At 41.5% G+C, this 72,089-nt stretch overlaps 1 protein-coding gene across 1 annotated transcript; it reads left to right on the forward strand.

Moving 5' to 3' along the window:
• The first annotated feature begins 23,365 nt into the window (after window positions 1–23,365).
• On the forward strand, window positions 23,366–42,264 carry LOC148147417 (tyrosine-protein phosphatase non-receptor type substrate 1-like). The gene is made up of 7 exons (XM_087996110.1): window positions 23,366–23,494; window positions 26,715–26,934; window positions 27,258–27,569; window positions 35,248–35,553; window positions 39,537–39,639; window positions 40,608–40,693; window positions 41,757–42,264. The coding sequence occupies exons 2-7, from the start codon at window positions 26,883–26,885 to the stop codon at window positions 41,762–41,764; spliced, it is 867 nt and encodes a 288-aa protein (XP_087852236.1). The 5' UTR covers window positions 23,366–23,494; window positions 26,715–26,882; the 3' UTR covers window positions 41,765–42,264.
• Window positions 42,265–72,089: the final 29,825 nt, after the last annotated feature.

The following is a 72,089-nucleotide window of genomic DNA, read 5'->3' on the forward strand; positions in this document are numbered from 1 at the left end:
GGCATGAAGCAATTCTGGGGGGGGGGGGGGCACTTATGAGATACAATTAAATGAAACATTTGGTATTGAAATGAAAACAAATGGGAAGGAGTTTGTGGGCTGTTGTTTTTGAATTAGCGTAGGACAGGGAAAACGGGTAGAATTACTGGGTAATGAGATACAACATTTCACCCCTCCCGATGATCCTAAAATAGTAAAAATTATAGAGGTAAAAGACTTGAAACAGACCATCGAGATAGAAACTGGGTACGGGGATGCAAATGCCTGGGTTGAATGGGTAAAGTATACTGTAAAAGGTCTGAACAAAAGCAATTGCTATGCATGTGCCTCCAGTAGGCCAGGGGTCCAGGTGGTTCCCTTTCCGCTCAGGTGGAAGTGAGACAGGAAGGGCATGAAATGTATGATAGCCCTGTACTAGGATGACACTGCATGGAATGATAGGAATTGTACCTCCCTATCTCTGATGCTCCCTCCCTTGGAGAAGAAAGATGCAAAAGATCCCCCCACATTTTCCGCCGCAGTTGGAAATCACACGTCGTGTGTGCGCAGGCAAGGTACAAGTCGGTCGAGAGATTTGGGGGAGCTGAAATTATGTACAGAGATTAAGAATGTTACCGAAACGGAGAAGGGATGGAACTACTCAGCACTAAAGGTTCCCCAAGCGGATCTGTGGTGGTACTGTGGAGGCAAAATATTGAGACCCACGATACCTCCGGATTGGAGAGGGATATGTGCAATTGTACAATTGGCAATTCCATTTACCTTGGCATTTGAGAAGGAAAAGATCGTAGGGAAAAAGGGAAGGGTTAAGAGATTACTGTTAGATACTTCTTTCGATGACAGGATTTATCTCGATTCGGTAGGAGTCCCTGGGTGGGGGGGGGGGGGGGGTACCTGATGAATTCAAGGCTCGTAACCAGATTGCAGCAGGCTTTGAGTCAGCTCTCTTTTGGTGGGTAACAATTAATAAAAATGTAGATTGGATAAATTACATTTTCTATAATCATCAGCGATTTATAAATTATACAAGAGATGCGGTTAAAGGAATATCAGAACAGCTTGATGCGACAAGTAGGATGGCATGGGAGAACAGAATAGCCCTTGATATGATTTTAGCAGAAAAAGGGTGTGTGTGTGTGATGTTAGGAGGAAGCTGTTGTACCTTTATTCCTAATAATACTGCGCCTGATGGTTCAATTACTCAGGCCTTACGGGGATTGACTACTTTAGCAGAGGACTGGCTGAGAATTCAGGAGTAGACACATCTCTCACGGGATGGCTTGAATCCTGGTTTGGAAAATGGAAAGGGGTGGTGGTTTCTATCCTTACTTCCCTGATAGTAGTAGTCGGGGTATTGGTGGCCATTGGCTGTTGTGTCATACCCTGTATACGAGGGCTCACCCAAAGACTGATTGAAACAGCCTTGATGAAACAGATGCCCCTAAGAGGGAATCAGACAGAGGAACATTATCGGCTAAATAATGAGGAGATGAGTGAAACCAAGATGGATAAAATCTCTGAAATGATGCTTGCGAATTTTGGGAACAATGTTTAAAAAAAAGGGACAAAAATGCAGAAGATAACAAATGGTAATCAAAAGAAAAAGGAAATTGTGGGATATAGGTGAATTAATGTTATTTCTGCAAATTATAAGTTCTGATACAGAGTAAATTAATTCACATTAGTCTGTGATTGTTTCTCAGCTAGGAGCTGAGTTAACAAAAATGGGAACTACATAGAGGAAAAAAATGATATGTCAGCATGAGACGTGATTACAAAACAATGGTAGAAATACAGGCACCAGATAAAATGCTGTGAAAAGAGGCCTGTATAAATAGTAGGTTTCCCACTTGTACAGAGACACAGGAACAAACCCCAATTAAAAGGGCTTAGTGATAAGATGCTGTGAGGGGCAGTGCAGATGGAGGGAGTAGATAATGGTAAGCAAAGGATGGGATGACGTCAAACAATCTTATGGGAGCCAGAGATAGGCAGTTGTCACGGACAAGGCCGGATAAACAGAAGTTGTGGGAACAGCCTTACGGAAATGAGTGATGTAAGCGGAGGAGGGGGCAAACAATGAAATAAGAAAAAATATGGGGATTCAAATTGTATAAATTTCGAGAGTTTGTTGGATTTGATGTGTATTTGTCATTGCCTTACCTGGCATTAGACATTGCACCCACTTGCAAGTGTACAAATAAAACGGCACTACTGGTTCAGATTTATGGTCTCGGACTGAAATTATTGAAGTGAGTGAGCTTTTGTTTCTCACAACTGGAACACTCAAACAAACTCTCTGCATTTAGCTTTTGAACTGTGTTTATCCCAATGTCAATATCCACACCATTCTTGTACCAACGGATATTTATATTCCTGGGATACAATTCAGCACTTCCACAAATGAGGACCAGATAAGTCGATGCATTACATTCAGTCTTGCGGCAATCAATATGCAGTTGGCTTGGGGGAACTGTGGAAAAAAAAGTGACAGAAGAGATGTAAACTTTGTGAGAATGTTGAAAACTATTCACTTTCTGATAAATCAAGGTCAATGTTACATGAAAAGTTAACACATATCAAATGACATCGTAATTTATAAACGGGTTAAAGGAGACACCAACTAAAAGGTTTTTCTTTCACACCATCAGGAGTAAGACTCAAGGAAGTAGAGATGATAATTGGACACTAGTGCACACAACATTAAAGTACACTAGATAGTATTTATATCTGTTAGTTTAAGGGTGGCATGGTGGCTCAGTGGTTAGCACTGCTACCTCACAGCGCCAGGGACCTGAGTTCAATTCTCACCTCAGGCACCTGTCTGTAGAGTTTGCACATTCTCCCTGTGTCTGCATGGGTTTTCTCTGGTTTCCTCCCACAGTCCAAAGATGTGCAAGTTAGGTGAATTGGCCATGCTAAATTGCCCATAGTGTTACGGGAAAATGGGTCTGGGAGGGTTGGAGCGGACTTGTTGGGCCGAAGGGCCTGTTTTCACACTGTAGGGAATCTAATCTTAAATTATATATCTTTTGTGATTTATTTTGGTGTTTAATCTACGTGGAGAACAGAGAAGGCATAACTAACATTTCACAAGAATATAAAATATGTGTGGTTAATTAAAAGGTTTTAAAAAAATTTAATGAGACCCTGGGAAACTACGTAATAATATCTTCAGTAATAATGATGGAAATGATTAGTGCACGGTGTTCACAACAGGGTACATCAATTCATGGGCAATAGGAAGTAAAAGGATGTAATATAATTGTCATTATGGAGATGTGGCTGCAGTATGACCAAAAAGAGAAGCTGAATAGGTGGAATAGGCCAAAAAAAAGGAACTGAGTTGAGTTGGGCAAATGATAAGTGATGGACTCAGAATATTAGTGAGAGAGGGTATAGCAAGGATCCAATCAGAAATAAAAACAGGATGGATCTGTGAGGCTATGAAACAGCAAGAATTGATAATAGATGTGTAGAAACTTATATAACTTGCAGCACAAATTTAAGGTGTGATTTAATTCAGAAGTGCTTGTAGACGTGGAAGCTGTAATCAATGAATGACTTAAGAAAATGTATATATTCTTTTGAGTCAAAAATACTCAGCAGAAGAAGTGAGAGAAGCAGGGCTAACAATGAACATTAAAAGCTATAGGATCATATCTCATCAAAGGAAGAAACTTATAAAGTTGTCAAGTTAAGTTGCAAGTCTGAAGGTTGGGAGGCTTTCAGAGTTTGGCAAAGGAGGACAAAGATATTTATAAAGGATTTGAAATTAGACTGTGAACTTGAAATTAGATGAAACATAACAATGGTCAGTATAACCTTTTTGAGGTATTGAAAAAGGAAGGATTATCTGGAACAATTGTAGGCCCATTACAGGAATAATTTTGAAAAGAGGAATCACAGAAAAGCAAAGTAAGGAGCTTTTGTCTGTTTTAGCAGAGAGTCACAGAGTCATAGGCAAGTGCAGCACAGAAACAGACCCTTCGGTGCAACTTGTCCATGCCGACCAGATATCTGAAGTTGATCTAGTTCCATTTGCCAGGACTTGGCCCATATCCCTCTGAACACTTCCTACTCATGTACGCATCCAGATGCCTTTTGAATTTTGTAATTGTACCAGCCTCCACCATTTCCTCTCTCACCCTAAACCTATGCCCTCTAGTTCTGGACTTGCCCAACCCAGGGAAAAGACCTTGTCAATTTGTCCTATCCATACCCCCCATGATTTTATAAAACTCTATAAGGCCACCCCTCAGCCTCCGACGCTCCAGGGATATCAGCCCCAGCCTATTCAGCCTCCCTTTATAGCTCAAACCCTCCAACTCTCGCAACATCCATGTAAACATTTTCTGAACCCTTTCAAGTTTCACAACATTCTTCCTATAGAAAGGAGACCAGAACTGCAAACAATATTCAAAAAGTGGCCGAACCAATGCCCTGTACAGCCACAACATGACTTCCCAACTCCTATACTCAATGCTCTGGCCAATAAAGAAAAACATATCAAATGCCTTTTTCACTATCCTATCCAACTGAGGCTCCCAACCTCGTTCCTGATGAAGGGCTTTTGCCCGAAACGTCGATTTTCCTGCTCCTTAGATGCTGCCTAATCTGCTGTACTTTTCCAGCACCACTCTAATCTTGACTCTAATCTCCAGCATCTGCAGTACCCACCTCCACAAAGTGTGTCCCAGTCAATACAATAGGAGTTAAAATCATCCACCACAACAACTCCCCTGTTTTTACAGCTTTCCAAAATCTGTCTACATATTCTGTCCTCTACTATCACTGGCTGTTGGGAGGCCTGTATCATAGGCCTAGCATTGTGATTTCACCTTTCCTATTCCTGAGTTCTACCCATAGTGCCTTACTGCATGAGTTCTCTTATGTATCCTCCCTCAGTACAGCTGTGAGATACTCTTTACCAGGAATGTAACTCCCCCACCCCCTTTTACATCCCTTTCTGTCACACCTGAAATTTCTGAATCTTGGGACATTCAATTGCCAGTCCTGTCCCTCTTTCAGCCAAGTTTCTGTAATCACAATAACGTCATAGTACCAAGTACTAACCAATGCTCTGAGTTCATCTACCTTGCTAATTATATTTCTTGCATTGAAACACATGCATTTCAGACCACTTCCCTGCTCTTTCCAACAGCATTTTCCTGCCGTTTCCAAAACTCTGTGATATATATCAGTCAGTGGGTTCCATTGATTTGTTATTTTTTAGTCCCAAAAAATTGGCAAATCCTTTTTTTCAGTAATTTTAATGTATTTACTTAGTTCCTCATTCTCACTCGCCCATTAGATTGTTCTTATTCCTGGGAGTTCCTTTGTGGATGCTAACACTTAGCTTCTCTGCCTTTCCATATTTCCTAATATGCTTCCCATTTGAGGCTTCAGGCACCTTGTCTTTCATTTGTCTTTCCACTCGTGCTCAGTGATAACTGCCAATACAACAGTACACAGTTCAATACCCAACTCTGGCACTATCTAACTGGTACATGGGATCTGTGTTTCAAGATGATAGGCCAGTCTCTGGATGGGTTAAGATGCATCCACAGACTAGGAAGAAATGACAGCACTCATGGTGAGCAGGGATTATTTTGCTCATTGATTAAGCTATTGCATGCCACCTGGAATCTTCACCAGCTCTTCACTCAACTGCAGTTGCATGTGGAAGATCTGTTGTCTTATTGTTGACTCTATAGACATGAAACAGACAGCTTGTGGCACAACATCAACCCAACCTCCCATTGAGCTTTGGTGACCACAGCAGCCACAAGTTGTGTGGGTTGCTTATGATATGGTAACCTCAGCAGGCTTTGATTCAAAACCTAACTGTAAGTAGATACCTACTGATATAATAGAATATTTTCTCGTCGCAGAGCTGGTGATGATGTTCTGACCCTCTGCAGTCCCCTCTTCCTCCTTAAATAGAGATAATTGTACTTTGCAAATAGTAGCTTGAGTCAAAAGGCGGATCAAAGCACCTCATATTTTCAGGCGCATGCTTCAAAATTGGCTGAGAAGTAGATCCATTTATGTGCAGTTAACAACACAGAAGCAATCCCTTATGATTGTTGTGTCACCATAATCTTACCACACCATAGGGGCTGCTCTTTTAGTAGAGAGAAGCAACTGGTGGTGATTTAATCTGATGACCACCAGAGCTCAGGCAAGGGAAGAGAGGTTGAGAAGGAGAGTCATTTGTGGTAACCTCAAACCGATGATGGGAATTGAACCCACACTGTTGGCATCACATTACTCTGTCAAGCAATGATCCAGCCAACTGAGCTAGACCTGGCTCCATTTTACCTGCCTGCGAGTACTCTCAGGGTCCTTGAGGAACATATGCAGAATGTTATCAGTGGACAGTAGGGCAACATTTTGCTGCATTTTTCATGTGACAATAAATTTGTATTTTATTATAGTCTATTCCTTTTATCATGCTTGCAGGCATCTCCATTGTGAAATGGCTGTCTTAAATATTATCTACCCCTCATCTAACGTACTGTACCTCTCCTAAAATGTGACACCCAGATCTCAATGCAGCTGACCCTGTTATACATGTTTAACTATATTCCCTTTATATGTACTATTTTTTAAACAGTGGTTCAGGTGAGTATTTTCAACATTAAATTACCTACAGTATGGAAACAGTTCCTTTGGCCTAACAAGTCCACACTGACCCTTCAAAGAGTAACCCACCCAGACCCATTTCCCTCTGACTAATGCACCTAGTGCTATGGGCAATTTACCTGATCTGCACATGTTTGGATTGTGAGAGGAAACCCATGCAAACATGGGGAGAATGTGCAAACTCCACACAGTCACCCAAGGCAGGGACTGAACCCAGGTCCATGGCACCATGAGGGAGCATTGCTAACCACTGAGCCACTATGCCATCCACAATGCAGAACCTATGGTACTGTGCACTAGTTCGTTGGCCATGAATAAGGAAGAATAAGGAAGACGCTGTTTCCATCTGAAGTGAGGAGGAATTGCTTCACCGGTGTGTGCTGCTAGTTTCTTGTTATTCATTTAGAATTGGTGATTGAGTGATTCATCTCAGCTTATTCCTAAGGTTCCCAATTTACAATTGCCACTCTTCAACAAACATGTGTCACTCAATGTGTTATTTTATCTTGTCTTGTACAAAGGGTTCCTGGGTTGCTTATTCACAGATCCCTGAGGTGGCATGACAGGTTAACAGGATAGTGAAGAAGCAGACAGAATATTTGCTTACCATTCAAGGCATACACTATAAGAATAAGGGGGTTATAGAACAGAGAACATAGGAAAGTACAGCACAGAACAGGCCCTTTGGCCCACGATGTTGTGCCAAGAACGCACCACTCAATTCACTGCTATCCATGTGCATGTCCAGCAGTCGCTTAAATGTCCCCAGTGACTCTGCTTCCACCACCACAGCTGGCAATGCATTCCATGCATTCACAACTTTCTGCGAAAAGAACCTACCTCTGACGTCTCCTTTATACCTTCCTCCTAATATCTTCAAATTATGACTCCTCGTACCAATCAATCCTACTCTGGGGAAAAGTCTCTGGCTATTGACTCTATCTGTTTCACTCATTATCTTGTATACCTCTATCTATTCCACTCATTATCTTGTATAGCTCTGGCTTCCCCCACCCCTGGCAAAAGACTTTGTCTATTTATCCTATCCATGCCCCTCATGATTTTATAGACCTCTATAAGGTCAGATTATGAACAGCAGTCGCTCATAGGAGCAAAGTTCTGGCATCAACAGAGGATTGGCTGACTGGCAGAACACAGAGTTGGGATAAAGAGGTCTTTTTCAGAATGGCTGCTAGTGACTAGGGGAGTTCCAAGGGGCTTTGTGTTGGGACCACAGCTATTCATGTCAACAATCTGGATGGAAGAACTTAAGGTATTGTTGCTCGCCTTGAAGATGACAGAAAGATAAGTGATAGGACAGGCAATGCAGAGGGAGCAGCAAGACGGCAGAACGTCGTGGACAAATTATAAGCGTGGGCAAATAAATGGCAGATGGAATACAATGTGTGAAGAGTCAGGTTATGCATTTGGATTGGAATACAGGCATAGATGATTTTATAAAGAGACAAAGACTTTGGAAATCTGAAGCACAAAGTAACTTGGGAGTCCTGGTTCAGGATTCTCCTCAGGTTAACAAGCAGGTTCAGATGGCAGGCAGGAAGGCAAATAGAATGTTGACATTCATTTCAAGAGGGTTACAACACAACAGCAGAGAAAAAAAAACTGCTGAAGCTGTATAAGGCTCTGGTCAGACCGCATTTAGAATATTTTGGGTGGTTTTGGGCTCCATATCTAAGGAAAGATGTCCTGGCCTTGGAGGGGTCCAGAGGTGGTTTCCAAGGATGTTCGAACTATACAAAACTTTGGTTAAGCAAACGCTGGTAGACTGTGTGCCATTCCAGTCACCACAAATTCGTAAGGATGTGATTGCGTTGGAGGTGGTTCAAGGGAGATTCCCCATTGCCTATAATGCAGCACTTTATCAATGAAGAGAGGCTGGATAAGCTTAGGTTGCTTTCTTTGGAGCAGAGAAGATTGAAGGGGGAACCGACTGAGGTGTATAAGATTATAAGAGGCATGGAACAGGTTGATAGAAAGCAGATATCACCTAAGTTGAAGAGTTAATAGTGAATGGACTTGATTTTAAGATGAATGGCTGGAGTTTTAGAAGGGAATTGAGGAAAGTATTTTTCACCTGGGGAATGTGTAATGCATTGTCTGGGATGGTAGAAGTTGAAGGAAAGCTCACAACCATTAAAAAGCATGTGGATGAACACTTGAAATGTACTAACATCCAAATGCTGGAACAAAGAGGCATCTCTTTGCTGTATGACTCAATGACTAGATCAATTTTCCAGAAATGTCCAACTTTGAAAGGTGTAACAGCTGTTTTGTAGTGTACTAAATGGCACAGAGGTTGGTTCATGTGGGTACGAAGATCATTTGCAAGCTTTTAATTTTGATAGCTTACTTAAGAATTCATTTCTCCCTCACTTACTGTTTTCATTTCGCAATACTGACAGAGTGCCAACCACTCGATCCACAAGAAGAGAGTATTTTAGCCCCCTGTTTGAGATAAATATTTTTTTAAAAATGTTCTTGGTCTCTGGGCATCCTTGTTAAGACAAGGATTTAGTGTCAATCGTTAATAATTCGGGGGAAACTCAGAGTGAACTTCATTGCTGTAAGTCAGGAGTTACATGTAGATTGGATCAGATCAGGATGGCAGATTTCCTTTCCTAAAGGACATCAGTAAATCAGATGGGTCTGTACAATAATTGACAACAGTGATGTTTGGGTTTGTTTGTTATTGCATGTGTTTATTTGATCTAAATTTCATCATCTTCCACAATGGGATTTGAACTAATTTCCCCCAGAATGTTCACCTGACGCTTATAGATTATTAATCCACTGGCATGACCACAACACCACCATTTCCCCAAACTGTGCAATGTTGAAGCATTGATTTTGGTATTTTAGTATTGTTGGTAAGAATGTGGTCTTAATCAATATTAATAATTAAACCACATCTTGTCATTACTTGGCTGAGTAGGTAGGTGTAATTCCATGAGTATGAATATGTCAAGCTGTTAGTCAATTAATCTGTGAGACCGCTCTCATGTCTTGTATTGTTTTGTTCACCTCGTCATGCAATATATTGAAAACTGTGTTCAACTCTGAGAGGAGGTGGTATGCAAAGTGCCACATTTTCCTTTTTGCAGAATATGAGTTAGAATGGACTTGGCCTCGACCTTAAAGCTTATATACAAGGAGAGCTTTACAAGTTGGAATAATCAAGTGGTACATGATAGTGGCCACAATTTGGTTATGTCTACTTTAGCGATGCAAAGGGATAGGTTTATACCACAGGGCAAGAGATATAGCTGGGGAAAGGCAATTACAATGTGATTAGGCAAGATTTAGGATAGGTAGGATGGGGAAGGAAACTGCAGGGGATGGGCACAATTGAAATGTGGAGCTTATTCAAGGAACAGTTACTGCAGGTCCTTGATAAGTGTGTACCTGTCAGGCAGGGAGGAAGGTGTCAAGCGCAGGATCCATGGTTTACTAAGCAAGTTGAATCTCTTGTCAAGAGGAAAAAGAAGGCTTATGTTAGGATGAGATGTGAAGGCTCATTTAGGGTGCTTGAGAGTTCCAAGTTACGCAGTAAAGACATTAATGAAGAGTTAAAAAGAGCCAGGATGGGACATGAGAAGCATTGGCAAGTCGGACCAAGGCTTTGTATAGGTATATCAGGAATAAAAGAATGACTAGAGTAGGAATAGGGCCATTTAAGGATAGTAGTGGGAATCTGTGTGTGGAGTTAGAGGAGATAGGGGAAATACTATATAAATATGTTTCATCAGTATTCACACTAGAAAAAGACAATACTGAGAATACTGAGATGCAGGCTACTGGACTAGATGAGATTGAGGTTCACAAGGAGGAGATGTTAGCAATTGTGGAAAGTGTAAAAATAGATAAATCTTTTTGGCTGGGTGGGATTTATCCTGGGATTCTCTAGGAAGCCAGGGAGGTGACCGCAGAGCCTTTGGCTTTGATCTTTCTGTCGTCATTGTCTACAGGAATAGTGCCAGTAGACTGGAGAATAGCAAATGTTGTTCCCTTGTGCAAGGGGAATAGAGACAACCCTGGTAATTATAGACAAGTGAGCCTTACTTCGGTTGTGGGCAAAGTGTTGGAAAAGGTTTTAAGAAGTTGAATTTATAAACATCCAGAAAGAAATAAGTTGATTAGGGATAGCCAACACGGTTTTGTGAAGGGTAGGTCATGCCTTACAAAACTTATTGAGTTCTTTTTGAAGGTGACTGAACAGGTAGATGAGGGTAACACAGTTGATGTGGTCTATATGGATTTCAATAAGGCATTTGATAAGGTTCCCAATGCTAAGCTATTGCACAAAATACGGAGGCACGGGATTGAGCAGTTTGAATCAGAAATTGGCTAGCTGAAAGAAAACAGAGGGTGATGGTTGATGGGAAATGTTCAACCTGGAATTCAGTTATTAGCAGTGTACTGCAAGGATATGTTTTGGATCCACTACTGTTTGTCATTTTTATAAATGACCTGGATGAGGGCATGGAAGGCTGCATTAGTAAATTTGTGGATGACACTTACGTTGGTAGAGTTGTGGATAGTGTAGAAGGATGTTGTAGGTCACAGAGGGACATAGATAAGCTACATAGCTGGGCTGAGAGGTGGCACATTGTGTGAGGTGATGCACACATTGTGAGGACCAATGGGAATGCAGTGAACTGGGCAAATGGTCAGATTCTTGGTAGTGTAGATGAGCAGAGAGATCTTAGTGTCCGTGTATATAGTACCCTGAAGGTTGCCATCCAGGTTGACAGGGTTGTTAAGGCGGCAGATGGTATGTTAGCTTTTATTAATAGAGGGTTTGATTTTCTGAACCATGAGGTCATGCTGCAGCTGTACAGAACTCTGGTACGGCTTCACTTAAGTGTTGCGTACAATTCTGGTCACTGCATTATAGGAAGGATTTGAAAGCTTTGGAAAGGGTTCAGAGGAGATTTACCAGGATGTTACCTGGTATGGAAGGAAGGTCTTACGAAGAAAGGCTGAGGGATATGAGGCTGTTTTTGTTGGAGAGAATAAGGTTCAGATGTGACTTAATTGAGACATATGAGATAACTAGAGGGTTAGATAAGGTGGACAGTGAAAGCCTTTTTCCTCAGATGGTGATGGCTAGCATGAGGGGGCATAGCTTTAAATTGAGGGGTAATAGATATAGGGCAGATGTCAGAGGTAGTTTCTTTACTCAGAGAGTAGTAGGAGCATGGAATGCACTACCTGCAACAGTAGTTGACTCGCCAAATTTCAGGGCATTTAAATGGTTGTTGGATAGGCATATGGCCAAAAATGAAATGGTGTAGCTTAAGTGGGCTTCAGATTGGTTCCATAGGTCGGCGCAATATCGAAGGATGAAGGGCCCATACTGCGCTATTATGTTCTATGTTTTCAATGGTACAATGCTATGTGAATTCTCACAGCAGTGAGATGGATCTTTGAGACAGAAAACGACCAGGAATCTTTGAGTTCGGGAAAACTCCCTGATGACAACCAACTGTTTCATCAATTTGTAATTTGTTATGGATCTGTAATTGCAGAGCAGCTTGAGACACCCAGAACTGTAAAGAGAAATCATCTCCCACTTTGCATTCTTGCTGTGAAATTGAAAAGACAAAAGAAAACACAAAACCTAAATGAAACAAAACAACAACATACCCTTAAGATTTGGACAACGAATTTTAACAAATGGGCAACTCATCATAACAATCCTGAATTGGCATACTTAGAAATAATTTTGAAATAATTTTATACACCATTGATTTCAATGTGCCGGATTTAAAATAAAATCCCATTCATTGTCTTCATAAACAATGAACTACTTTATAAGCCAATTTGTGTTCATGTCTGATATGAGCTGATAAACTTTCATTGTAAAACAGCTGTAACAGATGCAATGGACAATCAGTGGCAATTCTATCCAAGCTAAATCGATAATATCATGCATATCCCACCCTGCCCCCACTCTACTTTTTATATCGGGGGGAGGATTGGCGTCCTATTTTACATATAAAACTTGACTCCAGATTCCTGGCTGCAATAAGCGAACCATCTTCCTTTTCAAAAACAATTTCAAAGATTGGTTAGTTTTTTTTATTGATCCTAAACATTATACATGGAATGTTGTTTATGGTTCCACTCTGAGTGGCTGGCCTGAATAGTCGCTGTGGGATATAGGTAAATTAATGTTACTTCTGCAATTCTGCAATTATAATTTCTGATACAAGGTGAATGAACTCACATCAGTGTGTAATTGATTCAGCCAGGAGCTGAGTCAACAAGAATAGAAACGATGTGGAGGAAATATATAATTGTTTTTGTATTAGCTAAAATTGTATGCCAGAATGAAACGTGACAGCAAAACAATGGTAGATATTACGGGCAAATAGATAAGATGTTGTGAGGGGATGAAGTTAAGCTAGATACGCCTGTATAAACAGAAGGTATAAACATCTGTTTCCCACTGTTACAGAGACACAGGAACAAACCCCAATTAAAAGGGTCATAGGGATCAGAGTGTACTCGGGAAAGGCACAGATGGAGGGGGTAGATAATGATGAAGAAAGAATATGCCTAACAATGACCTACAGCGGGATGAGGTCAAACAGCCTTGTGAGGCCAGAAATAAGCATTTTGTCAAGGCCGGATAAGGCAAGAGATAAACAGGAGAAATGGGGCCAGTCTTAGGGAAGTGGAGGATATAAACAGGGGAGGAGCAGTGTAAAACAAAAGAAACCAAATTATATAAATATTGTGTATGAATTGAATTTGGGGTGTGTATATCCTCTGCCTGATAGGCACTGGACATCACACCCTCTTGCAAGTGTAAAATAAAGGACACTGCTGATTCAGATTTTGTCTCGGACTGCAATTATTGAAGTGTGTGAGCGTTGTTTCTCACAATTGGGGGCTCGTCCCGGATGTTCTTCCATCACCCGGGGGGGGAGTGGCTGGCCCGGGACAGTGGGAAGACGGGTCCCGTTCCCCATTGAGGGGCAGTCTCGTGTCCCGGTTTGGTCCGCTCCCTTGGGCAACTGGTACGGATCCCACAAGAGAGACATCTGAATCAGACAGTGACGGGAGGTCGATAGAAAATACGGCAAAAAGGGGACAGGCAACTCTGTGCACAGACCAAGGTAAGAAGATTGACTTATAAGTATTGCCTTGGTGGCCGGGATTGAGTTTTAGTAGTTAATAAGGGACTAACGAAGGAACTCAATATGGATTGTGCCGTGGGTGAGGAAAAAGCCTCCGGGAAAATAAAAGAAGAACAATTCAATGGAAATGGAGGCAGGGTCCCTTACAACATACCTCCAGAAAGTCTGTTGGGCAGGATGTTGTGGAATTGGAGAAATAATACTTGTACAAGGGAGACAGATGATTAAATATTGTTGCTTTGTATGGACTAAGGAATCCATTCTTCGTCCCACCGTCTTCTGGCCAAAATAAAGGTCGGACGAAGACTGGGTTTGTAAATATCTGAATTTATGTGTCAATGTGTGAGAGAGAGAGAGAGAGAATGAAAAGAGCTGTACAGCTGGTAGGAAGTTTAACCCTTTGTGATTTGGTTTGAATGCACATTTGTTTGTTGGTGATTGAATGTTTGTCCTTTATTCCCTGGAGCTTGAGTTCCAGGACTGTTTTGAATCTGATTTTTATTATGGAAACTTAACATGATTTCTTTTAACGTTAAGGATTCTATAGAGATTGTGAAAAAAATAATGATAACTCCTATTCTTTTTACAGGTCATGACTGCCTTACTATCAGTTTCTAACTAATCTCTTTTATCTTTACATTAAAAGTGATTTATGGAGGACAGTTGAAGTTTCAGTTCAACATTAGATTGTAGTAAAAACAAAATTCTATGGTTAATATCTGTGACCTTGGATTCGGCCATTGTTCACGCATTAGAAGTTTTTTTTTTAACTCGAATTGACAAATTCTTTTAAGGCAGCTCTGATTATTTCACGACCTATAGTATTGTAATTGAGCAATGATTGGTCAGGACTACATAAGAAAACTAATTTTGGATTTAAATTAAGGGACTAAAACTGGGTGATTACAGTGGATTTCAAAATTGGGAACTGTATGCATTTTACATTTTAAATATTAAATACTGAATAAATTTACAAGTTAGGAACAGGCTTTAAAGTTAGTCAAGCATGAATTGATGAATTGGTGTTTGAAGTTATGGGGAACTAGAAATATTGCAATATTTCTTTAAAAAAGAAAAAGGGGAAGAACGTAATGAGTTATCCCCTTCGGGAGGTACCAATAGGGGACAAAGAGATTGGGTTTGTGAGTGCCCCCCTCACCAGTGGGGAGGTCAGAACATTTAAAAAGGAAATGAAGGTCCTGGTTGAGGATCCGGTGGGGTTGTCTGAACAAATTGATCAATTTTTGGGGCCCAGTCTGTATACCTGGGCTAAGTTAATGTCTATTTTGTATATACTATTTACTGGGGAGGAAAGGGGACTTATACGGGGAGCAGCCATTAAAATATGGGACAGGGAACACCCGATTGGAGATGGGGATGCTGGACAGGGAGAGACGAAGTTTCCCCTCAGAGACCCCCAGTGGGAAAACCAAAACCCGGAGCATTAAGAAGGAATGAAGGAATTGAAAGACCTGGTTCTAAAAGGAATAAGAGAGGCAGTTCTGAAGTCGCAGAATCTGACTTTGAAGTTAGACAGGAGAAAGATGAGACTCCTTCAGCTTTCTTGCAGAGATTAAGAGACTCAATGCGGAAATATTCTGGAATGAACCCTGAGGACACAGTGACACGGGGTCTTTTGAAAGTACATTTTGTGACAAAGGCATGGCCAGACATACAGAGAAAGATACAGAAGATAGAAGGATGGAGCGAAAAACCATTAGATGAATTGTTAAGAGAGGCACAGAAATGTTTGTAAAGAGAGAGGATGAGAGACAAAAACAGAAGGTGAAAATGATGGTAGCTACGGTTGATGAGGTAGTTAAGAGGAGAATGGAACCAATAGTGAGCAACCGGAGCAGCGGGTGGCAGCATGTAGGACAGAGAGGGAGAGGGAGAGGGAGAGGACAAGGGGGAGCATTTGATAGAAGGTTTGAGCGACAGGGGCAGAGATGGAGGTCTCCACAGGAAGGATGCTATTATTGTGGAAAGATAGGGCATTTTAAGTGGGAGTGTCCTGATCTACAAAGGGAAGAAAGGGCAATTCCGCTTATGAATTTTGATAATGAATAGTGGTGTCAGGGGTTCCTGCCCTCGGGGACCCAACAGGAACCCTTGATAAACTTTAAGGTGGGACCCTGTAGGGCAGAGGTAGTCTTCCTAGTAGATACGAGGGCAGCACGGTCATCGCTGCATTTTAAACCAAAGAAAGTAGAAATGTCGACATGGTCAATTACTGTTTCTGGGGTGAAAGGGGAGGGATTTACTGTTCCAGTATTTGAACCTATGATGATAGAAGGTCCTAAGGATAGGGTCACAGGGGAATTGTTGTATATCCCTGATAGAGGAAGTAACTTACTAGAGAGAGACTTAATTATCCTATTAGGAATCGGGATTGGAATTCAGGAAAAAGAATTAGTTGTACAACTGGCAATGTTGACAGAGGATGTGGAGAGAGAGATAGACCCTATTGTATGGGCTAGAGAAGGGAATCGTGGAAAACTACAGATCCCTCCCCTTCTAATAAATTTAAAAAGGAAAGGGGACGTTGTCTGTGAGCGACAATATCCCATTTCCATAGAAGGTAAATTAAGACTGCAGCCAGTAATTGAAAGACTGATTAGAGATGGACTGTTGGAGCCATGTATGTATCCTTATACTACCCCAATACTACCAGTGGGGAAATCCGATGGAACTTATCGATTGGTGCAGGATTTGAGAACATTAAGTCGAATAATACAGATCAGGCACCCAGTGGTGCCAAAACCCTATACGTTATTAAGTAAGATTCCTCTTGACCACAAATGGTTTAGTGTGATAGATTTAAAGGATGCCTTTTGGGCTTGTCCCTTGGCGGAGGAAAGTAGGAATTTGTTCACCTTTGAATGGTAAGACTCTAAGACAGGACGGAAATTGCTCCCCCAGGGGTTTACGGAATCCCTGAGTTTATTTGGACAGATGTTGGAACAAATATTGGAGAAATTTAGCACCCCCAAGGGGACTATCCTGTTGCAGTATGTAGACGACCTCTTAGTAACAGGAAAAATAAGAGAAAGAGTAGTAGAAGCCACTAACAAATTATTGAATTTCCTGGGCCAGCAAGGACTGCGAGTATCTAAAAACAAACTACAATATGTGGAGCAAGAAGTGAAATACTTGGGACATTTAGTCAGTGAGGGAAAGCGAAAGATAAGCCCAGAACGGTTAGAGGGAATAGTGGGGATGCCACTGCCCAGCACTAAATGGGAGTTACGCAAATCTTTGGGTCTAACGGGATATTGCAGATTGTGGATAGATTCCTATGCTCAGAAGACTAAGAAATTATATCTCAAACTATTAGAGGGGGATCCATAATGTCTAAGTTGGGATGATGAGGAAAAAGAACTAGTTGAGAAACTCAAAAGAGATCTGATCCATACTCCCGTGCTAGCCTTACCTTCCCTAGATAAACCTTTCCACCTCTTTGCTACCGTAGATAAGGGAGTGGCTTTGGGAGTATTAACCCAGAGGTGGGGAGGGATGAAACAGCCAGTAGCATATCTTTCGACGCTATTGGATCCAGTATCCCGGGGATGGCCTGTATGTGTGCAGGCTGTGGCTGCTACTGCACTGTTGGTGGAGGAAAGCAGAAAGCTTACATTTGGGGGAGCTCTAATAGTAAGCACCCGACACCAAGTGAGAACGATCCTAAACCAAAAAGCTGGGCGACGGTTGACAAACTCGTGGATTCTGAAATATGAGGCAATATTAAGAGAAAAGGATGGTCTAGTGTTGGTCACTGACAATTGTTTAAATCCAGCTGCCTTTCTTTGGAAAGGGGAAGGAGATTCTCCTCAGAATCCAGGGCACGACTGCCTTGACATTATAGAATACCAAACAAAGGTCCGCATGGACCTGAGAGATGTTCCACTTCATGCAGGGGCTAGACTTTTTATAGACGGATCATCCCGGGTGACTGAAGGGAAAAGACATAATGGGTATGCAGTCGTAGACGGGAAAAAAGGTAGTGCGGTGGAGGCAGGAAGGTTGCCAAATGGGTGGTCAGCTCAGACCTGCGAACTCTATGCATTGGAAAGAGCCCTTAGGGCATTAGAAAATAAAGAGGGAACAGTATGCATTTGGTGTTGTGCACACTTTCGGAAAGATATGGCAGGAAAGAGGACTGATCAATAGCCAGGGGAAGGAATTAGTTCATGAAGAATTGATTAAAAGGGTCTTGGAATCCCTATTACTCCCCCAAGAAATAGCAGTAGTGCACGTAAATGGTCATCAGAAAGGAAATGAACCAGAAGTTAGGGGAAATAGATTAGCCGATGAAGTGGCTAGGGAAGCCACCCTGAACCCACAAGAAGTGATGATTCATTCCCTAATACCTACTGTCCCAGGTCCTAGGGAATCTCCTATATTTACTGAAAGAGAAGAAAAAGAATTGAGAGATTTAGGGGCTGTAAAAACAGCAGACGGGCATTGGAGGTTACCTGATGGAAGGGAAATGTTAAACAAAATGATGATGTGAGAGATTATGGCTGTCCTACACCAAGGCAGTCATTGGGGAGTACAAGCAATGTGTGATTTAGTTCTTAGGGAATATGGATGTAAAGGAATATATACAATTGCTAAACAAATATGTGAGGGATGTGTAATATGCAGAAAGGTAAACACGAAAGTCTTGAGAAAACAGACCCTGGGAGGAAGAGACCCAGGATTGAGACCTTTTCAGAGTATACAAGTAGATTATACTGAACTACCCAGAGTAGGAAGACTAAAATATATGTTGGTCATAGTAGATCATTTATCTGGTTGGGTTGAGACATACCCCCTAGCTACTGTCACTGCGAGTGGGGTGTCTAAAACAATATTGGAGCACATAATTCCCCGATATGGGCTAGTGAACTGTATAGATTCCGATTTAGGAACTCATTTTACCTCTAAAGTGTTACAGGGGATAATGAAAGGGTTGGGAATTTCCTGGGAGCTCCATACTCCATGGCACCCGCCATCATCGGGAAGGGTTGAGAGAATGAACCAAACACTCAAACGACAGCTCTCTAAATTGATAATAGAAACCAGACTCCCTTGGTCCAAATGTTTACCTCTTGCGAATACGAACAGCCCGAAGGAAAGATTTGGGACTATCCCCCTATGAAATCTTATTTGGATTACCTTACTTGGGAACGAATGGAGAATTGCCAATTCCTGAAACTAAAGATTTGTTTTTAAAGAAGTATATACTGGGCTTGTCCTCCTCTCTGTCTTTCCTCTGGCACAGACTCCACCCCTTGAATTCACCATTCACCCCATCCGGCCGGGCGATTAGGTCTTAGTAAAATCATGGACAGAGACTAAATTGCAGCCGGACTGGAAAGGCTCTTTTGACTACCGAATCAACGCAAGACCCGCTGAAACTCAGACTAAAGAGACTTTGAGTAACTGATTATACAGTGGCGACGCAAGCGTGGGATTATTTCTGTAGGATTGCATATTAAGTCGTTTTGTGCTTCAGCATAATGTTTAAAGCACTGGGAATGCTTAGAGTTATGATGCTAGCCCTCTTAGTATTGGGATTTTGTTAAATATCATTTTCATATGTATTATTAACAGTTCCTGAGTCTGATAATCCTCAAGTAATAGACGCTGATGTATGCAGCTTGTAAATTGTGGGGATGTAGATAATCAGAGACAGTACCGCAACTCAGAGATACATCTTAAGTCCTATGGGGATGGCCCTGGGGATGGTACTTGGTATAATGGTCTCGTCACAGTACACTGGACCCCTTTCCGACCAGCTCGCGATTGTCCCGATAAAAAGTGTAACCCAATATACCTGACAATAAAGAAAACCACATGGCACGAAGCAATTTTTTTGGGGGGGCACCTATGAGATACAATTAAATGAAACGTTTGGGATAGAAATGAAAGCAAATGGGAAGGATTTTGTGGGCTGTTGTTTTCGAATTAGCGTAGGACAGAGAAAACGGGCAGAATTACTGGATAATGAGATACAACCTTTCACCCCTCCCACTGATCCTAAAGTAGTAAAAATTATAGAGGTAAAGGACTTGAAACAAACTATCAAAATAGAAACTGGGTACGGGGATGCAAATGCCTGGGTTGAATGGGTAAAGTATACTGTAAAAAGTCTGAACAAAAGCAATTGCTATGTATGTGCCTCCGGTAGGCCAGGGGCCCAGGTGGTTCCCTTTCCGCTCGGGTGGAAGCGAGACAGGAAGGGCATGAAATGTATGATAGCCCTGTATCAGGATGAGACTGCATGGAATGATAGGAATTGTACCTCCCTATCTCTGATGTTCCCTCCGTTGGAGAAGAAAGATGTACAAGTTCCGCCCACATTTTCCACCGCAGTTGGAAATCACACGTCGTGTGTGTGTAGACGAGGCACAAGTCGGTCTATAGATTTGGCGGGAGCTGAAATTATGTACAGAGATTAAAAATGTTACCGAAACGGAGAAAGGAGGGAACTACTCAGCACTAAAGGTTCCCCGAGCGGATCTGTGGTGGTACTGTGGAGGCAAATATTGAGACCCACCCTACCTCCAAATTGGAGAGGGATATGTGCAATTGTACAATTGGCAATTCCATTTACCCTGGCATTTGAGAAGGAAAAGATAGTAGGGAAAAAGGGAAAGGGTAAGAGATTACTTCTTTCGATGACAGGATTTATCTCGATTCGGTAGGCGTCCCTGAGGGGGGGGTACCTGATGAATTCAAGGCTCGTAACCAGATTGCAGCAGGCTTTGAGTCAGCTCTCTTTTGGTGGGTAACAATTAATAAAAATGTAGATTGGATAAATTACATTTTCTATAATCAACAGCGATTTATAAATTATACAAGAGATGCGGTTAAAGGAATATCAGACTAGCTTGATGCGACAAGTAGGATGGCATGGGAGAACAGAATGGCCCTTGATATAATTAAAGAAAAAGGGTGTGTGTGTGTGATGTTAGGAGGAAGCTGTTGTACCTTTATTCCAAATAACACTGCACCTGATGGTTCAATTACTCGGGCCTTAAGGGGATTGACTACCTTAGCAGAGGTACTGGCTGAGAATTCAGGAGTAGACACATCTCTCATGGGATGGTTTGAATCATGGTTTGGAAAATGGAAGGGAGTGGTGATTTCTATCCTTACTTCCCTGATAGTAGTAGTCGGGGTATTGGTGGCCATTGGCTGTTGTATCATACCCTGTATACGAGGGCTCACCCAAAGACTGATTGAAACAGCCTTGATGAAACAGGTGCCCCTAAAAGGGAATCAGGCAGAGGAACTTTATCGACTAAACAATGAGGAGATGAGGGAGACCAAGATGGATGAAATCTCCGATACGATGCTTGCGAATTTCGGGGGGGATGCTTAAAAGAAATATGCAGAAGATAACAAATGGTAATTAAAGAAAAAGGGGAAACTGTAGGATATAGGTAAATTAATGTTACTTCTGCAATTCTGCAATTATAATTTCTGATACAAGATGAATGAACTCACATCAGTGTGTAATTGTTTCAGCCAGGAGCTGAGTCAACAAGAATAGAAACGATGTGGAGGAAATATATAATTGTTTTTGTATTAGCTAAAATTGTATGCCAGAATGAAACATGACAGCAAAACAATGGTAGATATTACGGGCAAATAGATAAGATGTTGTGAGGGGATGAAGTTAAGCTAGATACGCCTGTATAAACAGTAGGTATAAACATCTATTTCCCACTGCTACAGAGACACAGGAACAAACCCCAATTAAAAGGGTCATAGGGATCAGAGTGGCCTCGGGAAAGGCACAGATGGAGGGAGTAGATAATGATGAAGAAAGAACATGCCTAACAATGACCTACAGCGGGATGAGGTCAAACAGCCTTGTGAGGCCAGAAATAAGCATTTTGTCACAGACAAGGCCGGATAAGGCAAGAGATAAACAGGAGCAATGGGGCCAGTCTTAGGGAAGTGGAGGATGTAAACAGGGGAGGAGCAATGTAAAACAAGAGAAACCAAATTATATAAATATTGTGTGTGAATTGAATTTGGTGTGTGTATGTCCTCTGCCTTATAGGCACTGGACATCACACCCTCTTGCAAGTGTAAAATAAAGGACACTGCTGATTCAGATTTTGTCTCGGACTGCAATTATTGAAGTGTGTGAGCTTTATTTCTCACATTGCTAATTAGTGTGATAGACTCAATGTCACCGGAGTACTTATCCAGAACTTCAGCCTCATGTTTCCGGGGCATAATCTCGAATCCCAATTGTGGTAGATGGAAAAACAAACCAAATCCAGCTCTCTTATTGGCAAAATCATAGTAAATGATCGCAGTGAAACACTACCTGGTTCAGTCATATCACTGCCCGAATCTGATGACCTGCCATCCTGACCTGGTTGGCCTCGGTCTGCTTCAGAGCCACAGCAATGTGATTGAAGCTGAACTGGCCGGTGGACAATGAGGCCTGGGCAGCAAACGTTGGCTGATATCAAGAAAACAGCAATTCCACAATCCTCTCTCGCCGCTTACGCAAGGTGAGACTTTGTGGCTCTGTGTGAAAAGGGCACAATACCTTTAAAAGGAAAATAAATCCATATTTACACAAGAAAAGTCTAAGCAAGATCAATGGTTCTGTGACGGAACGTGAACCACAGGAACTAAATTCACAGCCAAGTGTTATGCAACGTTTCCTTTTCAGCCTTGTGTCCGATCAAGTGGACACATTATAGAGTTAAAAACTTCGAGGAGAAAGTGAGGACTGCAGATGCTGGAGATCAGAGCTGAAAATGTATTGCTGGAAAAGCGCAGCAGGTCAGGCAGCATCCAAGGAGCAGGAAAATCGACGTTTCGGGCATGAGCCCTTCTTTAGGAATCTGAAAAAGGGCTCATGCCCGAAACGTCGATTCTCCTGCTCCTTGGATGCTGCCTGACCAGCTGCGCTTTTCCAGCAACACATTTTCAACATTATAGAGTTAACCTTAGGTCAATGTATCGAGCAATTTTTCGTCTGGGTGTTTCACACTTATGCTCGATTGGATGTTAGCCAATTTGTCAATTTTAATAAAGAAGTCCATAATGTATATTTGCATATATATACATTCACGAGAATAAGCGTCTTGAGGGCCATTAACAGAACAGGGTGGCCTTCTCTCACAGGGAGTGTATCTGTTCAGCGTTATGGTCAGCTCAGCCTTACCGCCGTTCTGGTGAACGTGGACAGCAGCATACTCCAAGTATAGCCTGTATGCAATCATTTCCTGTGACACTCATAACACACTGGGTACCGGGGGTTTGCTGGGAAGCCGACAGCACAGGTAACACGCGGGTTGGATATGTGTGTCCTATCGACAAGTACTTTCTAAGCGTTCTAATTTGCTGTATTCCTGATGTATTTCGAAGTCTTTTCTCAATTTCATAAAGCATAAGGCAAGCGTATTTTTAATTTGGATTTCTGACTTCTGTCAGGTATTGATTTAGTCTTGCTATATCTTTCCTCCAAATAAATCGACTTTTTTTGTTTGAAAAGAACACTCAACAAACAACAGACAGAGAAACTGAAGGAGACACACTGCAATAGTCCGGGATTAACTGCACTCAAATTTGGTTCGAACTCAGAGCCTTCAAGTCACGGCGGGCTGTCAACAGATGTACGCGAACTTACACTGGTTATCAGAAAGCCAGTCATGAATCTGGTATTCTTTCTATATGACTAATGACTAATTTGATTAAATGACTATTGCACTAAATACCATGGTTAGCTATAATGTGAATGATCTACAATCTGTAAGGCAATTTCTATTCTTCCTCACTGGACCCGAAAGGTTAATTCTGATTACTCTCCATAGATGCTGCCAGACCTGCTGAGATTTTCTATTCATGTCTGTTCTTGTTTCTGATTTACAGCACCCACCCGGTGCTTACGGTTTTTATTGCCGGCTGCATTGCCAGGCGGGTCGCTGGTCATACTGACATGGCTTGGTTTCAAACAAATCTGCGAAACTGTCCTCACCGCTGTTACTTAGATCCGAAATCCAACGTGGATATCTGGTTGTAGATTTAAGAACTACACAGCTAATGTGGATGACTCCAGCAAGCGTCGACCATATTGCAATCCAAACCGGACAAGAATGCGAAGCTCTTTCACATCCATGGGTGAATGGGAATGCTCTCTGAAATTAGGTGGTGGATCAGTTATCCATGAGATTTCCTAAATTCTCAGGCGTGATTTCATCAGCAACCAGACCTAAAACATGGCCCTTTGGTACTCAAGGGGTTCTCTCTCAGTTAAGAACGGGTTTGTCCGCACTTCCAGAACACTGAATAATTGCGATATTATCGACCCTCTCCACAGATGAATATAAGAACGAGGAGCAGGAGGAGGCTGTCCGGCTCTTCGAGCCTGCTCCGCCATTCAGTAAGATCAGGGCCTCAGCTCCACTTACCCACCCTCTTACCTTAATCCTTAATTCCTTCGTTGTTCAAAATAAAATCTATCTCAGCTTTAAAAACATTTACTGAAATAGCGTGAACGACTTCACAGGGCAGGGAATTCCATCGAGTCACAAGGCTCATGAGGAAGAAGTTCCTTCTCAACTCAGTCCGAAATCCGCTCCCTCTCACCTTGAGGCTGTGCCTTCTTGTCCTAGTTTCACCTGACAGTGGAAACATCCTCTCTCCGTCGATCTTATCTATTCCCTTCATAATTTTATGTGTTTCTATAAGATCCCACCTCATTCTTCTAAATTCCAATGAATATAATCACAGTCTGCTCAGTCTCTCCTCATTAACCAACCCCCTCAACTCCAGAATCAACCTAGTGAACCCCCTCAGCACCCACTCCAGGGCCAGAACATCCTTTCTCAAGTAAGGGGGAGACCAAAACTGCATGGTTTTGTACTCCATGTGTAGCTTTATCCGCACCCTAAACAGCTGCAACATTACCTGTCTGCTTTTGAACTCAATGCCTTCAGCAAAGAAAGACAAAATTACTTTTGCCTTCGTAATTACTTATTGGAGCTGCAGACCACCCTTCTGTGATTCATGCAAAAGGACACCCAGATCTCTCTGCACAGTAGCATGCTGCAACTGTTTACCATTCAAGTAATAGTCCTTTTTACTGTTACTCCTACGAAAATGGATGACTTCACATTTCTTAACATTATATTCCATCTGCCAGATCTTTGCCCTCACTCGATGTGTCTATGTTCCTCTCCAAAGTTTCACAGTCCACTGCACACTTTGCTCTGCCACTCATCTTACAGTCATCTACAAACTTTAACCCACTACATGTGGTCCCCAACTCCAAATCATTTATATAAATTGTGAATAATTGCAGTCCCAACACTGATCCCTGAGGCACACCACTAGTTAAATGATTGTCAATCAGAGTAGCACCTATTTATCCCCACTCTTTGCATCCTGCTAGTCAACCAATCCTCTAAACATGCTAATACTTAACCCATAACACCATGCATCCTTATCTTATACAGCAACCTTTTGTGTGGCACCTTGTGGCCTTTTGGAAATCTAAGTACACCACATCTACTGGGTCCCTGTTCACCTTGCTCATAATTGCTTCATAGAATTCCAAAAGTTTAGTTAAGCATGACCTGACCTTCATGAACCTATGCTGCATCTGCCCAATGGGACAATTTCGATCCAGATGTCTTGCTATTTCTTCACTGATAATAGACTGAAACATCTTTCCCACTACAGAAGTTAAGCTAACTGGTCTATAATTCCCCATCTTTTGTTTACCATCCTTTTTAAACAGTGGTGTCACATTTAGTGTTTTCCAATCTGCTTAGACTGCCCAGAGTCCAGCGAATTTTAGAAAATTACCAGTTCTGCACTTGCTATTTCTTCCACAATCCTTTTTATTCCTGGGATGCATTCCATCAGCACCAGGAGACATGTCTATCCTTAGCTTCATTAGCTTGCCTAACACTACGTCTTCCATGATAATGATTGGTCCCAGGTCGTCACCTACCTCTTCTCTTTGTCAATTACTGGCATGTTATTCATGTCTTCCACTGTGGAGTCTGAAACAAAATAGGCCATTTCATCATCTCCCATCACCCAATGTCCCTTCCCATCCTCTAAAGGACCAATGTTTACTTTAGCCACTCTTTCATTTTATATTTAAATAGAAAATTTTGCCATCTGTCGTTATATTCTGTGCTGGGTTTTTTTTTCTCATGTTCCATCTTACTTTTTTTGTGGTTTTCTGTTTACCTTTAAAGCTTTCCCAATCTTCTAGTTTCCCACTGATCTTGGCCACTTTGTTTGCCTTCTAATAAAATTTGATAGCCTCCTTTATTTTCTCAGACACCCTTGGCAGATTACCTCTTGTTTTGCAGTCCTTCCTTTTCACTTTTGCCGAGCACTTCAAAAAATTGCTTTGAAAGTCCTCCACTGCTTGTCAACTGTCGCACTATAAAGTCTTTGTTTCCATTCTACTTTAGCCAAATCTTCCCTGATCCTGTTGTAGTCTCCCTTGTTTAAGCACAGGACCCTAGTATTGGATTTTATCTTCACACTCTCCATTGACTGTATATTATAAATTCAATCACACTGTGATAGCTCCTTCCAAGAGGATCCTTAACTGTGAGGCCATTCATTATTCCTGCCTCATTGTACAGAACCAGATCTACGATAACTTACTTCATTGTCAGCTCCATTACATATTGTTCAAGAAAATTATGGGGATACACTCATTCAACTCTTCCTCAAGGACACCCTGACTGGGTTGGTTCAAACAATCGACATGTCGATTAAAATCCCATGCCATTTGCTATACCATTTTTACAGGCATTAGTTATTTCTATGTTTATAGGTGAAGAAAACAGTTAAATTAACCTGGCTTATGTTACCTTTCATGGTAAAGACAACACTTTTGTTTCTCCTTCACAGCTCCCCGCCCGGATTTACGGCAAGAGATTCTCCAGTTGCCAGCAGAAGCCATGTGACATCACGGCCAGTTCCGAAACGATATTGCAGACACAGGGGCACCTTTGCTCTCATTGTCTCGACAGTATTTCCATTTCCAACTCTGTGAGTTAGCCATTCCCGCTGGCGCATATGTTGAAGACATCGTCTAGCGACATATCTTTCCTGGGAATTTTGTATGTAGGTAGGCATTTAGATTCCATGTTAATTATTAAACTTCCCTGAACAAGAACTTGTGCCCGAAATCCTACTCAAGCTAGCTTTCTGCTACTTTAGCTTCATTAAATATTTTCATATTGAGTGTTCTTTGCAGAAAAGAATGATGTGAATGTGAAAAGCAATATTGGTTCAGGTAATTTAATGAGGAAACACATTCGTTAGCAGGATAGTTAGTTAAACTTGGATGGTTAAGCAGCATTACTAATGTAACAAAAGACGATATTATTTTTAGCAGTGTTTTTGTTTCCCTCTGTGGCTATGATTTAGTTTTGGATATTTTGTTGACAGTTTCTGTCTGCAGCTCTGGCGACCATGGCTGGAATCTGGCACAAACACCGGCGCGCCAGGGTGGGAATGTTCTCTTCCGGTGTCCTTTCCCTTTCCATGTTAATCACTCGGCGGTAACTGCTTACTGGTGGAGAGACGGGAACAAGAGCTTCCTGCAAGCAAACGGCAGGAAAAGGTTCACTGTGAGGAGAGGTGGCGCGTACCTTCATGTTCTGAATGTGACTGTTGCGGATGCCGGTGTGTATCACTGTGCCGTCAAATATCAGCATCGAACAGTTGGGAAAGGAACCGGGATGCAACTCCTCGTGTATGGTAAGCGTTGCTAAAAATTATAAACGGGAAAAGTTTCGGAGATATTGGGATTAGGCCATTCAGCCCCTCGAGCCCGTTCCCCCATTCAATGAAATCATGGCAGAACTTTGGCCTAACTCCACTTATCTATGTTTGGCCTCTATTCCTTAATACCTTTTGCTTAAAAAATGACAAAATCTCAGTTTAATATTAACGACAACCATCCACTGTTGTTTGTGGAAGAGTTTCAAACCTCTACAACTTTTTGTGTGTAGCAGCGCTTCCTAACATCTCTCCTGAAAGGTTTCACTCTCATTTTTAAACATTCCAATGTTGTTTGTTCAGACACTTAATATATAACCATCCTGAGTATAAAACAATACATTTCTCTAATGCAGTAACTGGAGCAACATGCGTTCAACAATTGTCAGGTTTCTAGGGGCAGGACCAGAATCCCTGGTAATAGAAACAACAAAAAGAAAATCAAAGTTGGGAATAAAGACCTTTTTTTAAAATGTGAGTATTCTATGTTTGGGATGGATAATTGCAGGATTATTCACCATTTTAGAAATATAATACGAGGTGTTTTAACACATCATTTAAGCAAGTAAAAAAAATCTTCATTTATATTTGCTTGATTACTCGAAATTTATGGATTTTTAAAGCTTCTTTAACTTATTGGGTATAAAGAGACTTACTCAGAATTGGAATGCTGAGAGAAGGGGAGAGGTGTTTGGTTTTTTGAGATCCAAGCAAAATCCTTAATTCACAATCAATTGCAACCGAGCAGCCGCTTGAAATTACACCAGTATAGGGTCATAATCTCTGCCACCTCAGTTAGGCTCAGAGCTTGACTCTGGACGAAGGTCGCAAATATGCATGTGAAAATAACAGTGCTCGTACAAATATTGATAAATGGAAAATGTTGTGAAACTTGAAATGGTTCAGAAAAGATTTACAAGGATGTTGCCAGGGTTGGAGGATCTGAGCTACAGGCAGAGGCTGAATAGGCTGGGGCTGTTTTCCCTGGAGCGGAGGCTGAGGGGTGATCTTATAGAGATTTACAAAATTATGAGGGGCATGCATAGGGTAAATAGACAAAGTCTTTTCCCTGGGGTCGGGGAGTCCAGAACTAGAGGGCATAGTTTTAGGGTGAGAGGAGAAAAATATAAGAGATCTAAGGGGCGACTTTTTCACGCAGATGGTGGTGCGTGTATGGAATGAGCTGCCAGAAGATGTGGTGGATGCTGGTACAATTGCAACATTTAAGAGGCATGTGGATGGGTATAAGAATAGGAAGGGTTTAAAGGGATATGGGCTGGGTGCTGGCAGGTGGGACTAGATTGGGTTGGCATATCTGGTCGGCATGGACGGGTTGGACCGAAGGGTCTGTTTCTATGCTGTACATCTCTATCACTCTATAATTGTGAAACAGATACAAGTGATAACACAAGTGGTAATATGCTATAAAATCAAATCAGATGAAAACTTTGTTGGGAAGAAATGCAACTGCTTCCCAATACAATAGCGCCAGCCCCCTCCCCCCCCCCCCCCCCCCCTCAACCATGATATAGTCATGAAACAAATCTTTTAATGACTCTAACATGCTCTAACAGCCCTCTGCGCACACACACGACAAATAGCTCCACACAGGTGGGAGCACTTCAGTCAGTCAGTCACTCTATCCATATCCCTTCCCACCATTGCGCCCACTGGTTGACTATTTACGAGTGGGAGGCTGTAGCAATGCATTTTGGAATCAGTGTCCCTTTAAGCCAAATTTTTAGATCTATTCTATAATCGAGATTTCCATTAAGAGTTTCTCAAAATGAAGCATGTGTCTTATCTCTCACAGACTTGGAAAAACCTGCTTGCTTTGTAGAACTCAGGGTTGCTGAATATTCTTAATGCTATCCCTCACATGCACACCATCAATCTATTGAACCCCACCATATTGAACACCTTATGTAAGGCTAATTACCATTTCAGGGTGTTCAAGTGTCCCCTGGGTCAACACAAGGTCAGTGCCAATGTCTAAACAATGAAAAATAACAACTTTATTTAAAACATGCAGTGGAACATTAACACCAGTCAAAATAAGTGTAGTTACGATATTATTGGCAATAGGGCCAATAGCTATCTGAAAATATTGATAGTGATTACATTTTTAAAAAAAAAAGCAAAATTACTCTTAGACTTAAATGAATATTTTACAAAATAAAAATGGACTTCAGATTTGCTGAAATACATATCGAAAGAAAAGCAAAAATGAGATATAAAGTCGAAACTTCAAAAAGAAATCTGAGTTCTGATTGTCGGCCTATAACACAGATAGTGAATGGGCTGCTCACCATTCCGATCAGAAGAAGGAATTGTTCTGATTGTTGAAACAAAATGTGACCTGTAATGGTGGAAGGCGAGGTTAGGGGCGGGATCGAGAGGGTGAGGCAAAAAAAGAAGGAATTATGATGAGCAGCTGCTATTTCCTTTCTACAGAAAACATGGTAAAATGTTTGAAGTAAAAGACCTTGAGCCTGCTTTTGACATTCAGCCACATGCGACACCAAAACCTTTAATGTTTTCTTTGTGCTTGACAATGCTTAGTTCAGGCACACATTGAAGGAATTCAAATTCATACCTGAAAATTGCTTCATAGCTCTAGCTCAGGCCTTTGATGGTCACTTTGTAAAATTACAATATGCTAGTTTCACAAAATCACAATGTGAGACCACGAGTTGAAAAAAATAGATGTGTGGCATTCATTAAATGAGATCATAGTTGAGTTGATAATCTTTAACTCCATTTTCCTGCCTTATCTCACTAATCATTGAATAAAAGTCTCTCTGTCAGCTCTGAATGATAGCCCCTCAATGACCTTCTGCCCTAAAGACCATCCTCTGAAACAGGAAATTCTTCCTTATCTGTCTTAAATGAGTGACCCCTTGCTCCAGACTGTGCCCTCTGATCCTACGTTCTTCCACAAGGAAAAATAATCTCCCAGCACATATTCTGGCAAGCCTATCAATCTCTGAGCCTCTATGAATCTTACATGTTTCAACTAGGCCTTCGAAACTCAAATGAGTAAAAAACCTAAAAAAAAACTCTGCCTCTCCTAAAATCCCCCCAGAACTGGAAACATCTCAGTGGATCTTTTCTGAACTGTCTTTGATGCCAATCTATCTTTCGTTAGGTAAGGGAAAATGTATTTTTCCAGATAGGTCTCACTTGTATAGTTTTAGCAAAACTTCCCTGTTTTTATGCTCCATTCGTTTGGAAATAAAAATCAGGCAATTTGCTTTTCCTATCACTGACTGAACAAGGTTGTTAGCTCCTTGTGATGCATGCGCTAGGACATCCACATCCCTCTGTGTTAAAGCTTTCTGTAATATTTCCTTATTCAAATAATATTCAGCTCTTCTGTTTTTCCTGATGTGCATGACCTCACAGTTTCCACCTTATATTCCATCTGATAAGTTTTTGACCATTCACTTAACCTGTCCATATCTCTCTCAATACTTATTGTGTCATCCTCACTACTTGCATACTCATTTTTTTTTGTATGGTATCAATGAACTTGCTAAGAGAATATACAATTCCATCATCCAAGTCATGAGTATATTTTATAAATGACAGCGGCTCCAGCAACTGTGGCTCTCCACTAGTTACAGGTTGCCATCCTGAAAACCCAACTTATTCCAGTGGTGTCTTCTATTAGCTACTCAGTCCCTATCCAAGCTAATATGCTACTTCCAGAAGACTTACTTACATGATCTTATTGAATGCCTCTTCAAAGGCAATGCTAGTTTGGTTTGATTTTTAAAAAAAAAGATGCTTGTCTAAATGCTGTGTTATTTATAACAGACTCTAACATTTCACATTAACAACTGTCAAGTTAACCAGCCTGACAGAGTCACAAAACATGGAAACAAACCTTTCGTTCCAACCAGCCCTTGCCAACCACTATTCCAAACTAAAGTATTCCCACTTGCTGAAACTTGGCCCATTCCCTCCAAACATTTCTTGTTCATGTTCTTATCCAAATGTTTTTTAAGCAATTTACCACTTCCACCACTTCCTCTGGAAGTTCTTTCCACACGGGAACCACTGTCCGTGTAAAAAAAAAAAACCCTCATGTATTTTTAAGATCTCTCTCCACTCCCTTAAAAATATGCCCGCTACTCTTAGAATCCCCCACCTTTGGGAGGGGGGGAAAAACACCTGCCATTCACCTTGTCTATATCCTCATTATTATTTTAAACTTCTCTGTGGTCACTTTAAATGTACTACGCTCCTGTAACAGGGTGACCAGAACTGGACACAGTACTGCAGAAGAGGCCTCACGAACATCCTGTATAACCTCATCATAAATGTTCCAACTCCTATACTCCAAGGTTTCAGCAATGAAGCCAAGCAAGCTAAATGCCTTCTAAACTGCCCAATCCATATGTGAACCAAATTTAAAAGAATTACAGACCTGAACCCTAGGTCTGTCAGTTCTACAACAGTACCCAAGGCCCTACTTATACTTGGATAAGTCCTGTCCTTGGAATGTGGGGTTGGAAAAGGAAACCGGTCAGATGGCATCTGAGGAACAGGAAAGTCAATGTTTTGAGCTAAAACCTTTCGGACATTCCTACCTTTATTTGTTTTATCAAATTCACGCTTATCCGAAAGAAACTGCATCTGTCACTCTTCAGCCCATTAACCCAATTGATCAAGCTCACTTTATAATCTAAGATAATCTTCTTCACTGTCCACTATACCACCAATCTTTGTGTTATCCGCAAACTCACGAATCGTACCTCCTATATTCTCATCTAAATCATTTATCTAAATGACAAACAAAATTAGACCCAGCACCAATACCTGTGGAACACCGTTGGTCACATAACTGTTTGTTTTGTCCCTTTTTGAATAAGAAAGTTACATTGGCAGTTTTCCAAATGTTTGCCACTCTACCAGAAAATAAGGACTCAAGGATTTCTATCAATTCTTTTATTTCTATTACAGTCCATTGTTGGACCCCATCAACCTTCAAACTCATTTGGTTCCACAGTACACTCATGATAATTATTATGTTTATTTCCACCACCCCCACATATCCTATGCTGTGAAGATTAATACAGAGTATTTATTCAATTCTTTTGCCATTTGCTCTTTCCTCATTATTATTTTCTCAGCCCTGCCTCATTGTGTGAAGGACCAGTGTTCATGTTGGACTTCCTTGTCCTTTTTTATATATTTAATGTCTACTTGCTAATTTGTCCTCATAGTTTATTTAATCACACTTAATTTTATTTTTGTCATCTTTTGTCAGCTTTGAAATCATTCCTAACGCCCTGGTTTACCAGTCAGATTTGCCAATTTGTGTTAAATTTCTTTGAATTTAATGATATCCTTTACTTCCTTGGATAATCATGCTTGTCTTATCTCCTTCTGAGAATCCTTTTTCCTTAATGGGAGATATCTTTGTCATGAGTCATGGATTTTTTTCTTAAATGTTTGTTGTTGCTCCTCAACCCTCTTTTCTGTTATTTATTTTCCCAGTCTACACTCAGCCCTCATTCCTATTTATCTTTTATTTAAGTTTGGCACAATTGTTCCAATCCAATTTATGCAATCTCAAGCTGAATGCTAAGATATGCAATGTAATGATCTCTGTTCCTGAGCAGATCTCCTACTTTGAGATCATTTAGGTTCTGCAAAACTGTCTCAGAAAAGATGATGTTGAAATTGTACATGACACTTATTAGACCACCTCTGGAGTATTGTGTACAGTTGTGATCCACATTATCAGAAAAATGTGAATACATTGGTGAGAGTGCAGAAGTAACTTATTAGAATGATCTCGTTGATGAGAAACTTCAGCTATGAGGGTAGATTGAAGAAGTTGGGATTGTTCTTCCTGGAGAGAAGTACTTTGAAAAGAGATTTGATTGAGATTTTCAAAATCCTGAGGGGGCTAGGCAGAGAAGATCAGGAAAAGTTGTTCCTACTGGTAAAAGAAACAAGACTGAGAGGGCGTCCAAATGAAGCAAGGATTATGTGAGAAAAAAAATAATCCACATAGGGTAAGGGTTTGGAATGCACTGCCTGGAAATGTGGTGGAGGCAGGTTCAGTTGAGGTATTCAAGAGGTGTGGGGAAGTGACAGTCCAGTGGTATTATAGATAGATAGATTATTAATCTAGAAGTTCAGCTAACATTCTGAGGACTGGGTTCAAGTCTCACTATGGCAGATGGTGGAATTTGAATTCGACTTAAAACAACTTTGGAATTAAGACACTACTGCTGACAGTGAAACCAATTGTTGGAAAAGACCACCTGGTTCATTAATGAAGGAAATCTGCCATCCTCATCTGGTCTGGCCTACATGTGACTCCAGACCCACAGCAATGTTGTTGACTCTTAACTGCTCTCTGAAATGGCCGAGCAAGTTCAAAAGTAACGAGGGATGGGCAAAAAAGTCATTGCCAGCCAGTGACGTCCACATCCCATGAGTGGGAAAAATATTGTTTGAATATTTCTTTTGCATAATTAGAATCTACAAGGATATGGGGAAAGGGCACAAAATTGGCACTAGATCATACAGCCTGTGCAAATGTGATGGGCTGAAAGGCCTCCTTCTGCATTATGATAAATTCTATGACTCTGTCAGACGAAAAGTTCACCATATGTTCTATAGACACTCATTATTGAACAACCTAGAACAATGAACCTTCAATGACATACAGCAATGTAAGAAAGATGTTGCTCATCACAAACTAAGGGAGCTTTTCTTAGTGTTGGTTTATCTACAAGTGATCAACTGGGCATGCTGGAAAACAGAGAGCATTCAATGTGTGGTTGTGGGAAAAGGATTGACTACAAAGGTCTACATTTCCACTTATGAAACAGCATATGGAAGACCCATTTATCATTAATTAATTTTTAAATATCTAACTTATATGTTCCAAGATAAAATATTTAATATGTGGGGATTTGTGCTTTAGCACCTAAGAAAAAAGGGAAAAAAACAGGTAAATATATATAATTCAGTACAAATACTCAGGGCTGTGTTATTTCATTACTGCCAGCCTGTGAGCCCATTTGCAGTTAGTGTTTATAGGTTAAGTCCAGGTCTCCCTCAGGATGTAAACAGAAGGACATTCTGTGATTGTAATGCCAACCAATGCCAAAGGACAATCTGGATACTGGTTGCATGCACAGATATTCTTTATCTGAGAAGTTGTGATTTGAACTGAACATTATGCAATCATTAGCAAACATTCCCATTGGGACGTTATATTGGAGGTAAATTATTGATGAAGCAACTGAAGAATGGGTAGAGACCTGACAAACTGCTGAAATGATGTCCCAGAGCTGAGTAGATTGACCTTCAAAAACCACGTGGAATACTAAGCAGTAGAATAAAGACCCCCCTTTTCCCCAACCACCACCATCCACCGAACTTATTCTGGTTTACTTAGGTTTTGATTTGGCACACACAGTAAAATATTTCCATGATGTGAAGATCAATCATTTTCAGTTCGGTGCTGGAGAGTAAAGGATTAATTATCATTGGAGCCCATTCACAAAATAATTATTTAACTAAGATCCAACGAAGATGCCTTGATGTGGTTACTAAACACTGTACACGAAGGTAAAACAGTTACAAGATATTCAGTTTTTTTTCTAATTTTTTTTTTCTTTCAATTTAGTTGCTCCTGTACCCCTGAAGATTGTCTCCACATCATTCCACAAGGCTTCATCTACCTTTATGAGACTCCAGTGTCAAACAGCTGAGTTTCATCCGAAGGAATTCAACCTTACCTGGCATAAAAATGGCACCAGAATTCTGACAGGAATTTCAATTGTACAACAGGAAACAACAGACAGACTGTATGAAGTGATCAGTTCCTTAGAAGAGGCACGGCCAATTGAGCAAGGCACGGTTTACACCTGTCAAGTCTATCATGTTTCTATCACTGGTCCAGCAAATTGCAGCTACATTGTTGACACCTTAGGTAAAATTACAACAAACACAATGCATGTATATGTTCCATCAGCAGTAGTTGAACTGTTATTGCAGATATTGTGTCACTTGTAAAATATAAAGAGTACTCTGTATTTAATTCAATACCACTATGGAATCTTCAAATCCGCTAGTAATTCAGAATTTTATGCAGGCTCAACATAAATTTGAGTAGTGTGGCAGGATGCATTCATCTATCTAAATTAAGGCAACATATCCAATACTATATTAAGCACAGAAATAATGTTGTACTCTACAGAATGATGAAAGCAGTGGAGGAATCTCAAGGTGAAGGAGACTGTAAAATGACTTTAAGAACATGTAAACATTGAAGCAGATTTGCAAAGAAAAAACTTAATGTTATTGTTTACAAAGTAATATCAGGTGATACATTCTACTGGCAGTAATGAAATTTCTAAGTGTGTTATATAGAATTGCATTCAAATCAACTGGATAGGAAAGCTGCTCAGTATCCTTCTTCAGAGGTGCTTAAAATCAGTTTGGCAGCAAAGTTTGGAGAAACCCAGAAAAGGATTGTGGATTCCTAAATTGGGGTAATGGTTTAACTGTGCTTAATTCTAGCATATATACATTGCTGGCTGGACTGAATTTAGACATTATCTGAACATTTCGGCTGATTAATTTGTGCAATACAAAGTATGTTTTTGTTCGCTGGTATCAAAGATGAGATATTTCAGATGTAGAGAATATGCAGAGAAATAAAGCTGAGCTCCTGGTGCTAGGCAGGACAAATGTCAGAGGTAGTTTCTTTACTCCGAGAGTAGGAGGGGCATGGAACGCACTGCCTGAAACAGCAGTACACTCGCCAACTTTGCGGGTATTTAAATGCTCATTGGATAAACATATGGATTAAAATGGAATAGTGTAGTTTAGATGGGCTTCAGATTGGCTTCAGATTGGTTCCACAGGTCAGTGCAACATCGAGGACCGAAGGGCCTGTACTGCGCTGTAATGTTCTATAAGGCAACTCAATGAGATGAGATCCATTATATCACAGGAAATATATTAGTATTGATACGGGATCATCTAATGGGAAGATAAAAAAATTGGAAGAAAGAAGGCACCTATACACTATATTTCACCTACAATTAATGGAGTGCTCAAACATCAATGCTAGGCCATAATATTTAAAATATAAATGAACTGGATGAGCACAATGAATGCGCTATCACTAAGCTAGCAGATGACACCAAAATAAGAGGGAAGGCAAGTAATGAGAGTGTCATGGGCAGCAGAGATATAGACAGGATATACAAGAGGGCAAAAACTTGGCAGCTGGATTATAAAGAAGGAAATTGTGAGATTTTGCACTTTTATCAGGAAGAAAATAGGAATATTATTGAAATGGAGAAAGTTGCAGAAAACTGGAGTGCAAACAATTTGGGGTCCAAACCTAGCATCCAAGTTCAGCAGGAAGTCGGGAAGACAAATGGAATGTTGACCTTTATTTCAAAGGGAATGGCATACACAAATAGGAAAGGCAAAAGTGAGGACTGCAGATGCTGCAGAGTTTAGATCAGAGTAGTGCTGGAAAAGCACAGCAGGTCAGGCAGGATACGAGGAGCAGGAAAATCGACGTTTCAGGCAAAAACTCTTCAGATGAAGGGTTTTTGCCCGAAACATCGATTTTCCTGCTCCTCGGATGCTGCCTGACCTGCTGTGTTTTTCCAGCACCACTCTGATCTACGCAAATAGGAAAGTTACTCAAGGCCATTTAGAATACATAAACAGTTTTGGTCGCCTTATTGAAATAAAGATTGCAATAAAGACTGCACTGGGGCAATCCAGAGAAGGTTCATGAGGACCATCCTGGTATCCAGGAGTTTTCTTATAGGGAAGGTTAAGTATGTTGGGTCTGTACTTGTTTAAGCTAAGAAGAATGACAGGCAACATTCTTGAAACCTGTCGTATTCTTACAGGGCTTGACAGGTTGGATGCTGAAAAGTTGCTTTCTCCTGTGAGACTGTCTAGGACCAGAACCCATAATCGCAGGGTAAGGAGTCATCTAATCAGAACGGAGATCAGGAGGAATTTCTTCTCTGCAGGCAGTGAATCTGTGGAATTCCTCACTGCAGTGGTTGTGTTATTGTATATATTCAAAGCTGCAATAGATTTTATTGAGTAAGGAAATCAAGAGTTGAGGAAAAGGCAACAAAGCGTAGTTGATTATTGCTGGATCAGCCATAGTCTCATTAACTGGTAGAACAAACTCAATTGGCTGAATGGCCTACTTTTGCTTTTATGTTAAATGATGTTACGGCTATTTATGACCCCTGACATGAAATTGGTAATACAGATAACCAAAATAATTAGGAGCCTTACCAGATGGAATCAAGAAGTATTACCAGGTCAGTTTCAGTGTGTAGTCCATCTAAATATGTTTGTTGATCATATCCTATTTGTATTCCTCAAAGTCACTTAGACAGCAATTTCCAAACCCATGATCTGTACCATAAGGGTGGTTGATACATAGGAATACCAGCACCTGAAGTTCCACTCGAAGCCACATAACATTCTGTCCTGGACTGTATTCCATTACTTCACCATTGTGTGTCAAAATCCTGAAACCCTCTACCTCAGAATTGTACACCACATAGACTTAATGGTAAGATCCTGGGGAGTGTTGCTGAACAAAGACACCATGGAGTGTAGGTTCATTGTTTCTTGGAAATGGTGTCCCAGATAGACAAGATAGTGAAGAAGGTGTTTGTATGCTTGCCTTTATTGGTTAGTGCATTGAGTATAGGAGATGGAAGGTCACCTTGTGGCTGTACAGGACATTGGTTCGGCCACTTTTGGAATGCTGCATTCAATTGTAGTATTCCTGCTCTGAGAAGGATGTTGTGAAACTTGAAAGGGATCAGAAAAGATTTACAAGGATGTTGCCAGGGTTGGAGGGTTTGAACTCTCGGGAGAGGCTGAATAGGATGAGACAAATTTCCTTGGAGTTTCTGAGGCTGAGGAGTGACCTTACAGAATTTTATAAAACCATGAGGGGCATGGATGGGGTAAATAGCTGAGGTCTTTTCCCCAGAGTGAGGGAGTTCAAAACTTGAGGGCATAGGTTTAAGGTGAGAGGGGAAAGATTTAAAATGGATGTAAGGGGCATCTTTTTCATGCAAAGGGTGGTGCGTGTTGGAATGAGCTGGCAGCGCAGTGGTGAAGGCTGGTACAATTATAACATTTAAAAGGCTCCTGGATGCATGCATGAATAGGCTTTAAAGGGGCATGGGCCAAATGCTGCCAAATTAAATTAGCATATGTGGTTGGCATGAATGAGTTGGACTAAAGTGGCTGTTTCCATGCTATTCACAGCTCTATGACATCAACAGCAGTGAGTCAAAAATGGATGACATTATCACTTTCTTCAGGGCAATTAGAGATGGACAGTCATCTTAACCAAGGCAGAGTTACCCATGTCCCATGGTTTTGTTTTACTTCAATAAACTCACCCTCTTTCTAACTGCTACTCAAACACCAAATTCAGGGAAGGCAATAAATGCTGGCCTAATTGGTGGTGCATGCTCTGAATGAATCCAATGATATTAAGTAGTTAATCAATTTATGACTGCTTGAAAAGAGGGTTTTTAAATGATGTTCTTTTGGATGCTCTGAATGAATCCAATGATATTAAGTAGTTAATCAATTTATGACTGCTTGAAAAGAGGGTTTTTAAATGATGTTCTTTTGGATTTTGTTTACAGCATGAGAAAACAATGGAGAAATACAATGTTTACCAAAGTGCTGGTAGTTTCTTGACAAATAAATTCATTATTTTTGTCCTAATTCACTTTAACTATAAAAGACTCACTGGCCTACATAACTGTGAGCAATAGTGAGTGGATTTAGAGGCCAACAAGTTGAATACATGATGACTCTGGATTCTTGAGTAGTCAAAATGTTGTTAAAATGGTATGTTTTGAGCAAGTCATTGATTACTTTATTCTTTTCCAGATTATCATGTTGTTCCTGTCCACCTGATTTATCGATCCATATTGGGAATATTGATAATTATTATACTAGCAGTGATCATATTTGACCATGTTACATCAGATAGGTAAGCATTTTAACACAGTTCTAATATTCAACAGTACTTGTAGATTTATGGAAGGAAGGTGTGAAACTTGTTAATTAGTTTTGGAAAACATCTTGCCTGTCGTATCAGTTCCCAGTAATTACACTGCAATTTAAATCTGTTCTCTTTTGGACTGAGTTCTTCAAATGAGGCATTGCTCATAAACAGTGGGTTACAGATATCTAACACTTTCATTCTTTCACTGAAACATTGCATTTGGTTTCTTTCTTTTAACTGATTTGCCAGATTTATTTCGAAATGTTACTAGTGTATCTGCACACTGTTTCCATCACTGCACTCTTTGGGTCCCTCAGCTAAATCATTAATATATAATGTGAATAGCTGGAGTCAAAGCACTGATCTCTGCAACACTGCACTAGTCACTGCCTGCTACTCAGAAAAAGATCCATTTATTCCTACTCTTTTGTTTCTTGCCTGCCAGCCAGTTTTCTATCCATCTCAATATACTATCCCTAATCCCATGCTCTTGCAAATTATGAACTAATCTCTTAAATGAATGTTATGAAAGCCTTCTGAATGTCCAAGTAAACCACGTCCACTGGCTCTCCCTTATTAACTTTACTAGTTACACTCAGTAAGTTCCAGTAGATTGGTCAATCACAATTTCTCTTTTGTAAATCCATGCTGATTCTGTCCAATCCTGTCACTGTGTCCCAAGTGCTCTGTTTTAAATCTTTTATAATGGACTCTAGCATTTCCCTACTACTGATGTCAGAATATTCACTCGATAATTCCCTGTTAAATCTCAGTCTACTTTTCCTTTCATACAGTAGTGTGTTTAGATTACCTTCCATCCATTTTTTTTCTGTGAATTAGCTTGTTGTCACTGTCACCATCTTGATTGAGGTTACTACAAAATTATGGTTAATGGTTTCTAACCATCGAAATTTTGGAAGGGTTCTCCTGATTCCTCCCTTTTCTTTGAGTAGGTATCGAAATGAAGAGACCAAGAGAAACAGTGTAACCATTGGAAAGTTAGAGCCATGCAGTGAATGCACTCCAGTGGGATATGACGGTGAAAGTTTTAAAATACATTTCCTTATGACGATTGTTTAAAAAAATTTCCAATAACAGTTACATTTAGTTTATAAAAAGTGATTTTTTATTAAAATTGTAAATTGTTGTGAGCTTTTTAACTGCTGAGTGATCCCAGAATTCAATAATCACCACATTCTGTTGGTTTTGCATGATCTCAACAAAAACCCACCTCAGTGGCTAATACCGAGTTTTTGAGATTTGGTACTTCTTTCTCCTAGTTGGAACTGGAGAACAGGGGAACTGGCAATAGGTTTTAGGGGTGTTTCTATCAATAGATTTTATGCAGGCTGGTAGCATTTGGTAGCTTTTCTGCATCCTGTCAAGGACTCTCTCAATGTTCCTATTGGGATGACCAGAATAGTACACAATGTTCTACTTGGGACCTAATCAGGACTTTGGTTTTGGTACTCCAAGTTTATCTCATTTCCCAATATCAGATCCAGCAACACCTGTTCTCTAATTGGGCCAATAACAATCTAGTCAATGAAGGCTTTCAGAGTATATTTCAGAAAATGCTTCTCCTTCTTACTCTTGATTCATTTCTTATCCAAATCAATATGTCGGAAACTGAAGTCCTAATAACACTACTATGTAATATTGCTTTTGTTTCCATGCAGCTTAGCATCTCTTCTACTTTCATTCCCTTATTCAAAGTTTGATAAATTAACCAATAGCATAACCATGTCTTTTTGCTTCTCAACTTAAACAAGTTAGACGCTTTCCTTAGTCTATCACTTAGATCCAACAATGTAATTTTTTTTGCACAATCACTATTGCCAACCTGTCTCATTCTTATTGTGTTCACTGTCCATTCTTAATGATTCATATTTATAAACATCCATTCCTCACCACTTAACCTTTGCATCTATCAATAGATCGAGTATTAGAGTCCACAATGCATACAGCATTTAAGAATTTATCAGCTACACTTTGGCTGTACTATGGAAGCAGGTTGCTTTTAAAGGTCATAATTGGCTTATTCAGGTCTTGTTCATTGTGAATATATTAAATATATAACTAACAAATTCTATTTCTAATAGCTCAGTGATTCAGCGCTGATGAGGGCAAGGCACCAAGGATATATAGACAGCTAAAGGGACAAGGCAATTGCCTGAAGGAATGAAAAGGAAGCACAGATTGCAGAGTTGTTGATCAGGTTAGAATCTGGAGACGACCATGATAGGATGGACCTTCACATGATGCACTCCAATGGCTGTAGGAAAACTCTGTCCTACATTCAGAAGCCATAAACCTCTTATGGAAATTTTGCAAAAAGCGAAGATTACACAAGATTACTGAGAAGGATTTCTGTCGGCAAAAGTTGAATTCCAATAAAGCGACTGCGAATCACATGGCTGCAGTTGATGCATTGAACTATCTCAACAATCATGTGTAAACAATTATCTGGTGCATCATTAAATAAGTAACTGGTAGAATATATAAAATAAAATATTGTAAAATAAAGTTGTAGAGTGGGGCGACTTATAAAACTCCACTCTTTTTTTCATGTAGAAGAACATGTAACAATAAATTTCTATTTTTATTTTATTCTTCAAAATCCAAATGGAAAGGAATGACTAGAAGGGAGTTAAACAATGAAAGTAAAATCCAAATTAATGCATTATGTTTCTCGGCATAGTGTGAACACAGTGTTAAATAAGATTTGCATATTGCTTCAAAATACAGAGAAGGGTGATCTATGCTTTGGAACCATTGGTCTTCTGTAGGAAAGTAGAAATATAATGGGAGAGTACTTTTAAGTAAGGTTAGAGCACTGTTGAATGCAACATTGTTTGGGCAAGGTAATACATATCAGGAGTGGACAAGTTATACAATTGTAAATTCTTTGTGGGGCAAGAACTGTAATTAGTAATAAATCAGAAAATGCTGGAGAAACTCAGCAGATCTGGAACCATCTGTGGAAAGAGAAGCAGAGTGCAACACGACTCTTCAGATTTTGCTGTTCACTATATGCAATGGTCACTCAACAAACCAACATAAAGTATTCTGCTTAAATTAAAACTGGATCTAGGTGTCAGAATCCTAATTAATAATCATTTAATACATTGTGAAATAATGATATATGTAGATTAATTGGGAGGAGTGCATGATGAAATATATAGATTAGTGTGAAGTAGTGAAGGGATGTTATAGAACCGCTATATATAGTCAGTCTTGAGCTTGAAATGACATTTTCTCTTTAATCAAAAATATGCAGTTTTTTTCTAATCAAACAGACATCCTAAATAGAAATCATTTGTTTCATTATCAATTTCATGGGTGCCATGCTCAGTACCTTTAAGAACAGCGAGGTCCTCCCTTTCTCAAATCTTAATGTTTCATAGGGAATGTTATGTAAAATTGATCGATTTGGTTAGGGATGAGAATGTTGAGTTCTTATTTCATGAAGCATTTTTAAAAGAATGATTACTGGTTTCTATGGTGTGAATGTAGAGTGGTTATCTCTGTCAGTACAGGAATTCAATGTTTTTTTTTAAAAAAGAGGGATTTAGACAATTCCCATATTAGTTTAGAAAACTAAATTGTGTGGTTTTAATGCCTAAGATTTGTTTTGTTAAGATTAGATTACCAACAAGTCCACGCCGACCCGCCAAAGTGCAACCCACCCAGACCCATTCTCTTACATTTACCCCTTCACCTAACACTGCGGGCAATTTAGCACGGCCAATTCACCTAACCCGTACATTTTTTGGGAGGAAGCCAGAACACCTGGAGGAACACGGGGAGAACGTGCAAACTCCACACAGTCAGTCGCCTGAGGCGGCAATTGAACCCGGGTCACTGGCGCTGTGAGGCAGCAGTGCTAACCACCGTGCCACCCACACAGTGACGATCAATGAGTTCTTAAGAACTAGCATAGGTCAGAGACAAAATGTTGACCAATAAAAATTCATACTTAATTAACGTTCAATTATCTTTCATGGTCAGAACATAGAAATGCCCTAATTAGTGAATGTAACAACGCTAGTTGTATTAAGATACTGTTTATTTTTGTAACGATTGTGACTGTAACATAGATATTTAGACGCAGCATGGCGAGGTTATTTAAACAGCTGGATCATTGATAGTAAATAGTTTACTGCTATACATCTCGAAGTAGTCAAATTGTCGGAATGGCATTTCACTCAATAAAAAAAACAGAATTGGCTGTTGTGAGATTTATTTTGAAAGACTTGTTAAGTTTAACTTGCCGTTTTGCAACGTTAAAAATGCAGATAGTTTGATATTGAATCGGGGAATCAACGATATTCTATCATTGACGAGACAGAGAGGCAAATCCTAAGAGTATATTTTCATTAGGTTCCCAGTTGGACAAGGTCATCATTTGTTGTAGATTTTCTCTAAATGTCGGCAATGTTACGGAAACAAACATGAGAACAGCAGCAAAACTAAATTCCGCTTTCGTTGTGTGAAATCCACCCTGCATCAGATGTGACAATTTTGGGCACTTTTTTCACCAAAATCAAGATATAATTAGATCAGCGCTGTCCATTTGCAGCCCAGTGAATTTGAATACTTGACATTAAGGAGTAAAATAAACCGACTGTTCTTTAAGTTGCTCATAGTGGAGGAACACAATTTACTGAGATAAGTTCTTGCAGCGTGTTTTGTGGTCAGGCGGTGGGAGCTAAATTGGATAACTCCTGCTTCCCCGAAATTGCCTTGAAGCAGACGTTACTGTCACATGGGCTACAGAGAAATACATGCTCATTTTAACATAGAAAGGAAAGAATTCAGGATCCTTCGAATCCAGTAGTGCTCCAATGTGTGTGAATCTCGGAGGTGCGGAACTAACTTCCTGAATATTCAATTCATGTGTTTTTTAAAAAGCTAAGTACCCGAAATTTTGAAAAACGAAAACCACGCTCGCAGATAATCCGAAAGCTGGTGTAAAAACATGGTGCTAGCCAGCCCCCAGGTCTCTCCCTCTCTGTCCATGGGCAGGATGGCGGGAGCGGCCCTGCTTCACATGAACAAACACTGACCACACACTCTCACCAACTGACCGAACGGTAACTGCACAAGGGATGGCTGTAAAATAAGATGCAGGATGTGGTCAGAAACAAACAGTAGAAATGTTGGGCAATATCTCCGTGAAATATGTGTTGATTTCCACAGAACTTTAACACCTCAAAGAAATACGTAGATTCTGCTTTCCTTCGGGCTAATGCTAATCTGTTGCAAGGTGGTAAACAGCGATGTGCGAGGAAAGGTTGGGCTCTGAATCTGTAAAATGCTTCTGAAATGTTTTACTTTGGAAACCTTCTTTCTGTGTGTCTTTGATTCCATGTTTTTATCAGGAGTTCACAGTATTCTCCACTGCACGACATCTTCTGCAGGAACGAGGAGATATGGTGCTGTACCACTCGGCTGCTAATGCAGAGTTCAAGGACAATGTTCTCCGGACGTGGGTACATATTCTGTAATTTAAATTCAATTCCAAAACCTGATGTTTATAATGCCATCTGAAATCTGTTATGCTTTCCTGGTGTAGCGTAATCCAGAATGGCCGCTCCCTGAAATGACCTAAAATACTAAAGAACCACAAAGATATACAGAAATTGCCAGAAAAGCTCAGCAAGTCTGGCACCATTTGTGCAGAGAAATGAAAATGAACGGTTAGGGCCGAGTGACCCTTCCTCAGAACTCAAGAACCATTCAGCATGTGAAACAAATGCGGGAATTGCCAGGGACACCTATATCCCCTGATAGAATGAAAAATAAAAGTAAATTGGAGTCGTGAGATAAAACAAAAAGTTGAATGTCCATTCACTTTTAATCCACCATTTCATGAGGCATGTCACGGTGATAATGATTTCAGGGGGATGGTCACCACCATAAATTTGTTTCAATTCATCCACAACTTTGGAAAGCCATAAACAGTCCAGACTCTGGCATTATAGAAACATTCCAAAATATTATAGATGAGAATGTGAGCAATAAATGGCCAATATAGAAACCAAAGTTTAAGAAAAGGCACTGGCCAAGAGAGTTCAGTGATAGACTGAAAATGTAAACAACCCTGGCTCAATCCCACAGTGGCACAGTGAGAATGGGGAGAGACAATGGCTTAATTGTATTAGTAATAGACCTGGGTTCAAATCCTACCTTGGCAGATGGTGGAATTTGAATTCAATAACAATCTGGAATTAACAGTCTACTCATAACCATAAAACCATTTCTGATTGTTGGGAAAAACCATCTGGTTCAGTCATATCCTTTTAAGTAAGGCAACTGCCACCCTTACAAGGCCTGGTCCACAGTGACCCCAAACTCAGAGCAATGTGGTTGACTCTCAACTGCCCTCTGGGCAAATCAGAGACTGGCTATAAAGGTCGAGCCAGTGATGCCCACATCCCATGAACAAAAAAAAGTTATTTTGTGGTGTTTAAGATAACAAAGACATGAACTTGCTCTGAATTATTTGAAACTGTGTTAATCAGATACGAATATTAAATCTCAGTGAGAGAATGTAAGATAACACAATGTTCTCGGGCCAACATTTCTGTCACAGTTTGCTTGTGCAAACTGGAGAAAAAAAAGCATCCCATTTTCTGTCTGGGGACTCAGGACTCAATATCAAGTTCATAGAATCCCTACAGTGTAAAAACAGGCCATTAGGCCCAACTAGTCCACACAAACCCTCTAAAGAGTATCCCACCCTGAGCCTTTCCCAATATTTTACATTTCCCCTGACTAATGCACCTGACCTACACATCCCTGAATAGAATGGACAATTTAGCATGGCCAATTCACTGAACCTGCACATCTTTGGACTCCAGAGCACCTGGAGGAAATCCACACAGACCTGGGGAGAATGTGCAAACTCCATACAGACAGACAGTCGCCCAAGACTGGAATTGAACCCAGTTCCTTTGTGCTGTGAGGCAGCAATGCAAACAATTGAGCCACCATGCCACCCTAATAATTTTAAATTCAATAATTTTTGAATCTGAACAGCTTCTCCCCTGTCCTTGCCCTAACCCCACACACTATGCCTTGTCATCACATGGGCTGCTACCACAAACAATCCATTGTCTGCCACTAATGGTTCCTATTAGCAGCTATTGATTCTCCCTGGCTGACCTATACCCATCCCTTTGTCTGCTCAACTGTTTTTCTCTCTGTCTTTCTTTCCATCTTCACTCCTTCCCATTTCCCACCTCATCTTTAGCATATCTACCAACTTTTGCCTTGCTACAATCATTGTGAAGAAGGGTCAGTGGACCCAAAACGTGACCTCAGCTTTCTGTCTACAGTTACCAGACCTGCTGAGTTTTTTCATCAATTTCTGTTTTTATTTCTAATTTCCAACATCCACAGTTCTTTTCATTTAAGGAATATAATGGCAGTAATGTAAAAGGGAATACACAAAGTTATGAATACCATTTATATTTCAAACTCCAAGGAAGGTAGAGTGGAACACATTGGAGATAAAAAAAAGTGATAGATTCTTGGAGGTGAAGAAATAAACTGAGACACACAATGACTTCTTTGGTACTTTGTGACAGTCGTCACCAAGGAAGAGAATGCAGATATAATACAGAGAGAAGTAGAGAAGGTGGAAATAATGAATGGCAATATAATGGTTGGAAATCATTCAGTAAGATGCAATGGAAATGGTGGCTACCCTGAGAGAGGAAACATTGGTTTCCATTCCAGATTGCAAAATGTAGTGACAACAGAAGGGATTATCTGGCTCTTCCAATCTTTCTGAGATACTGGAGAGGACCCAAATAATTCTTGGGTGGCAAATGAGACACCTTTACTTAAATAATGCTGGAAGAATTAATTGTTGTAGCCGAGTGCTGGCAAATGGGAATAGATTAGTTTAGTATATCTGCTTGGCATGGAAGGGTTGGACCGAAGGGTGCTGTGATATACATCTCTGTGACTAGAACATTATAGGATCTCAAGAAAAACGTCATTTGTGCACTGAGTCTGCTCTATCATTCATGAAGATGCAGTATCCAGACCATGTCATTAGAGTTGAAGGTACTTTTAATCAGTCTAAAATGTTATGACTGACCTCTGGCGCAGGTAATATTTGAACCCAGAGGTCATGATATTACCAGTGTGTCACAAGAACTCCCTGACTATGTTGTAACACTGGAGGAACTGGCCTTGATAAAAATGTGGGAAGCTGTTTGCCTGGCTTTGCACATAAAATTGTTGATCCTGCAGAGACCACAATGTGGAAATTCTCAAAACCATACGGGATGGTGTTGATGTTTTAAACTGAAACCTTCTTTTGTTATGGGGATTTTGGTTTTCCCAGACCTGAATGTGCAATCCCTGAATACCTGCTCTGTCATGGCTGATTCTGTGCTGATCTCAACCTCAGTGATGTATTTTTTGGAAGAAAATAACTGTCGAGATACAGGAAATCTTCAAAACTTCTAAAGTCACCCCTTCGATAACAGTTGTTGGAAGTTTAGGTGCCATGCTTCTAGGAATTCCCTGGCTGTTCTTTGTTTTGCTTGCCCTATAATGGTAGTGTTGTCCCAGTCGAATTCATGTTGCTTGTCGTCTGCGTGTGTGGCTACTAAGGATAGCTGGTCATGGCGTTTCATGGCTAGTTGATGTTCATGGATGCGGATCGTTAGCCGCCTTCCTGTTTGTCCTATATAGTGTTTTGTGCAGTCCTTGCATGGGATTTTGTACACTACATTAGTTTTGCTCATGCTGGGTATCGGGTCCTTCGTTCTGGTGAGTTGTTGTCTGAGGGTGGCTGTTGGTTTGTGTGCTGTTATAAGTCCTAGTGAACGCAGTAGTCTGGCTGTCAGTTCTGAAATGCTCCTGATGTATGGTAATGTGGCTAGTCCTTTGGGTTGCGGCATGTCCTCGCTCCGTTGTCTTTCTCTTAGGCACCTGTTGATGAAATTGCGCGGGTATCCGTTTTTGGCGAATACCTTGTATTCTTCCTCTTCCTCTTTTTGCAGTTCTGGTGTGCTGCAGTGTGTTGTGGCTCTTTTGAATAGTGTCTTGATGCAACTTCGTTTGTGTGTGTTGGGGTGGTTGCTTTCATAGTTCAGGACTTGGTCTGTGTGTGTGGCTTTCCTGTTTACCTTTGTGGTGAATTCTCCGTTCGGTGTTCTCTGTACCATCACGTCTAGGAATGGGAGTTGGTTATCCTTTTCTTCTTCTCTCGTGAATCGGATTCCTGTTAGTGTGGCGTTGATGATCCGGTGTGTTTTCTCTATTTCTGTGTTTTTAAATACCGGCCACTACAGCGGACAGCTGAAACTGACAACTGGAAGCGGCAGGGACAGGCCACTATAAATGCCGGAGGAAATACCGCAGAAGCGCTTCACAGGAGGCTCCCAAGCACTGAGGATGTTACCTAGACAGGGGACGAAACATTTGCAACAAAAATTTCCAGCTCGGCGAACAGAACCACAACAACAAGCACCCGAGCTACAAATCTTCACCCAAACTTTGAGTTTAGGTGCTTGTTTGGGGAGGACTGCTGGAGGAGATTGGTTTTGCTGAAGCTGAGTTACAGCTTAACCTTCTTTAAGACTGAGTGCTTGCAGTAGTTAGCTCTTGGTATGGAGGTCTACATTTTTATTTTGACAAATTCAATTTTGTTTGTAGTTGATAATTTGAATGAAACAGGGATTGACAATTCACATTCTGTAGTTGCCAGTCTTAGACAAGGTTTTAAAAGAGTCTCCCATGACTCCAAACGAAAGGAGTAGCCATGGGCACCCGCATGGGCCCCAGCTACGCCTGCCTCTTCGTAGGATATGTGGAACAATCCATCTTCCGCAACTACACTGGCCCCACCCCCCACCTTTTCCTCCGCTACATCGATGACTGTATCGGCGCTGCCTCGTGCTCCCACGAGGAGGTTGAACAGTTCATCCACTTCACCAACACCTTCCACCCCGACCTCAAATTCACCTGGACAGTCTCAGATTCCTCCCTCCCCTTCCTCGACCTTTCTATTTCTATCTCAGGCGACCGAATCAACACGGACATCTACTACAAACCGACCGACTCCCACAGCTACCTGGACTACACCTCCTCCCATCCTGCCCCCTGTAAAAACGCCATCCCATTCTCCCAATTCCTTCGACTCCGCCGCATCTGCTCCCAGGAGGACCAGTTCCAAAAACGCACAACCCAGATGGCCTCCTTCTTCAAGGACCGCAATTTCCACCCGACGTGGTCGACGATGCCCTCCACCGCATCTCTTCCACTTCCCGCTCCTCCGCCCTTGAACCCCGCCCCTCCAACCGCCACCAGGACAGAACCCCACTGGTCCTCACCTACCACCCCACCAATCTCCATGTACAGCGCATCATCTGCCGTCATTTCCGCTACCTCCAAACGGACCCCACCACCAAGGATATATTTCCCTCCCCTCCCCTATCAGCATTCCGTAAAGACCACTCCCTCCGTGACTCCCTCGTCAGATCCACACCCCCCACCAACCCAACCTCCACGCCCGGCACCTTCCCCTGCAACCGCAGGAGGTGCAAGACTTGCGCCCACACCTCCCCCCTCACCTCCCTCCAAGGCCCCAAAGGAAACTTCCATATCCACCACAGATTCACCTGCACCTCTACACATATCATCTATTGCATCCTCTGCACCCGATGTGGCCTCCTCTATATTGGGGAGACAGGCCGGCTACTTGCGGAGCGTTTCAGAGAACACCTCTGGGACACCCGGACCAACCAACCCAACCACCCTGTAGCTCAACATTTCAATTCCCCCTCCCACTCCACCAAGGATATGCAGGTCTTTGGACTCCTCCATCGTCAGACCACAACAAAACGACGGTTGGAGGAAGAACGCCTCATCTTCCGGCTAGCAACCCTCCAACCACAAGGGATGAACTCGGATTTCACCAGTTTCCTCATTTCCCCTCCCCCCACCCTGTCTCAGTCAAATCTATCAAATTCAGCACCGCCTTCCTAACCTGAGATCTTCTTCCCGACCTCTCCGCCCCCACCCCAGTCTGACCTATCACCCTCACCTTGACCTCTATCACATTTCCGACGCCCCTCCCCCAAGTCCCTCCTCCCTACCTTTTATCTTAGCCTGCTGGACAAACTTTCCTCATTCCTGAAGAAGGGCTTATGCCCGAAACGTCGACTCTCCTGTTCCCTGGATGCTGCCTGACCTGCTGCGCTTTTCCAGCAACACATTTCCAGCTCTGATCTCCAGCATCTGCAGACCTCACTTTCTCCCATGAGAGAGCAATTAGGCTTAATAAAGAAGCAACTCAATCTGGATTCTGATGGAATGAGTCAGATAGGCCTTTTGGCTTAGTGCAGACAATTTCATTTCAGAAACATGGTTTAACCTTGGACTTAGTGTTTGAACTTGATGCACAGGGACTTCTTTATTTTGCAACAATCGTAATTTGTTTGTCATTTGTAGTTTGAATTATCATGAAAACTACAGTTTAAATTCTATAGCTGGGTTAAAAGGTTTAAGGAGGGTGAAAGAACAGCTTATTTAATAAACAGCTGAACCTCACCTGATTGAGCGAATTGAGTCAGTCTTTTGTCCTTCTTTTTGATAGAATAGATCATAGAATTCCAAGTTTATGGAAGCAAGCAATTCAGCCCATATCAATCCTCCAAAAAGCATCTCACCCTATCCCTGCATTTCCCATGGAAAATCCACTTAGCCTGCACATCCCTGGACACTATGGCCAATCTACCTAACCTGCACATCATTGGTCTGTGGGTGGAAACCAGAGTGCCCAGAGGAAAGCCACACTGGCATTTGAGAATGTTTAAACTCCCCTGAGGCTGGCATCAAACCCAGATCCTTGGCACTGCAAGGTAGCAGCGCTAACCACTGAGCCATCAAGCCCTATTACATAAACCTAGCCAACCTAGGGTGACATAGCATTTTAGTGTTTCTTAGCAGCACATCAGAGATTAGTGATTAAGGCAGGTTAGGGGGAGAAGGGAAAGAGGTAATCTGTTACTTCTATTTTTAACTTTCAGAAACATTTGCAGCCAGGGAATTAATTCATATTCTGCTACATGAGAAGTTAGTTATTTGTTGAGTGTTGGGTAAGTGACCAATTTATATTATACCTAAATGTTAATATAGTGCAGTAACTTGTGGCAAGGTTAGCACAATATACAGTACAGTATTTAAACAAAGTAAAGGTAAAACAAAGTAATGATGCATTTTCTTTAAAATAATATAATTAAGAAAATTAATAAGTAATCCATCACAGAGGATTCTGGGTAATCCAAGATGGAGGACGGTAAAACTTTCTGGCTGTAACAGCTACTCCTTTTTTGAGGTATTTTAGGTGCTGGGGGTGATTTCCTTGAATTCCAGGAGCAGCAATTACTGTTTTATATGCTGTTGCATTGTTTTGGAACTTTGGAAAAATAAGTCTAAAGAACAGCAGTTTTAAAAGCAGAAGAACAGACAAAGGAAGCACATGGTGAGGTCATTGCAGGAGAGAGAGAGAGAGAGAGAGAGAGAGAGAGAGAGAGAGAGAGAGAACGAGAACGAGAACGAGAGAACGAGAGAACCTGCATAGTTACTGTCTTTGATGTTTGAATGTGTGTATCACTGGACATTGGAGTGCATCTGAGACTATTATTAAACAGTGAAATTAAGAGGCATTTGGATGGGTACATAAATAGGAAGGGTTTGGAGGGATATGGGCCAGGTGCTGGCAGGTGGGACTAGATTGGTTTGGAATGTCTGGTTGGCATGGACGGGTTGGACCGAAGGATCTGTTTCCATGCTGTACATCTGTATGACTCTATAAATTTGCAGAAAGTGTTCAAAGTTTGAGGAGCTTTGTCAGAGATTTTATGAGCTGCAGGCTGTAATGCACCAAAGAAGGGGGTAAAGCTACCTGGATTATGACTACCAAGAGGTAACCATTCCTCTGGGGCTTCAGTCATCTGATTTGATCAGTGTTCAGTGTCAGCGTTTTGTGACTGCAAGTGAGGCAAGTAAATGGACTGAAAGGAAAGGAGCACAAGTCCCAGGATTTTCCAATCAGTTTGAGGTTCTTTCCCCTTGTTTAGATGAGAGTGAGGGCTGCAAAGGAGAACTAAATGATCCTGGCATGTGTTACATGAAGCTATTCATGATGGGGAGTAAGAAGGAAAATGGTGGGGTCAGAGTGAGAGTAATAAAGAGGTTTGACAGCATTCTCAGCAGCAAAGAGCTCAAGGCAGGATGGCTGTGCTGCTTGATTAGTGTCAGGTCTGGGACATCTCACTTGGATAAGAGAAGAACTCGCACTGGCTGAGGAAGCCTCAGTCTTTTTGGTCCATGTTGCAGCTAAAAACATATGCAGGACAATAAACGGGATAGTGCACAATCATTATAAGGAGCTTGTCACCATTTAATAAATACTAGCAAGAAACATTCACAGTTTGTTTCATACATATTCCAGTAATGACAACTGCTAGGCAATGACCAATTCCAAAAAGAGAGAAACAAACAATCACATCTTGATGTTCAATAATATTACCAACTACTAGTGACAGGAAACTAAACTGGACTTGCCATATAAATAGGAATCCTGCAGTAAGTAACTTATCTCTTGACTCTGTAAACAGTTTCCACCATCTGGAAGGCACAATTTACCTCCTACCTAGATTAGTGCAGCTCTACAATTAGAATCAGAATCAGAATCCCTACAGTGTGGAAACTGGCCCTTTGGCCCAATAAGTTCACACCACCCCTCAGAAGAGTAACCCACCCAGACCCATTCCCCTAACCTATACATCCCTGAACTCTATGGGCAATTTAGCATGGCCAATTGACCTAACCTGCACATCTTTAGACTGTGGAAGGAAACCAGAGCCCCTGGAGGGAACCCACACAGACACAGGGAGAATGTGCAAACTCCACACAGACTGTCACCCGAAGCTAGAATTGAACCTCAAGAAGAAGCAACTTTGAATCCTTCCATAATCACTTGAAGCAGCATTTACCATCAACAAGATACCATGTAGTAATTCATCAAGGTTCCTTAGACAGCACCATCCAAAGGCATGATCTTTACCATCGAGAAGAACAAGGGCCGCAGATACATGAGAGTACCAGCACCTGGATGTGGCTCTCCAAGGCACTCACTGTCCTGTTTTGGAAATATATCACCATCCCTTCACTGTCACTGTGTGGGTCTACCTAAACCAAATGGAATATAAGAGTGCAAGAAGGCAGTTCACCATCATCTTCTCAAGGGCAACAAGGAATGAGCATTGAATGCTGGCTTGCATCCTAGTTCAATTTCTTCATTACAGGCAACATCCTGGATGTATTAGGATGTTGCCTGTAATGGAGAAATTGAACTATAAGGAGAGACTAGATAGGCTTGGATTATTTTTTCTAGAGCAGGGAAGACTGAGGGGGGAAAATGATTGAGATTTTTAAGATTATGAGGGTATGGACAGAGTGAATATAGAGCAGCCATTCCCCTTGGTTGAGGGGTCAATCTTGAGGGGCATAGTTTAAGGATACGGGCAGTAGATTCAGAGGGGATTTGGAAAAAACTTTTTCAATCAATGGATGTTGGGAATCGGAAATGCATTTCCTGAGAAGGTAGTAGAGGCCAAAAACCCTACAATTAAAAACAAATATTTGGAAGAGTACTTTAACATTCTTAACATTGAAGGATTTGGGACAAATTATAGGAAATTGGGATTTGTGCATTTTTCGTGATAATTATGTCAGTGCTGACCCAATAGGCTGTAGGCTGTATGAATCTATGAATCAATTTAAAAGAAAACTGTGAATGATAGGCACAAGGACACAGAACTTTTCATGAGCAAACTTCAACACGACATAGATTGTCACTGTGCAGTGTAAATAATAGGGGAGTCATGATCATCTTCCATTGACTTAATCAAATCTGGAGGCAAGTTTGACAAGATTCACTCTAGCCTGAGGAAGTTAACTAGCTGAGTTGGTTAGGGAACAGGTTTGCGATTTTGATTGATGCCATTAATCTGGGTTTTATTTGTCATACCAGCTGAGAACAGCATGGAATTGTGCCTTTTGTAGATTAGGGGCATTAGTCAGGGGTAAATGTAGAGTAACAGAGTAGGGGGATGGGTCTGGGTGGGTTACTCTTCTGAGGGTCAATGTGTACTTGTTGGGCCAAATGGCCTGTTTCCACACTGTTGGGATTCTATGATCAACATCTCATAAATCAGTAATAAAAACAAATTAAGCAGCAGAAATGTAAGTTTTGTAAACTCTGCATGATTATGAGAGCTACATGCAAACTGACACAGGGTACAACAGATTAGAGAGGAAAGTGATATTCAAAGACTGCTGTAGGACAAGTGGGTTCTTGGAAATGTTTCTTAGAACAGCATGATCTGCAGCCAACCAGGGAACAGGCTATGCAAGATCTGAAACTGTGCAATGAGAGATAATTATTAATATTAATTACTTCATTTGGAATGTGTCCCTAGATAGAGGTGATCATATAATGAACATAGAACATTACAGTGTAGTACAGGCCCTCCAGCCCTTGATGTTGCACTAACCTATGGAACCAATCTGAAGCCCATCTAATTTACACTATTCCATTCTCATCCATATGCCTATCCAATGACCATCTAAATTCCCTTAAAGTTGGTGAGTCTACTGCTGTTGCAGGCAGTGCGTTCCACACCCCTACTACTCTCTGAGTAAAGAAGCTACCTCTGACATCTGTCCTATATATTTAACCCCTCAATTTAAAGCTATGTCCCCTCATACTAGCCATTGCCATCTGAGGAAAAAGGCCCTCATTGTCTCAACTTTGACTCGAGGGTCAATTTAATAATTACCCAGAAACCTGAGTGAGTTATTAATCATCCAACTGTTTCTTGGTAAATAACAAGCATACGTGAGTCAGAATCCTATCAAATATCTGACCAAAGAGTACATTTTTCTGTAGGTTGTTGGAGTCAGTTAATTGGCCAAGTTTAAGTTACCTTCAGAATTTCTGGGCCTCATTTCTGCACTTGCATTCTTTATTTTCTTTCCATGAACCAAATCCCAATTTCTGTCGGTAAACTGTAATATCCCAAAGCAATGAAGCCTATTTTTTTTACAAAATAGTTTGTAAGGTCACGCACAAGATATCTACAGGTGCCTTTTTATCTATTCTGCTAGCTACCTTCTTGAAGGACTTTTCCATGAACATCCCCTTATGAATGATGCTATCAAGTGTATACTCTCTTCTTGCCTCTAAAAGAGAGCACAGACTACAGATTCTAGAACTACCTCCTTAACAGCTCTGTGTGGACATCTTCAATAGATAGACGCTACTGTAAGTAGCTTTTGTTAAGAATACACCTTCTCAGGAGTGATGACCACTCACGGTGCTGCTGCGAGGTGAGGGGCTTGTATTTTGCAAGATTCCACTCCCATGAACTGACATTAAATTTGAAGAAACCTTTCAACCCCCACCTCTCACAAATTGCAGACAATCCACAAGACCCTCATCACCCCAAAGAATTAAATGTCTGTAACCCCATTCAGCAGTCCCAGAGTCATAGAGATGTACAGCAGAGAAACAGACCCTTCGGTCCAACTCGTCCATGCCGACCAGTACTTAGCCCATATATCTCTAAACCCTTCCTATTCATAGACACATCCAGATGCCTTTTAAATGCTGTAATCGTACCAGCTTCCACCATTTCCTCTGGCAACTCATTCTACACACACACCACCCTCTGCCAGAAAAGGTTGCCCCTTAGGTCCCTTTTATATCTTTTCCTTCTCACCCTGAACCTATGCCCTCTAGTTCTGGATTCCCTCACCCCAGGGAAAAGACCTTGTCTGTTTATCCTGTCCATGCCCCTATGATTTTATAAACCTCCATAAGCTTACCCCTCAGCCTCCGATGCTCCAGGGAAAATTGTCGCAGCCTATTCAGCCTCTCCCTGCAGCTCAACCCCTCCAACCCCGGCAACGATATTGTAAATCATTTCTGAATCCTTTCAAGTTTCACAATATCCTTTCAGATCCAGGCTGACAGAATGCACACACCACATTTCTAGACTTAAAAAGAATTATAATTTACAAAAAATGGACACTAGTTTCAGAAAAACAGGTAAATTATGCACAGTTAGCATACAAATCTGTTATTAATTAAACGTCAGGGCTTATCGCAATTTTTAGAAGAAAGATAAATTGCTTTTCTTTAGGCTTAAAGTAGATTTTACTGCAGAGAACGAAGAGAGCGTCTGAGGTGATGGAGGTCTCTCATTCTCCTGTTCACAGCCCCATGTTACTTGGATATCTGAAAAGCAATTACACACCTGTTTAGCCAGTTATGTGGAGCCTGGGGTCGGACAATGGAATGTTTAGGTATGCTGTACACCCAGCAGCCACAGCGTGTTGTGTGGTACTTAGCTCTCCATGGCAGTCATTAACCTCTTCATACAGAAAGTCATCTGCTCACATGTCTAAGACAGGGATGATTCACGGCTTTGATAGACTCCTCAACCATCGACACACAGTTGCACACAACCTCGAGGCATCTGTCACATGTTTCTCCAAGCTGAGGAACTGCGGACATAGTCTCAGGATAAAGGGGCAATCATTTTGGACTGAAATGAAGATAAATTATTTTGCTCAGTGGATACTGAAACTTTGGAAATCTCTGCCCAGAGAGTTTGTGGGCACTCCATCATTGAATAGATTTAAAGCTGAGGTAGATAGACTTTTGGTTTCTCCAGAAATCCAGATATATGACGAGTGGGCAGGAAAGTGGAGTTGAAGCCTAAGCTCAACTGGAATGGTTCTGACTAACAAAGTATGCTTGATAGTGCAGTTGATCTCCCCTTGTTTCTAATCCTTGGGATCTTGAATGTTCCCCAGCCTGCATCTCCAGCAGGTTGCTTGTAGCCACAATCACAATCTTTTCCTCCAGACAGGACTTAGCAAGGAGTCTGCCTCAACCATCGTCTGGCTGTTTTCTCCTTTACTTATGGCCTTTGTCAGTCACTGTTACTTATCTGAAATGTGCTCAACAGGTCCTGTCCTACCTGTCCTTCCTTCGAACCTATCCGCTCCACCCTCCTCTCTGACCCATCACCATTACTCCCACCTTCATTACTGAAGAAGGGCTTATGCCCGAAATGTCGATTCTCCTGCTCCTTGGATGCTGCCTGGCCTGCTGTGTTTTTCCAGCACCACATTTTCAACTCTGGTACTCCAGCATCTGCAGTCCTCACTTTCTCCCACCTTCATCTACAAATGGCACTCTCAGCTACCTTCCCTCAGCCCCAGCCCCAGCCCCCTCCCATTTATCTCTCTACCCCCTTGGCTCACAAGCCTCCACTCCTGATGAAGGGCTTATGCTCAAAACGTTGATTCTCCTGCTCCTCGGATGCTGCCTGGCCTGCTGTGATTTTCCAGTACCAATTTTTGACATAATTCAAATTGTTGCATTACAGGTATCGCCTGTATTCAGATGCTCAATACCAGGTTGAATGCATCTTGTCTCGGGTGCCTTACCTCTCTGTTTGCTAGCCAGTTGAACTCCATCTCATCTACAGGAGTTATTCTTCCACTATTTGGGACTCCTGCAGCCAGCCACACCAGGACTCTGCACTATTTTATTTTCTAGACGGGTAAAGGTTTTGAGCATATACACATTGAGCAGCTGAATTCGTTCCATGCTGCTAATGGCCCTCTCTGTTGGTGGTCCAAGCACAGTTCCCTTTTGCAATTTGCACAAGTTTATCTCCTTAAACTGGACCCCACTCCTTCAGGAACCAAAAGAGAAAATGCTGGAAAATCTCAGCTGGTCTGGCAGCATCTGTAAGGAGAGAAAAGAGCTGATGTTTCGAGTCTAACTGACCCTTTATCAAAGCTACAAAAAGAGAGAAAGGGGGAGATATTTATACGAGGCTAAGGGAAGGTGAGTCATGGCTCCAGAAGCAAAGGTAGCAATAACAAGGTGATAATGACAGTGCACAGAGAGATTATAGGGAGATTAGGAGCTGCGAATCACCAAGGCTGAAGCCAGTGCTATGTGACAAAATATGTGGGAGATGGGGGGGGTGGGGGAAATGGGTGAAGCAGAGACAAAATGGAAAACAAGACAGAAGGGTAGCAAAGGGGGAAGAGGAGATGAAGAAGGTGATGAGAGAGTAGGGAGCGAGAGAAAGAGAGACAATCAAGAAATAAGAGGTACAGAACAGTGAAAAAAAAATTAAAAAGAAAAATAAAATAAATGAAATAAAATTATGGAGCAGAATGAAAACAGAGGGGTCAAGATGGGATAATCATCTGAAGTTGTTGACTCCAATGTTGAGACTGGCAGGCTGTAACGTGCCTTGTCGTGCTTTTACCCACTCCTTCAGGCCTCATTTCATTTTTGATCCTGAAGTTTTTAGAATGCGAATTCCCACTGATGTATCTCCCAACTTCTATCGTGCTATAGAATCATAGTGTGGAAGCAGACCATTCAGCCCCTTGAGTCCACACTGACCCTCCAAAGAGCATCCCAGATAGACCCATCCCCCTAGCCAACCCTGTGACACTGCATTTCCCATTGCTAATCTACCTGGCCTGCATATTCAAGGACACAATGGGCAATTTAGCATGGTCAATCCACCTAACTTGCTCATCTTTGGATTGTCTGAGGAAACTGGTGCACTGGGAGGAAACCTACACAGACACAGGGAGAACAGCACGGAAACAGACCCTTCAGTCCAATTTGTCCATCCTGACCAGACTAAATTAATTTTTTTAAATTACATTAGATTACATTACAGTGTGGAAACAGGCCCTTCGGCCTAACAAGTCCACACCGACCCGCCGAAGCGCAACCCACCCATACCCCTACATTTACGCCTGTACCTAACATTACGGGCAATTTTAGCATGGCCAATTCACCTGACCCTGCACATTTTTTGGACTGTGGGAGGAAACCGGAGCACCCGGAGGAAACCCACACAGACACGGGGAGAACGTGCAAACTCCACACAGTCAGTCGCCTGAGGCGGGAATTGAACCCGGGTCTCTGGCGCTGTGAGGCAGCAGTGCTAACCACTGTGCCACCGTGCCGCCCACAATGTAGTAATCTAGTCCAATTTCCAGCACTTGGTCTATATCCCCCTAAACCCTTCCTATTCATATACCCATCCAGATGCCTTTTAAGTTTGTAATTGTACTAGCCTCCACCACTTCCTCTGTCAGCTCATTCCATACACACATCACCCTTTGCTTGAAAACGTTGCCCCTTAGGTCACTTTTAAATTTTTCCTGTCTCACCTGAAACCTATGCCCTCTAGTTCTGGATTCCTCCACCCCAGGTAACAGACCTGGTCTATTTACCCTGTCCATGCGAATCAGAATCTTATAAACCTCTATAAGGTGAGGCCTCAGCCTTCAATGCTTCAAGTAAAACAGCCCCAGCCTATACAGCCTCTCCGTATAGCTCAAACCCTCCAACCCTGGCAACATCTTTGTAAATCTTTTCTGAACACTTTCAAGTTAAACAACATACTTCTGAGCTGAGGAGATCAGAACTGCTCAAAACATTCCACAAGTGGACTAACCAATGTCCTGTACAGCCGCAACATAACCTCCCAACTCCTATACTCAATGTTGTGACCAATCAAGGAAAGCGTACCAAATGCCTTCTTCACTATCCTATCTACCTGCAACTCCACTTTCAAACAGCTATGAACCTGCACTCCAAGGTCTCTTCATTCAGCAACACTCCCTAGGACCTTACCATTAAGTGTACAAGTCCTGCTCTGATTTGCCTTTCCAAAATGCAGCACCTCACATTTGTCTAAATTAAACTCCGTCTGCCACTGCCCACTGCCCATTGGCCCATCTGATCAAGATCAAATTGTACTCCGAGGTAGCCTATTTGCTATCTACTGCACCTCCAGTTTTGGTGTCATCTGTAAACTTACTAACTGTACCTTCTATGTTCACATCCAAATCATTTATATAAATGGCAAAAAGCAGTGGATTTAGCACCAATCCTGTGGCACACCACTGGTCACAGGCCTCCAGTCTGAAAGGTGAGACTCCATCACCAGCACCCTCTGTCTTCTACCTTCGAGCTAGTTCTGTATCCAAGTAGCTAGTTCTCCCTGTATTCATGTGACCTAACCTTGCCAGCCAGTCACTGAAGTCCATATAGATCACGTCCTCATCAATCCTCTTCGTTACTTCTTCAAAAAAATTCAAGCAAGTTCGTGAGACATGATTTTCCACGAACAAAGTCATGTTGACTATCCCTAATGTGTCCTTGCCTTTCCAAATACATGGACATCCTGCCCCTCATGATTCCCTTCAACAATTTTCCGAACATCGATGTCAGGCTCACCGATGTCAGGCTCACCTTTTCCTTACCATTTTTCTTTAACAATAGCACCACGTTAATCAACTTTCAGTCTTCCAGCCCCTCACCTGTGACTATTGATGATGGAAATATCTCAGCAAGTGGCCCCGCAATCACTTCCCTAGATTCCCAGAATACACCTGATCAGGTCCCGGGGATTTATCCACCTTTATACATTTTAAGTCATCCAGCAACTCCTCCTCTGAAATATGGACATTTTCAAGATGTCACCATCAATTTCCCCACATTCTATATCTTCCATATGCTTCTCCACAGTAAACACAGCAAAATATTTGTTTAGTCTCTCCCTCATCTCCTGCGGTTCCACACATAGGCTGCCTTGGTGATCTTTGAACAGCCTTATTCTCTCCCTAGTTACCTTTTTGTCCTTAATGAATTTAAAAAATCCCTTTGGATTCTCCTTAGCCCTATTTGCCAAAACTATCAGATGTCTCCTTTTTGCCCTCCTGATTTCCCTCTTAAGTACACTCCTACTACCTTTATACTCTTCTAAGGATTCACTCGATCTCTTCTGCCTCTACCTGACTTGGCACCAACTGCAAGCCATTGTGTTCAGATATTACATTCAGTTCAATGTAATGTGCAGGTAAATATTCAGCAAACCTTATTCCTAGTGAATCAGTGCAGTATCTCCATGCATTCAGACAAGCACAGGCTAATGAACCAGTGATGCCCATGTCCAATGAGTGAATTAAAAAAAAATCAAAATATTCACCAGTCGAACCTGGGATAATTGTTCAACTCGACTATCAATCATGTGCATCAGCTTCTCATCAACATAAGCAGAAATGAAGCGCTGTCCATTTGTACAAATTGATCCACAATGGCACTTTACATTTGAGTGATCCTCCTTCTATCAGTCACATTTTTGAGGATCAAACCTTCCAATCTGGCTCAGAGTCACAGCAGGTAGCTTTCATATAACACTGTGGTTGCATTTCAGCAAAACCTCACTTAATAGAAAGTCGATTAATAGAAATAATGGGGCCTGTAGAGAAAGTGGGGTTCAGCGCAGACCAGCAAAAAATATCACTCACCATCACTAAAAAAAATCACCCAAATGTTTAACACAAAGTATAGCACAGCTGAATGAAGGTCATTCATCCACATTTATCCACAAAAGTAAATTTAATACAGTATATTATGAAATATTGTTAATGCAGGGACAGAGGGAAATACGATGTGTAAGGTAGACTCCCTAACTCCAGTTAACAGAACTATATCACAGATTCTCTCCCTACACTCAAAATGCTTTATGATATCTAACTTCTCTTCCAGTGTTATAGCTTTTGTTTTGCACAATTTTATCACCAGGATGCTTCTTGCTAACATTCTTGTCACTATGCTCCTCCATTTTTTTCAAAAGAAGGGACAATCTAGGAGTGTTGTACCTTTCACAGGAAGATGCTCAATGTATCTCTCACAGAAACCTGCTCTCTGTACAGTACCTCTCACAGAAAGCTGCTCTATCGGCAGCTGGCACTGGCACATGTACAGAATGGCATGAAGATTTCAGCGCGGACATTGGCGCATGCGCAGAACAAACAACGCAAACTGATCTCAGCTGGAATTGCATTATTGCTAACAGAGGAGAGTGTTCTCAAAACTCTCATTCCTTAATTCATCAGCGACATTATGAGCACATCATGCTGCCAGAATGCACGTTATCTGAGAATGACCTGGATTTCAAACCAAAATCAGATGAAAATTCCTTTATTAATTTCCTATGACTCTTTTGGGACCAATCTTCAAAGCAATAGCTGTCTCAAATACTGGAGCACAGCAACCCTCTTATGGACCAGAGTGGATAGCATTCCTGGAAGACACCCCACATCCCTGAATTTAGAGCATTTGTTGTCATATTTAAGTGAGAAAAATCTTAAGGGCCCAAGCCTCTTTCAGAAGTGACTGAGAGAGGATAATTCTGTAAGGTTCAATGAAGTGTGCAGGAGGACATGCCAGGAACAAAATTAAACATATCTAGAAATGAGGTAACAAAATAGTGAAACTAAAATATTGGGCTATTTTTATACCAAACAGAATAAGAAGCTAAGTGATTCCATGATCAATAGATTAGATCTAAGCTCTGCAGTCTTGTCACATTCAGTCATGAATGGTGATAGACAATTAAACAATTCACTGGAGGAAGATGTTCCACAAATCTCCTCAATGATTTCAAGATCCTGGCATATCAGTAAAAAGGGCAAAACTGAAGCATTTGCAATGACCTTCGGCCAGAATCGTTGAGTGGATGAACCATCTCAGTTTCCTTCAGAGGTCCACAGCATCATGGATGATTGCACAATATTCAGCCACATTCATGATACCTCAGACTATCAGACAGTCTATGCCTAAATGCAGCACAACCTGGACAGTATCCAGGCTTGCGCTGACAAGTGACAAGCAATAGTTATACCACACAAGCATCACGTATTGATCATTGCAAGAAGACAGGATCTAACTATCACCCCTTGACATTTGATAGCATCACATCACCACTCCACTATCAACATCTAGGGGGTTACCATTGACAGAAACTGACCTCGATTGGCCTTATAAATACAGTGGCTACGAGAACAGGTCAGAGGTAGGAAAACTGCAATAAGTAATCAATCCCAGATTCCCAAAAAGCCTTTCATTAATGACAAGGCAGAATTCAGGAGTATGATGGAATACACTCCACTTGCCTGTATTAGTGCAGCCTCAGCAATATTCAAGAAGCTCACACCTTCCAGGACAAAGCAGCCCACTTGATTGGCACCACATCCACAACATTTACTCTCTGCACCACTGATTCACATTAGCAGCAGTATGCACTACCTACAAGATGCACGTCATAGAACACAGAACATTACAGCATGGTACAGGCCCTTCAGCCTCGGTGTTGCACCAACCTGTGAAACCAATCTGAAGGCCATCCAACCTACACTATTCCATTATCATCCATATGTTTATCCAATGGCCATTTAAATGCCCTTAAATTTGGTGAGTCTACTCCTGTTGCAGGCAGGGCATTCCACACTCTTACTACTCTCTGAGTAAAAAAACTACCTCTGATATCTGTCCTATATCCATCACCCCTCAATCTAAAGCTATGTTCCCTAGTTTTAGCCATCACCATCTGAGGAAAAAGGCTCTCACTATCCACCCCAACGAATCCTCTGATCATCTTGTATGTCTCTACTAAATCATCTCTTAAGTTTCTTCTCTCGAACAAAAACAGCCTTAAATCCCTCAGCCTTTCCTCTTAAGACCTTCCCTCCATATCAGGCAACATCCTAGTCAATCTACTCTGCACCCTTTCCAATTGCTTCCACATCCTTTCTATAATGCGGTGACCAGAACTGTATGCAATATTCCAAGTGAGGCCGTACCAGATTTTTGTACAACTGCAACATGATTTCATGGTTCTGAAACTCAATCCCTTGACCAATAAAAGCTAATACACTGTATGCCTTCTTAACAACCCTACCAACCCGGGGTGGCAACTTTCAGGGATCTATGCACATGGACACTCTGCTCACACGACCAAGAATCTTACCATTAGCTCAGTATGCTGTATTCCTGTTACTCCTTCCAAAATGAATCAATTCACACTTTTCTGCATTAAACTCCATTTGCCACCTCTCAGAAATTCAATAGGACTCCTTAGATAGCACCTTCCAGACCAATAACAACTACCATTTAAAAGGACAAGGGCAGCAGATACGTGGGAACACAACCAGCATCACATTCCCCTCCAAGCTACTCGACTTGAAATTATATTGTCTTGTCTTCAGAGTTGCTTGATCATAAGCCTGGAACTCCCAGCCGAACAGAATTGTGGATGTACCCAAAGTGTGTGGACTACAATAGTTCAAGAAGACAACTGTCATGTGACTCTGTTGTCTGTCTCTTACGCTGCAGGCAATGATGCCCTGAGGAAATGGTATATTAGTGAGACTAAGCAGAAGCTACGGCAACGGATGAATGGATAACCTACAGACAGGAGTGTTTCCTCCCAGTCGCAGAACACTTTAGCGGTCCAGGACATTTGACCTCGGACCTTCGGGTGACCGTCATCCAAGGCAGACTTCAAGACAGGCAACAATGAAAAGTGGCCAAGCAGAGGCTGATAGCTGTGAGAAACAAAAGCTCACTCACTTTAATAATTTCAGTCCGAGACCAAATATCTGAAACAGAGTCGTTTATTTGTACACTTGCAAGTGGGTGCCATGTCTAATTGCCAGGTAAGGCAATGACAAATGTACAGTAAACCCCAACAAATTCTCGCAATTTATACAGTTTTTTCCCATATGTTTTCCTTATTCCATTGTTTGCCCCCATCCTCCGCTTACGTCATTCATTTCCTTAAGACTGATCCCACAACTTCTGTTTATCCGGCCTTGTCAGTGACAAATGCCTATCTCTGCCTCCTATAAGGTTGTTTGACGTCATCCCATCCTTTGCTTCCCATTATCTGCTCCCGCCATCTGCGCTGCCCCTCACAGCATCCTATCACTAAGCCCTTTTAATTGGGGTTTGTTCCTGTGTCTCTATACAAGTGGGAAACAGATGTTTATAAAGGCCTCTTTCCACAGCATTTTATCTAGTGCCTGTATTTCTACCAATGTTCTGTAATCATGTCTCATGCTGACATATCATTTTTAACGGATTATATACTTCCTCTATGAAGTTCCCATTCTTGTTAACTCAGATCTTAGCTGAGAAACGATCACAGACTAATGTGAATTCATTTACTCTGTATCAAAACTTATAATTTGCAGAAATAACATTAATTCACCTATATCCCACAATTTCCCCTTTTTCTTTTGATTACCATTTGTTATCTTCTGCATTTTTGTCTCTTTTTTTTTAAACATCGTTCCCAAAATTCGCAAACATCATTTCAGAGATTTCATCCATCTTGGTTTCACTCATCTCCTCATTATTTAGCCGATAAAGTTCCTCTGTCTGATTCCCTCTTAGGGGCATCTGTTTCATCAAGGCTGTTTCAATCAGTCGTTGGGTGAGCCCTCGTATAACACAACAGCCAATGGCCGCCAATACCCTGACTACTACTATCAGGGAAGTAAGGATAGAAACCACCACCCCCTTTTTCTGCTAAAATCATATCAAGGGCTATTCTGTTTTCCCATGCCATCCTACTTGTCGCATCAAGCTGTTCTGATATTCCGTTAACCGCCTCTCTTGTATAATTTATAAATCGCTGTTGATTATAAAAAATGTAATTTATCCAATCTGTCATCAAAAGAAGTATCTAACAGTAATCTCTTACCCCTTCCCTTTTTCCCGACTATCTTTTCCTTCTCAAATGCCAAGGTAAATGGAATTGCCAATTGTACAATTGCGCATATCCCTCTCCAATCCGGAGGTCGTGTGGGTCTCAATATTTTTCCTCCACAGTACCACCACAGATCCGCTCGGGGAACCTTTAGTGCTGAGTAGTTCCCTCTCTTCTCCGTTTCGGTAACATTCTTAATCTCTGTACATAATTTCAGCTCCCCCAAATCTCTCAACCGACTTGTACCTTGCCTGCGCACACACGACGTGTGATTTCCAACTGCAGTGGAAAATGTGGGGGGAACTTTTACATCTTTCTTTTCCAAGGGAGGGAACATCAGAGGTACAATTCCTATCATTCCATGCAGTCTCATCCTGGTACAGGGCTATCATACATTTCATGCCCTTCCTGTCTTGCTTCCACCCGAGCGGAAAGGGAACCACCTGGGCCCCTGGCCTACCGGAGGCACATGCATAGCAATTGCTTTTGTTCAGACCTTTTTCCGTATACCTTACCCATTCAACCCAGGCATTTGCATCCCCGTACCCAGTTTCTATCTCGATGGTCTGTTTCAAATCCTTTACCTCTATAATTTTTACTACTTTAGGATAATCGGGAGGGGTGAAAGGTTGTATCTCATTACCCAGTAATTCTACCCGTTTTCCCTGTCCTACGCTAATTTGAAAACAACAGCCCACGAACTCCTTCCCATTTGTTTTCATTTCAATCCCAAATGTTTCATTTAATTGTATCTCATAAGTGCGCCCCCCCCCCCAAAACTGCTTAGTGCCATGTGGTTTTCCTTATCGTTAGGTATATTGGGTTACACTTCTTATCGAGACAATCGCAAGCTGGTCGGAAGGGGGCCCGGTGTACTGTGACGAGACCATTATACCAAGTACTATCCCCGAGGCCATCCCCATAGGACTTAAGATGTATCTCTGAGCTGCAATACTGTCTCTGATTAACTACATCCCCACAATTTACTAAACTGCATGCATCAGTGTCTATTACTTGTGGATTATCAGACTCAGGAACCATTAATAATACATATGAAAATGATATTTGACAAAATCCTAATACCAAGATGGCTAGCATCATAACTCTAAACATTCCCAGCATTCTAATCATCATGCTGAAGCACAAAAAGGCTTAATATACAATCTTACTGAAATAATCCCGCGCTCGCGCCGCCACTGTATAGTCAGTTACTCAAAGTCTCTTTAGTCTGAGTTTTAGCGGGTCTTGTGTTGATTCGGCTGTCCAGACTTCTTCCTCAACTGGAGGGTCCACAGGCCCTTTGATCAAAGTGTAATGAGTCCGGCCTTTTTCCGCCGTCCTTATTGCCGTTTCGGGAGTCAAAAGAGCCTGGTACGGCCCTTCCCAGTCCGGCTGCAATTTAGTCTCTGTCCATGATTTTACTAAGACCCAATCTCCTGGCCGGATGGGGTGAACAGCGAATTCAAGGGGCGGTGTCTGTGCCAATAGACCCTGTTTTCTGAGGAAAGATAAAGAGGAGGACAAGCCCAGTATATACTTCTTTAAAAACAAATCTTTAGTTTCGGGAATTGGCAATTCTCCATTCGTTCCCAGATAAGGTAATCCAAATAAAATTTCATAGGGGGATAGTCCCAAATCTTTCCTCCGCCAAGGGACAAGCCCAAAAGGCATTCTTTAAATCTATCACACTAAACCATCTGTAATCATGAGGGATCTTACTTAATAAAGTGTAGGGGTTTGGCACCACTGGGTGCCTGATCTGTACTATTCGATTCAATGTTCTCAAATCCTGCACCAATCGAGAAGTTCCATCGGATTTCCGCACTGGTAGAATTGGGGTATTATAAGGAGATATACATAGCTCCAACAGTCCTTCTCTAATCAGTCCCTCAATTACTGGCTGCAGTCCTTGTTTACCTTCTATGGAAATAGGGTATTGTCGTTCACAGACAACGTCCCCTTTCCGTTTTAAATTTATTAAAAGGGGAGGGATCTGTAGTTTTCCACGATTCCCTTCTCTAGCCCATACAATAGGGTCTATCTTTCTCTCTGTATCCTCTGTCAACATCGCCAGTTGTACAACTAATTCCTTTTCCTGAATTCCAATCTCCAGTCCTAAAAGGATAATTAAGTCTCTCCCTAGTAAGTTACTTCCTATATCAGGGATATACAGCACTTCCCCTGTGACCCTATCCTTAGGACCTTCTATCATCTTAGGTTTAAATACTGGAACAGTAAATCCTTCCCCTTTCACCGCTGTAACAGTAATTGACCGTGTTGACATTTCTACCCTCGTTGGTTTAAAATTCAGCGATGACCCGTGCTGCCCCCATATTTACTAGGAAAACTGCCTCCTCCCTACAGGGTCCCACCTTCAAGTTTATCAAGGGTTCCTGGTGGGCCCCCGAGGGCAGGAACCCCTGACACCCCTATTCTTCAACAAAATTCATAAGCGGAATTGCCCTTTCTTCCCTTTGTAGATCAGGACACTCCCGCTTAAAATGCCCTATCTTTCCACAATAATAGCATCCTCCATGTGGAGACTTCCATCTCTGCCCTGTCAACCAAACCATCTATCAAATGTTCCCCCTTGTCCTCTCCCTCTCCCCTTTCCTCTCTGTCCTACATGCTGCCACCCGCCACTCCGGTTGCTCACTATTGGTTCCATTCTCCCCTTAATTACCTCATCTACTGTAGCTAACATCATTTTCGCCTTCTGTTTTTGTCTCTCATTCTCCCTCTTTACAAACACTTTCTGTGCTTCTCTCAACGATTCATCTAATTTTTGCTCCATTCTTCTATCTTCTGTATCTTTCTCTGTATGTCTGGCCATGCTTTTGTCACAAAATGTACTTTCAACAGACCCTGTGCCACTGGGTCCTCAGGGTTCATTCCAGAATATTTCCGCATTGAGTCCCTTAATCTTTGCAAGAAAGCTTGAGAAAGTCTCATCTTTCTCCTGTCTAACTTCAAAGGCTTTAGTCAAATTCTCTGACTTCGGAACTGCCTCTCTTATTCCTTTTAGTATCAGGTCTTTCAATTCACTCATTTCTTCTCTATGCTCCAGGTTTTGGTTTTCCCACTGGGGGTCTTTGAGGGGAAACTTCACCTCTCCCTGTCCAGCATCCCCATCTCCAATCGGGTGTTCCCTGTCCCATATTTTAATAGCAGCTCCCCGTATAAGTCCCCTTTCCTCCCCAGTAAATAGTATATTCAAAATAGACATTAACTCAGCCCAGGTATACAGACTGGGCCCCAGAAATTGATCAATTTGTTCAGACAACCCCACCAGATCCTCAACCAGGACCTTCATTTTCTTTTTAAATGTTCTGACCTCCCCACTAGTGAGAGGGGCACTTACAAACCCAATCTCTTTGTCCCCTATGGGTACCTCCTGAAGGGGATAAGTGATTACGTTCTTCCCCTTTTTCTTTCTTTAAAGAAATATTGCAATATTTCTAGCTCCCCATAACTTCAAACACCAATTCATCAATTCATGCTTGACTAACCTTTAAAGCCTGTTCCTAACTTATAAATATATTTATATATTTACGTTCATTTCTTCAGTATTTAATAGTTAAAATGCAAAATGCATACAGTTCCCAATTTTGCAATTCACTGTAATTACCCAGTTTTAGTCCTTTAATTTAGATCCAAAATTAGTTTTCTTAAATAGTCCTGACCAATCACTGCTCAATTACAATACTATAGGTCGCAAAATAATCAGAGCTTGCCTTAAAAGAATTTGTCTACTCAAGTTTTAAAAAAAAAACTTCTAATGCATGAACAATGGCTGAATCCAAGGTCACAGATATTAACCATAGAATTTTGCTTTTACTACAATCTAATGTTGAACTGAAACTTCAACTGTCCTCCATAAATCGCTGTTATGTAAAGATAAAAGAGATTAGTTAGAAACTGATAGTAAGGCAGTCATGATCTGTAAAAAGAACAGGAGTTATCTTTTTTTTCTTCATAATCTCGATAGAATCCCTAACCTTAAAAGAAATCATGTTAAGTTTCCATAATAAAAATCAGATTCAAAACAGTCCTGGAACACAAGCTCCAGGGAATAAAACAAACATTCAATCACCAACAAACAAATGTTCACTCAAACCAAATCACAAAGGGTTAAACTTCCTACCAGCTGTACAGCTCTTTTCATTCTCTCTCTCTCTCTCACACATTGACATATAGACTCAGATATTTACAAACCCAGTCTTCGTCCGATCTGTACTTTGTCCAGAAGTCAGCGGGACGAAGAATGGAGTCCTTAGTTCATACAAAGCAACAATATTTAATCATCTTTCTCCCTTGTACAAGTATTATTTTGCCAATTCCACAACATCCTGCCCAAAGGACTTTCCGGAGGTATGTTGTAAGGGACCTCACCTCCATTTCCATTGCCTTTTCCTTACATTATTTTCCCGGAGGCTTTTTCCTCACCCACGGCACAATCCATATTGAGTTCCTTCGATAGTCCCTTATTAACTACTAAAACTCAATCCCGGCCACCAAGGCAATACTTAAAAGTCAATTTTCTTACCTTGGTCTGTGCACAGAGTTGCCTGACCCCTTTCTGCTGTATTGTCTATCAACCTCCTATCACTGTCTGATTCAGATGTCTCTCTTGTAGGATTCACGCCAGTCACCCAAGGGAGCAGACCAAACCGGGACACGAGACCGCTCCTCAATGGGGAACGGGACGCGTCTTCCCAGTGTCCAAGGCCAGCCACTCCCCCCGGTGATGGAAGAAAATCCCGGACACGAGCCCCCAATTGTGAGAAACAAAAGCTCACTCACTTTAATAATTTCAGTCCGAGACCAAATATCTGAAACAGAGTCGTTTATTTGTACACTTGCAAGTGGGTGCCATGTCTAATTGCCAGGTAAGGCAATGACAAATGCACAGTAAACCCCAACAAACTCTCGCAATTTATACAGTTTTTTTCCCATATGTTTTCCTTATTCAATTGTTTGCCCCCCATCCTCCGCTTACGTCATTCATTTCCTTAAGACTGATCCCACAACTTCTGTTTATCCGGCCTTGTCAGTGACAAATGTCTATCTCTGCCTCCTATAAGGTTGTTTGACGTCATCCCATCCTTTGCTTCCCATTATCTGCTCCCTCCATCTGCGCTGCCCCTCACAGCATCCTATCACTAAGCCCTTTTAATTGGGGTTTGTTCCTTGTCTCTATACAAGTGGGAAACAGATGTTTACAAAGGCCTCTTTCCACAGCATTTTATCTAGTGCCTGTATTTCTACCATTGTTCTGTAATCACGTCTCATGCTGACATATCATTTTTAACGGATTATATACTTCCTCTATGAAGTTCCCATTCTTGTTAACTCAGCTCTTAGCTGAGAAACAATCACAGACTAATGTGAATTCATTTACTCTGTATCAGAACTTATAATTTGCAGAAATAACATTAATTCACCTATATCCCACATAGCCAAGTTCGAAACCAATGGGAATGGCCTCGACTGTGACTTTGGGTTCATGTCATAGTATACGTGACCTCATTGCACTACACACACACACAGACAGATGCATACAATCATGCAGACCCTCTCTCATATGCTCACACATACACTCCCACACTCACACATGCACCCTCTCAGACTTATACCACTTTACATTCACACTCACACATACACACACTCTCTCACAGACACTTATAACCCCCGCTTCGCACCCCATCCCCCAACACACACACC

Source organism: Chiloscyllium plagiosum, unplaced genomic scaffold (genome assembly GCF_037043375.1).
Source record: "Chiloscyllium plagiosum isolate Xiang-an unplaced genomic scaffold, Cpla_swu_hap1 HiC_scaffold_17, whole genome shotgun sequence".
Lineage (NCBI taxonomy): Eukaryota > Metazoa > Chordata > Chondrichthyes > Orectolobiformes > Hemiscylliidae > Chiloscyllium > Chiloscyllium plagiosum.

What these genes read in the sequence shown, in the direction of transcription:
- LOC148147417 (XM_087996110.1), top strand. Translation starts at nt 26,883, where the DNA reads ATGTTGAAGACATCGTCTAGCGACATATCTTTCCTGGGAATTTTGTAT. An exon ending in CTACATTGTTGACACCTTAG is followed by an intron (nt 35,554 to 39,536) that starts GTAAAATTACAA and finishes ATTCTTTTCCAG; the next exon opens with ATTATCATGTTGTTCCTGTC. An exon ending in GACCATGTTACATCAGATAG is followed by an intron (nt 39,640 to 40,607) that starts GTAAGCATTTTA and finishes TTCTTTGAGTAG; the next exon opens with GTATCGAAATGAAGAGACCA.